The following is a 64,047-nucleotide window of genomic DNA, read 5'->3' on the forward strand; positions in this document are numbered from 1 at the left end:
TATAAAAAATAAAGCAAGAATACATGCTATTAGGTAGTTTATAATACAGCAGATGGCGTTTACGTCAAGCTTAATAATGTTAAAAAGAGATTGAAAACTTGATAATATTTCTTCCGTGGCGTAATTAGAAACATATTTCGCGAGGTACATGAGAAATACATATCACATACTAGCTGTTACCCGAAGTTTTGTCTGCATGAGCCTGTATATAAAGTATGCTACATCTTAAGTAAAATCTTTTCGTGATTTTTTTTTTAACGCAGGGGCAAACAAGCATGCGGCTCACCTGACGGTAAGTGCAACCGAAAGCTCAAGCACAAACAACACCAGAGAAAGGCATTGAAAGTGTGCTGCCGGCCTTTTAAAAAGAAATGTGCTTTTATCTTGAAGATTATGATGTCATATCGGTTAGGAAATACTGCTGCTTAAGTTGATTTCAAAGCGTGGTTGTGCGTGGAAGAAAGCGCCTTGAAAAACGCACGGAGGAGAACTGCTATACACCCAGGTAGTTGGGGTGGACCTTTAGTTTGATTAAATGAAATGGATTATATGGAATTATTTAACTTAATAATTCCATATAATCCATTCCATTTAATCAATATGTATGTAATAAACATATAAAAAAAAAAACACCCGAATTGAGAACTTCCTTATTTTTAAGTTTCATTGATAATGAAAACTAGCAATTGCGTATATATGCCGAAAATTCATTTTTGCATGAACACTCCTATGTATGTAATTAAATATCAATTGTATGTATGTGTATATGTCTCTATATATATACAATTAATATTTAATTACAATCCTCTCCCTTAAGAACAAGGCATATTTTGAGTATTGTATTAATAATTCTATAATCAGAAAAGTGGCCATTTTAGCCATCCTCGTCTTCGTGACGTGAACCAGAATATTACATCAACATTAACAAAGATAAAGTAATAATGCGTACGCGGTTTAAAATTTAATCTTTAATCATCTCAGGTGTAAGACTCTCACGTGCGGCCATTTTGTTCTATCGTATCCGTCTTATACATTAACCCTGTACGGTGAACTGAACTTGAATTAATGCTGTGATTAATGGCTAAATAAATATTTAGGATATCGATTATTTAATTTATTTAAATTAAATAATCGATAATTCATTTATTTATTTTTTATTGACCATATTACAAAAAAATGTTTAGTACAAATGGTTGACTTAATGCTATATGCTTGAGTTTTTATCGTATAAAAAAGACTGTCATACACTTCTAGATATGATATGGAATATATTCCTATATTTTCCAATCAATTTATGCAGAGGGTTATAGTGGAAATAAAAAACAATTTAGGTGTTCTGAAGTAGCATTATATACTCATATATAATAACGTATTAGAAAAGAAGTTTTTTATTTCTACATGTCAAGTAATTTTTTTTCTATTAAATGCAACTCCAACCGAAAACTAATAAAAATTATGTAATTGATGACAAAACGCTCTATCTCTAAAATAAAATAAAAAAATTGATGTTACAGTGAAAAAATTTTTGAGGATCAGTTTGTGAAATTATGTAAAAAATACTGTACAGTAAATTCTCTATGGTTCATACTAAATAGTATTATTAAACGGTCAAATTCAAATTTTAGAGATAAATTTAGATATAATGAAAAATAAAATGTATCTTAGAATCGACTCTATTGTCACATAGCTGGATTTAATTCATGCATAAAGTTATTTAAGTATAGTTTTATTGACTAGTTTTTATTAGTAATTGGGCGAATCAAATAAAACAGTTTATATCGATATCGATAAAATATTTCGTACGGGTCCCCTCATTAATCGATATAAGATAGCAGATATAAATCTTAGGTAGCGTACCCATCCTCATTTTAACGTTAGTTTAACTAATTTATTGTCACTGGTCGCTTGCACTTATAATGTCCTTTAAGTTTATTACGATTTCATGTTACACTTGTTTTAGTTTTACAAACTAAACGACTAACTAAACACGATTGATTGCACTATATATATATATATATATATATATATATATATATATATATGAAACATACTGAGGATTATTTAGTTTCAATGCCCTACTTACACCGGATAAAAACAGCTTCTAACCTTGTTTATAAAAGTGCGGTTGCCAACTTGCAACTTCAGGGGAAGGCTTATGTTCAGCAGTGGACAGTTAACGGCCGATATCATCATCAATGTACAATGAAAACAATATTAAATTAATGACACTTTCTTTCTTTCTTTCCTTATTTTTTATTGTACACAAAAGGTTATTGAAATGTAAAAACAAACATAATAGTGCACAAGGGCGAGCTTATCTCCAATAGAGATTTCTTCCAGCAAACCCAATATCTTAAATCTGTTTAGTAGTTTTAGCGTAGAAGAGTGATAAAAATTCGTCCATCCAAACATTGTCATGAATTATTACTTTAATAATTATATTTGAACAGAGTAACTCTGTCATTTTTTAATAAGGTAAATGATAATATTTAAAGAGCTTTATAGGCGCATTTAAGGGGGGGGGGGGGGGCGGTCTGTACTCGTATCCACCCCGAAGGAAGCGAGCAAAGATATCTGAGAGTACGTATGCACCTTTTTAAAAGGGCCAGGCCCTCCTTGAAAATGATTATTAGATACGCCAATGAAGGGCTAAATTTTTTTAATATGACAGGGGGTACAAGATCACGCGGCTTGCCTGATGGTAAGTGACTACCACCGCCCATGATTATCCGCAATACCAGAGGCAATGTAGGTGTACTGCTGGCCTATTTAATATATACGTGTAAAGTAAAGACATCATCATGCATCTCTGTGCATCTTCTATCGAATTTATCATGGGGAGTGCTCTGAGCAATTGTCCGAATTGATACCTGCTGCTGATTTTCACCATCGTACTACCCACCATGAATTAAAATTACATCCCAACCATCTAGACGAGTGGCGGTCCTCCACTGTGCGTTTTTCAAGGCACTTTGTTCCACGACTTCCAGCAGCCGTATTTTCGAACCGATACGACAACATAACCTTCAAGAAAAGAGCATATTCTTTTTTAAAAGGCCGGCAGCACACCTGCGATGCCTTTAGTGTTGTGGGTGATCATGGGCGGCGGTAGTCACCACCAGGTGAGCCGCATGCTCGTCTGCTCCCTGTGTTGTAAAAAAAAAAAAATATTAAACACGTCAAAGAAGAACTAAATGATTTTTAACAATATTTTAAATATTGTGATATGTACCATTATAGCTCTCACAGTGTAGATTTACACAATTAAAGTGTATACGGAGACCGGAATAAGCCATAGGCGTTTTTATAATTTTCCGCAATACGGAACGGCGTAGCACATTTTTCAAACGACAGAAAGACGACAGAAGAACGACAAAAAGAAGAAGGTTCTTGATTCGGTTGGATTTTTTTTTGCTACCTCATAATTACGTTATTTCTAAACCGATGTCCAATGTGGGGTAGAATCTGTAATTTTATTATCACGGTATATTTTTACTTAACAAGAAAGTAAAATTCTTTTTTTATGCTAATTAAAATACTAAATAAGCTGACGGCCTACCTGATGGAAAGTGTAAACCGTCACCTATAGACAGAGACACGAACAATGCCATAGACTTAAGATATTATGTCGTCCACAATACCCATTATGTCCAATTAAGCATAATATATGCAACTGTATGCAGTTGTTGGTAATTAGCAGTTTGTTTATTTCTGCATATTCTTTTTTAATTTTGTTTAATTAAGTTTGTTTTTACCGTTTAACACTTTAATAATTGAACCAATCATTACGAAATAAGTTACTTTAGATCATATCGCTGTCACGCGACCGAAGTCGCAGGTAAACATTAGTTATACATAACAAGAAGATATCATTAAACAACTTTACAATAAAAAAAAAAGTATGAAATAACATCAATCTTTTCATACACGCTCGCCGGTTACGGGTACTTTTAATTCGGCCCTTCTTCAGCACGTCGCCTATTTGGTCAACATATGTCCGTCTAGGGCGGCCCCTACCGACATATCCATTAATTCTTGCTCGATAAATCTCTTTCGTAATTCTTCTTTCATTCATCCTAAAAGAAAGTAGATATGTAGTATAGAAGTAATATCAACATATCAGCTGTTAACTAACTACTGTTAAACATAGAACCTCTCCTCTAGACTACCACAAGGAACGGTCCCGAGTCATCTGCATCCACTGATTCTCTGCAGTGCATTTAAAGTTGTTGCTCCATCTAGCATCGTCGTCATTGTACGGGGTCGTCACTCAATAACCTTTCTTCCCCATCGGTTGTCGGTTCTTAGAACTATGTAACCAACCCATTGCCACTACAGCTTGCTTATCCTTCGGGCTGTATCGAATACTTTAGTTCGTACATATAGGCAACATACATTCATACTATTTACACCTTTAATGAGCATATTAGCTTCAGCATTACCATAGAAACAAAAACAATGTCAGCAATCACTCACAGATTATGGGATTATACAGCATAATGCCATGCATTCATCTGTGACCATTAACAAAATATGACCGAAGTTACATTAATTTGTGTTTAGCGGAAGCGGAATGGATCTGATAATTATTTTGGCTAATAATCAGCAAAGGTCATTAAAAGCATATAATTCTTTTTTCAAAATAAGTAAATTATGCTCGACAAAAAAAAAATGTGATCAAAGTAATATTATTTATATCTCATTATTTTTATTTCAACAAATACCTACGTGACGCTATGGTGGATATCCTGCTATACGTAAATCAGGTCTCGAGTTTAAGTTCCGATCGAGCTAATTTAGGAAACGAAAATTTCTGAATTGCCTCGAGTCTAAGTACTGTGGGTTATGCCTCAAATCTTCGTTGCCTAGTTCATCAGACCACAGGATATCCTATGTAGCTACAGCAGGATAATATATGTACGGGTATTGGCGAAAATGAAAAAATGAGGGATTTAATTCTTGTCTATACAAGAAAAAAAAAAGAGAGAAATATTTAAATAAATAAATATTTACCCAATTATTCATAAAATCTAGAAATACTTACCTACTTGTTTTAACTATTATATCTATTATTTTATCACTTTCATTCATATTGATCGTTTTACGAAAGACATGAAAGATTGATTGATCGTTTTATGTAAGGTTTGAAGTTTTTTTGAATAAGGGAGTTAGTGTTTTACTTGATTTTACATTTAAAAATTATTTTACCAATAAATATAAAGAAAAGCATAAAAATGATGCCACTTAGGTATTTTAAGGCACAACGCTGATATTATTTATAATGGTTACCACTGTTCATTAGCAATATCATTTACTATCATCATCATATCAGCCATTAACTGCCCACCGCTAAACACAGACCTCTCCCAGAAAAGGGGGGGGGGGGGTTACCAGTAGTTGCCGTACTTGGCTGGTGAGTTAGCAACCTCAGTAAGGCTTTGGTGATGTTTTAAGTGGAACAGCCCATCCCTCGACTATTAAGTTCCCTTAGTCACATTAGTTACCCACGGCAAAGGAAGAGGTGGTCCATTCCATACCGGGACTACACAGCGATTCACTATACCAAGTTTTTCCGCTAATCGCTTACACTGATTACTTAATCCACATTCCCATAAACACATGACGAACTTTGGCACAATGAGTACATTTCTATTATCATCTCGTATCGACATTCGTTAGTAACATTCTCTTAATGAACGCCAGGCTGTATTTAGCTCCATTTATTTTCGGTTTTTATTATTTGATCATAGCAGCGATTATAATACTGTATCAGTAATCATATAAAGTAATGTAGATATCAAAGTCGAAGTCATTAATCAAGTCTTGGATTAGTAATAACTAGGCGTTTGTGTTTATCGATATTATAAATATAGACATGTTATAATGATGTGCCTATTATCGATAATCTCCTTGGCGCAGCGATATTCACTTTGCTTTGAACAAGGAGCTCCCGGGTTTAATTGTCAGTTGGACAAATTTAGGAATCGAGTTTTTCTAAATTTGCTTGGATCTTGGGTAATTCCTCACAACACAGGGTATCCTAGCTTAAGGACCAGGCGAATGATGTGATTTTGTTATATTTATTTGTTATATTATATGATAATAGCTAAAATATCGATATCGATGCTGTAGTACATATTTTTATAATTGTACAAAAAATTGTTTATTGTATTTAATAGTAAAAAATTGTTACATAGTTGTTTGGTTTCTGGTTTCGGAATTATAAGGAGAGTGCCGACTCTAGACTCTTTCTCTCTCTCTACTCTCTCTCTACTCTCTACTCTCTTTTTCAAAATATTAAACACTAGCGATTTGAGCCGGCTTTGCACTGACAGATAGAATTTTCTAAAATACAATAATATTACTTAAGCAAATTAATTACTGATAATGTAACTTTTTATAGGTAAAAGATTTTTTAAAGTCGTTTAAGTCTTCGTAGTTTTTGATTTTATCTATTTCAAACAAATAATCAAAGTTTTCCTTTTTATTATTATAAATAATTATGTTATTAAAATAATTATTATACCAGAGGGAGACTTTGTACAAAAGTCGATTGCTTGGGTACCTTTGTCCCATTCGTGTTTCAATCGTGAAGCAGTTGTGTTTGCATGGCTGTGTTTCGGTTTGAGGGTGGGATATGGCGTGAATTTACTGGGTACAGAGGAATAACATCTGAGTCCTCAGGAATGGCAACGCATGGGGGGTAACATGGGCGAAACAGTATACTCTGTTATGTCCATGGTACTGCTCATGTATATAGGCGACGGTTACCACTTTCCATCAGGTGGGCCGTCAACTTGTTTGCCATTCTAAGTTGTATAAAAAAAATGTTAATCTAATTTTTTCTAACATATTTATAAACAAAAAATAATAAATATGCTAATATAAATTAATACATGTAGAATTGTTTACCTATAATTATTTTTCTTAGCAGACACACTCTAGTGTCAAGAGATTTTTGGCTGCCTTCGTTATATACTCGTATGAAGGTTTCTGACGTAAGTTATTTAGCGACAACTTTACTTCTTTAATATATATAAACAAATAACAATCTTTTTAAATGATTCAAACATAAAATTAGGATAGTTAGATAGTAGATAACTGCGATTCTAAAATACATGAAACACAATAACAGTAATAATTAAAATGAGACACCATTATAAGCAAAACACGGAAGCATTATCGATTTGTTTTTTTGGTTTCGATATTTGGATGTCTCCAATTAGTTGACTATCAAAAATTAAAACGATAGTTACTATACGAGAGAGAATATTCGATTAAAATTACTATATATTGATTTAAAATCATTTGTTTAAAAGTTTCTATGGCATTTTAATTCTAGGGAACCAAATATGAATAATTAAATACCGAGTTTTGTATCTATCCACTGAAGGGTAATTATTACACTATGATGTTACTCGCTAGTTCGAAATTTATTACTGGAATTTTAATTGAAATCTCTTAAGGCCACGTAAAACACATTTAGAGTCACGAAAGAATTATCTTTAAATATTTCTTGTAATGGAATAGGTACGGTGCCGCTGAAGTCATTGAACGTTCGCAACCATTACACTGAGGAGTAGAATTTACGGTAACGTGCTTTACTTCATTTATTTGGTTGCCTTTTAGTTGCTAACCAGAAGGTGATTTTGTATAAAACTCGTCTACTTGAGTATTTTTTTTTTTTACAACACAGGGGGCAAACGAGCATGCGGCTCACTTGGTGGTAAGTGACTACCGCCGCCCATGATCACCCACAACACTAACGGCATTGCAGGTGTGCTGCCGGCCTTTTAAAAAGGAATATGCTCTTTTCTTGAAGGTTATATTGTCGTATCGATTCGGAAATACTGCTGCTGGAAGTTGATTCCAAAGAGTGGTTGTGCGTGGAAGAAAGTGCCTTGAAAAACGCATGGTGGAGGACCGCCACTCGTCCAGATGGTTGGGTTATCCATGTCCTATCCGTATTTCTACTTTGATACTGCAGCTGTTTGGATGACTGTGTTCTGGTTTGAAGAGTTCGATCATCATCATTGTCATTTCAGCCGTTTACTGTCCCCTGCTGTACATAAGCCTTGTTACATAGCTGTAACTTAGTACAACATATGAATGCGAAAGTGCATTGCATTTTCGAGACAGTCAACAATTAACAATAGTATATACGTCATGCCATCGATTTCTAGGAATTTTTTATTATTATTTAAGACAGACCGGATTTTTATGGGTGAAAATGGTATGGTAACCCCGCCTGCGCTGACGAGATACGCTGGAAAAGACAGACCGGATTTGAACCTCAAACGGACAAGACGTTGTACTATTTCTACAACCTTATAATATATTTCCTATCTGTGAAAGAAATTTGTTTCGATTAAAGACTTGTGTTAATTTTTTTTTTTTTAAATCTTATCTGACCCACTCCTCAACAGCCTCCTTCTTGGGGGGTTATAGTACCATATAGAAATAGTGGTTGTACTAAGTAAGTATAAAAGAGTAGAGCTTAGAGGACTAACACCATTGTATCAGCCGTTGACTGTCCACGGTTGGACATAGCTTCCCCTATACCACGGGAAAAGAAGGGGTGACGGGACTTACACGGTATAGTTCTCATAACACCATAGTTCTTAGAAACGGTAACGCAGTCAGCTTACTTATCAGACTTATAAATATTATAATTGTGAAAGTGAATTTGTTTGCCTTCTTAGTGCCTTATTGAATTAACTATTAAGCCGTGGTTAAGTCCTAACCAATCCTTATGAAATTTGATATATACGTATTATATGAGATGGAGAAGTCAGGGGTGTTCTTCTCTAGAAATCTGTCCAATTCTAGAATAAGGGCATACGGGTATGCGACCCCGGCCTCCCGAGCCGCTGCAGTGTCCCAGACTTGTCCGCAACTGCAGGGTCCCACATAAATCCCTTATTCCTCTCATTTACTAATTTACTTCACGCATTTCTAACGTTCCCTTCCTTTTTTTCTTAATCCTTTCCTCCTAACCGTAGGTGGCGGAAACCACCAACAAATGCTTTCCCAAATTGGTTTTTTTGATGTGTGAAAATGGTATGGTAACCCCGCCTGCGCTAACGGGATACGCTGTGAAGATACCAGTGAAGGCTGATAGATGAGAATAAAAACAGGCCAGTTAGCCTATCATGATGAATTCATTAGAAATTAACCATGATATTTTCTAGGGAGAACCGCGAGGAGGTCGACCTAGTTGGGTATATTGCTAGCAATGAGATTCTCAGTCTCCACTACTAACAATCCCTTTTCTCCCCTCCCAAATTGGGTTGACGTCAGGCAGGAGGCCGGTCGTTTAACTGTAAGCCAAATCCTTAAGTAATATGGATAATACCATATTACGCTGACCCCAAATAATAATTGGGATAAGGGTAGGAAGATGATGATATGAGATGGAGAAGAATGTAGGCTGTTTTTATTTCCATCCTGGTCATGCGGCTAAAGTGGCGGATATGAATTAGCACTATCACAAAAATAAAAGAAATACGGACTTAAAAACCACTATCTTTAAGAACTCACTCAGAATTTCCACTTCTGTCTTTTTCTTGTGTATAAATATTTATGTATCCTTTTGTCATTACCCTTGTAAGTGCAGTGTCGGATGATCACAGCGAGCAAAACGGCCAATTAAGCGAAAAACTGAGTAATTAAGCGTAAATTACATCTCGGCTCGCTGTAAAATTGTCGTCACGGGATACTAATATCTATTAATGTTTACTCATAATTCGTGCGAAGGATTACTATTAATGCGCCTACTTACTAATTATTATATTTTTTTTTTTTTGATGGGTGAAAATGGTATGGTAACTCCACCTGCACTAACGGGATACGCTGGCGGAGCACCAGTGAAGGGTGATAGATGAGAAAGAAAACAGGCCAGTTAGCCCATCATGATGAATTCGTCAGGAGTTAACCATGATAGTTTCCAGGGGTACCACGAGGAGGTCGACCTGGTTGGGTATATTGCTAGCAATAGGATTCTCAGTCTCCATTACTCTCTTTCCCCCCTAATTATTATATTCTACTATTTCATCCTTACTAAAATTATAAATGTGAAAGTGAAGACGGTTTAAACAATCACCATGAAATATTGTATTTTTTTTATACAACTTAGAATGGCAAACAAGTTGACGGCCCACCTGATGGAAAGTGGAAACCGTCGCTTATAGACATGAGCAGTACCATGGACATAACAGAGTATACTGTTTCGCCCATGATACCTCCCATGCGTTGGCATTCCTGAGGACTCAGGTGTTATTCCTCTGTACCCTGTAAATTCACTGTCATATCCCACCCTTTAAACCGAAACACAACCATGCAAACACAACTGCTTTACAGTCGAAACACGAATGAGACAGAGGTACCCAAGTAATCGACTTTCCGGTAAAGAAGATCCCACATATTAGTTTTTTTTTGCAAATACCTCTCAGTACTGTATGGAATGGAGAAGAGCATAAATTACTTTTGTCCCAGTCAGTGAATATTTTTCTGTCGTGCGGATGAAGTCGTAGGTAAAAGCTAGTTAAATGTAAATGTCTTATTTTTTTAAATATTAAGAATCACTTTCTTTTGCAAGTGACTTAAAAAAATGGCAAACAAGCCTAATATGGAATTATTGGAGGAAAATATTGTAAGTTGTGTAGACCTGTGGTCTCATTGTTAGCAGTATACACTGTCTGGTTGACTTCTATGCAATCGCCCCTGGAAACCATCGTGAACAATTTCTGACGAATTCATCTATCATATCTCATTAGTACTCTGCTAGCGTATACCGACAGCGCAGGCGACTGTTCGATTTTAAATTTAATAAAAAAAAAAGGGAATTACTAAATACCGTTCCAACCGGAAATTTAATATCCTTATAAAAATGCTCAGATGTGTCATTAGCATGGAAAAATTTACTAATGAAGTTAAAAATACACATACAAGTTAATAACCTCGCCGAGGGGGTCGAACAGTACGATCTGCGAAATAAAATCTTCTAAATATGCGTGTCTGTGTTCTAAATTCAAATATTTTAATGTGAGGTATCCAAGCTTACGTCAATTCAAAGAAAAAAAAAAAACATTTATATGAAATCTATGGAAGTAGATCGTAAAATTTTAAAAATTTGCATTATGAAGCAGTTATATTTTTTATGATATCTATCAATATCGATATTTGACCAAAGATTTGAAGACACTTTTTCTTGTGTACGCTGACTGACTAAAGTGCGGTGTATTTTGGTCATTCAGCATGTTTTAATTCTATCTACATTAAAAAAAGAACATATTTCTTTTTAAAAGGCCGGCAGCACACATGTCATGCCTCTGGTATTCTGGTACTGGTTATTATAGGCGGCGCTAGTTACTTACCATCAGGTGAGCCGCATGTTCGTTTGTCAATATTAAATGCATGTTTTTCCCCGTGTTAAAGAAATAAACTATGTAAAATTGTCTTGCTATGATGATACCTTGTAACGTAGTACTTAATACTATTACTTTATATTAACTCCCGGATTCGATTCTCGATCGGAGCTACTTATGAAAACAGTTTTTTTAAAATGTTTGTTTATAACACTTTATTATATAGTAAAGTCTTAATTTACCTATAGGATACAGAGTTCTTAAGAAAATATCGAGTGCGCTGATGTATTTATCCCATAAAAGGGATTTCTCCCAGTCAACTTTGTTTATTTTCAATCAATCAATTGTTTCGGGACATTCAGGGAATTAGCTTGACTTGTCTATGAATCAGAACACGTTCTTTGACTGATTTTTCACAACACAGGATATTTTAGGATCAAGTGATTTGTGAGATTGTGAAACATTTTTGATTATTTTGTTTTTTTTTTGTTTGATAAATTTACTGATAATAATTTATATAGGTCATTCGAAATAAATAATGGCGTTGATTTTTTAATGTTTTTTGACTTCTATTAGATGAAGTGAATTTAAAGGGTACAGACGGATAATACAAAAATGGGATTATCATGTGAAACAGTATACTCTGTTATGTCCTCGGTACTGCTCATTTCTATAGGCGACGGTTACCACTCTCCACCAGGTGGGTCGTCAGCTTGTTTGCCATTCTAAGTTGCATAACAAATGAATTTGACAGTTTATCTAATAAAACTAACTATTGTATACAGACATACTATAGTACCATAGACTTCACCAATTCTTACAACGACTGTGTTTGCAAATAATAGGAAAGGTTGAACATTAAACAAAATACAAATAAACGTAATTCTTATTTATTTTCAAATAATAAATAAAAAGAATCATGTAATAACTATGTCATTTAATATAGATACACAATAATGCCTTTTATTTAGTATTGCAACAACGTAAATACATTATATAACTATATTTTGTCACCATCGATTCGTTTAATACTTTACCTACACAATGAATTTAACACTAAGACAAATCATGAGTCAAAGTGGTCGTAGTTGTCGAAACAACCATAATACCCAGCCTTACAGTTGTTTCAAACACTTTTATTTTAATTGGGTGTGAATTTGAAATTAAATTACCACATGTTTTCATTTAAGACCCCATAGATAAGATAATATCCATAGATATCGCGAGATAGAACGAGACAACAGTGTCTTGTGTCTTGTTCTTTCTTACGTGTGTGCTAGTAAAAACAAACAAGTAACAGCCTTAAGACATAATGGCGTTTCTAATGCTAAAATCGTTAACTTTGTGATCACAGCTAAATATAATAGTGGAGGAGAGCATTCTTAGTTGCGGGGACAGGTGGCCCCGTTGCAATGGACACTGTTTCTTTTATTTCTTTTTTCTTCGTTGGTTTCCCGTTGCAATGGACTCTGTCTTTTTTTTAATTAATTAGATATAATGTCCTATACCGGTTTTGATGAAATTTCAATGACACTAATCTGTAAAGATATTCTCTTAGATACAAAAAGAATTTCCCCAATTCTTTTAGAATTGACGGAATTATGTATTTACAAACATTAAAAAAATACATCTGAGAAAAAGGTGGAAAATATATGTAAAAATATAAGTATAACCTTAAGTCATAATCCATATTTCACCAATTATGAAATAACGATGACTCTTGTAACAGAATCGATATATAGGCGTAAATAGATAAACAAGCAGTTTATGCTTGTCAATGCATATTCTATTATTTCTATCATGCATATTATTATATTAAGCTGAGTATTAATTGTAATGGTAAATGCATTAAAATACTAAATTCAGTTAAGTTGAAAAATATACAATATATTTAGGTATTAATCTTAAGTACTGTATACTTAAATAAAGAAAAATATAATTTTAATAATATTTCTGTGACAATTTGAGATCAGTAAATTGTTATCAAGTTTATAATTGCTGTCAAATTATAAATTAATATCTATCTAGATATTTAGAATATTCAGTATTTAAAAAAAAAATATATTTTACTTATTTATTGTTTATTGACCACATCACAAAAAATATCCATCACAAAAGGCAGACTTAATGCTATATTGCATTCTTTTCTATGGCATAACAGAAATATAATTATGCGGCAAAAAATCATATGATATTATAATGATATAAACTCTGTAATATTTATAATAGATTTTTCATTATAATAAAATGAATAAAATTTTTCAGTCCGCCATAATTTATTTAAATTACGTGTCATAATATAAAACTGAGGCAGTTTAGAATCAAAAAGTTAACGATTATAGATTTAGAAACCGATTAATCATTTACGGTATCAGTGTGTAAAAGAAAATTAAAAACATTTACCCCATTCACCCCTTTACATAGGGCTGCCATCCATCCCAATTTCCTTGTTCTAGTTTGGCCAGCGGTTTTTAAAATATTTGTGCGAAGAAAACCCAAGTGGAGTGGAAAATAAGAAGGTATTTTTTTTCCTGATGTAATTCTTAATTTTCTTAGAAAAAAGAACCGGTTTTTGTAACAAAACTCATTATTTTAACTTTTCGACCGGTGTTTGTAATTCAGGCGGTGACACCAGCCCTATTCTTACTTATAAAAATTGCAGTACTCATTAATAAATTACTAATTTCATCCTTAAGCAATAAAGAATAAAATCTACAAACATATTAAGGAATAAATACATTTATTCAATGTTTATAAGTAAGACTGGGGTTAATGGATTAACATTAAATATGAATATTCAATTTTATTCACAATTATCAATCTAATGAGAAACAGTATGTACACAAACCATCAATTATGTAGGTAAATACTTCAATATAAACTAAATTAATACAGATGCCGACTATACAGAGACATAAAATAATAATACCTGTAATTATAATTAATATAATTTCAAATATAACATAAGCGTATCTCGCTTTACTTCTTTAATAATGCGATATAGAATATTAAATTAAAATATATAATAATATACTCTATGTTAAAACATTTTTTTTTTCTAGAATTATATCACTATTTTGTTATTGTAAAGTAAATATATTTTGTTGTACGTATTAATTTAAAATTCATATACATCATTGCACCACGTACTTAGCCTCATTAGAAGATCGTTAGACGTTTCGTTAAAACGATAGAAATGTTAAAAGTTGAATTAACATTACAAGGGACATAATAGTAATGAACAAAAAATAAACATTAGAATTATCATTTAAAATATTAGTACTTAGTTACGTGGGAATTTAAATTAAATTAAAATAATCAATAATTCAATGTATTATAAACAATTATTATAATCAAGCATGGTAATATCGATATGATTTATTGATGTAAACAATTTAATTCAACAATTATTATGTGACATTATAAAACAATTTAAACAAACTTCTAAACAATTAAGTTTAACAAATTATAAGTAAAAATTATTCGTATTTTAATGCATATTTTTTGTAATTATTATTCTTTATGTTACAGAATGAGTAACAATTTAAAATTATACATTTAGTTGTAATGAAATTATATATATTTTTTGTTTAAAAATAAACAAATCAATGATTTGTATTTTATTATTGTGTTCCTTGTAAATGCAAATATTTCATGAACAATATTAACAGGATGAAGGGGTCGTATCTTAAGAACTGATATCTCCTATCGAACACAATGCCTTTATATGAAAGAATTATGTTAAACAGAAGAAATTATCATCAATATATAGTTTGGGAATCACAAGTTACGCTTGACAATCATCACACACTTCGGCGGACCTCTTCGTTCTTTCATTAACGTCTTCCTCATACTCATTACGGTCATTTAATTCTTCACTGTCTCTACCGAGTCTGATAAAATGGTCGCGTGCTCTCGATTTCCTTTGAGGGTATCCACTGACAACGAGTTCCGAACTTTGTTCATAACCACTCTTCTCTTCGTCGGGTGATCTGCCGAGCCTTATGAAGCTGGGGTTACGTCCGAGTCTGATGAAGCTAGCTGATCTTTTGGCATTGTCGTAATCGTCTTCATAAGTTTTTAGGAGAGATACGAGGTCATCAGTGCTCAAGGACATGGGTTGGGATCTGCCGAAGCGAAGGAAGCTGTTACCTCGGCGAGCCGGACGCTGGAGACCTTCTCGGATATCAGCTGCTGTGATCTCTGGGGGATACGATCTTCCGAACCTGTGACAATAAAAAATATAATAGGTATACAATTTTAAACTATAATATCATCAGTAATAAAGATTATTATTGCTCAATTTATGTAACTCACTGTCATATAAGTCGTCGTATCGTGATCATTATTTCGATATGTTAAGGAATGACACACTTGTTTTACCATATATTTAATGATAGTTGATACCTATCATTTTTCACCTAGTTGACAGTTGATTTACCATTCGCTGTAATTATTACTGTGAGTGGCAGTATTATTATATGGCTGTCTTTATATTTTCAATAATAATACCTTTTTCCTTAGTTAGAAATGGAGATGCATGATCTATGCATCAATTTAAGTGGCATAAACAATATATGACTTATAAATAATGACTAGCTAATGTTAAACCATTAGCCCACTGTTAGAGCTTAGAGAGTGGTCTACACTCATTAATAGAATGTTACTGACTTATTATGTTGAATTATGCCAAACTGGGAGGGAAAGGTCTACGTTCAGCAGTGGACAGTTAATAGCTGATATGTTGATGATGCCAAACTGTGTTACCATTTCATCATCATCATCATCATTATTTCAGCCATTATCTGTTTATTTCTGGACATAAGCCGCCCCCATAGACTGCCATAAAGAACTGTCCTGAGCCACCTGCATCTACTGACTCCCTGTAATGCATTTCGGGTCGTCACTCCATGTCATCTCTGTGTTACCATTAATAAAATAAAAAAATACGTAGCTACAAAATATTATAAGAGTTTTTTTTTTTTACATTTCAATATTATACATAATACATTAATATAATATATTTAGGTACACAATATTTTTCTTACATAAAATAATAGGCAATCAGTTTTAATAAAATAGCCCACTAGCTATACATATATTAATTTCCCTTGATATAAAATAATATGAGTACGTTATTATAGTAAATAATTCTTTTATATGTAAATTGTTTGTGATAATCTATAAATAACATGGAGAACTAGATAATTGGATATAACAAAATGTAATAATATATTAGAAATATTTTGATAATTTTGTTTACAGAAATTAACGATTTTTCTTTTTAAAGTATGTGTAGACTATAAAATATTAAAAATAGAAGTAAAAAAGTAGCGAAGACCTTGTCTGTTTATATGTATCTTTATTAATAATATTAGTAATATAAAGTGAGTTTGTTCGTTTGTTACTTCTTATCGTCTTAACGACTTAACTAATACGAAGTCGCAGGTAAAAGCAGGTGAATATTTATGTATAATATATAAATATTAATATATATATATATATATATATATATATATATATATATATATACATATAAAATGAATCATTTCCGCAAGTTCTTCACGCTCTAATTCCGCCATAATTATTTCATGCTGACATCATGGAGCCCATGGTATTGTTTAAAGAGACCCCATTCATTAAAACCCATAAGTCATTTTGGTCTATTCATTACGTTACAGATTGAGATACTTACATACATATTGACTTATATATACTCAAAAATGATTATCCCCCCCCCTTTAAAGCGACTTCCAAAAGTTGGTATTTCTCAATTCATCATTATGGATAATTTATTTTTGCCACTGATTATCCTATTGATTTATTACTAGTATATTTTTTTATGCAACTTAATATAACAAATAAGCTAACGACCCACCTGATGGAAAGTGGTAACCGTCGCCTACAGAGATGAGCAGTACCATGGACATGACAGACCATTGTATATTGGTAATAATTAAAGATTATATCCCACAAAAAACCGACATCAATTTCGACATAACAAAAATTTTGATAAAATTTCTTTTCTAAATGTCTCTTTGTAAGTACCTCTCTCGGCAATAAGACCGCTTTACTGTACTTATACAATTGTATCGTTGTGTTTGTAAATTGTCTTGCTTATTTCCTGTATTGTATAATGCAAATAAAGTATACTCATTCATTCATATTTTCAGATAAAAAAAATTTTTCAAATCGGTTTACAACCGACGGAGTTTTTTGACAATAAACAAAATGAAATAGAAGCGAATTGAGAATCTCCTCCTTTTTGAAGTCGCTTAAAAAAATGGCTTTTTTTAAACAATATTTTTCAATCTAATGTCTTCGAAAGGTTTTGTCGTTTATTGGTGTATTATCACATTTGACGGTACTTTTTTATTTTTAAAAAGCAGTTGTTTTCTATATTAATATTATAAAGGGGAAAAGATTCAATTATTTGTAATGGAAAAACTCAAAAACTATTTAAAAATTATTTTATCTATAGAAAGCTAATGTAGTTAGTATACAGGTTATATTAGTTACAAAAATTCTATTTTCCGTGCTGACTGGGCAAGTAAAAAGTTTTATTTCTAGTCAGCAATCAATCAAGTTAGGGATGGGCAGCAGCGTCCCTCTTAAAATATATGTAAGAGCCTAACTGCGGTTGCCAACCCGCCTGCCAAGCGTGGCAACTACTGGCAAAACTCCCCTTATGAGGAAGCTTATGTTTAGCAACGGACATTTAAAGACTAAATAATTAATCACAAGGTAAGGTAACCCTTAAGGGTTATAAAGGTAACGTTATATGAATCATAATAGGAATCTGCCAATGTAAATGCTGAGCAGTTGATCTTACCTAATCATGCTGCGATCTATGGCGCTTCTTCGCCTAGCTTCTAGATCCGGGGAGCGCCTGACTGGCGTGGATGCAGCACCGGCGACCAACCATAACGCCGCCAAGACTGCCACGCTCCGGGAACAGCTCCTCATGATGGCTGGTGGTGATCTGATGACAAATAAAGAACAATTATGAGATCATTAAAGCACAAAAAGTACACTCAGAAATTAAAAAAAACGCCATGAAAATTGATAGCTTATAAATTTTCAATTACATAATAATGATTAAAATAATACGTCATCAACATCACCAAAATAATTGCCACCAACCGTCTACCACTGAACATAAGCCTTCCCCATAAGGGGAGTTAATAGTTAAATGTTAATAGTTGCCACGCTTAGCAAGTGGGTTGGTAACCGCAGATAACCAAGGGGAAGGGATTGTTAGTAATAGGGTACTTAGTCTTGCTATCAATCTATCTATATACCTATTTATCAATCTATCAATATACATTATCAGGTCGACCTCCACGCGGTTCCCCCTGGTAAATATCGTGACTAATTTATCATTGAATTCGTCACAACGGGCTCACTGACCTGCCTTTTCATCTTCACCTATCACCCCTCTAGGCAAGGTACCAGACCTTGCCTATGTATACCGATAGTGCAGGCGGGGTAACCATGCCATTTTTACCCATAAAAAAAACCGTCAGCCTTTGATGTTGTTTAAAGAAAGACGCTGTTGCTTGTCATTCGACAATAAAGCTGCCTTAGTCGCCTCTTACGACACCCATGGGAAAGGAAGGGGTAGCCTAGTCTCTGCCAGGACCTATACGCTTAACGTTTAAATATGGTGGAGTAACAATTATATAAACAAACGAACACCGAAACATCTTAATAAATTTTAACTTACATGCTTAAACCTACATTATTATTATTGAAAGACGGGCTTTTTTCAGGTAGAAAAATCTGTGACACTGCGACCTTTCCGTGATCTTTTGTGCTCACTTATTTTTAAAGTTCGCTGCTAATACCTATCAGTGACAGGAATTTTAAAATAATCTTTTTAGCTTAAACGTATAAACAATAAATAATACTATAAATATAAATGTGTATATGTATATATATATATATATATATATATATATATATATATATATATATATATATATATATATATATATATATATATATATATATATATATATTATTCCACTAAGGTACATTTAGTTTATACCACAAGCATACGGCCCATCTAATGGTAAGTGGTTACCGTAGCCTATGAACACTTGCAATACTAGAGGTATTACGCGTGCGTTGCCGACCCTGAAGAAACCTCTTTTTGTATATATGTATATGTGTATATATATGTATTGTATATATATGATTAAATATAATATAATCAGTTTAATGTATAAAGTTTGTCTAGATCGTCTTGTTTGAAAATTGTCACAATACTGTACACCACTCTACCCGCTAACATCGATGCTCTTTTCCATTTTGGATTTGCTGGCAGAGAACTCTTTTAGAGTTAATCTTGCCTTTGTATATATGCTTACCTTTGTCACATATTTATGTATTACTAGTGTGTACAATAAAGTATAAATAAATAAATAAAACTTTGCTGAAACAAAGAAAAAAATAAAACAAATTGTTATGGTTTTAGAATAAGATGCGATTAGATTAGAGATTTTTGTAGACAATCTACAAAAATCTCTAATTAAATAATGAGATGAACAAAACAGATTTAAATATATTCAATAAACAAAACGGGCACTTTAGAAGTTTCGCTGTCTGCTTCACTGTCAAGATTAAGAAAGAATTAAGTATGAAATGCTTAAGAATAAAGAATATTTTGAAATGTATTCTGACTTGTTATTAATTAATTAAATAAACTTTGCGTCGTTATATATAACATTAATCTATTCGTAAATTGTATATTTCAAGATTTGTATATATAGTTTATCGTAATTTTCAATCGACTTCAAAAAGAAAGGACGTTTTCAGCACGATTGTTTTTTTTTGTACTCAATTGCTGGTATTAGTTAGTACCTACTAATACCTAACTTGAACCTACGGGGGGAAAAAAATTGTTAGTAATGAGGGCGTTAATCCCTAATGCTAGCAATATTATACCCTGTCAGGTCGACCTCCATGTGGTTCCCCCTGGAAACCGTCGAGATTAGTTATTGTCAAATTCGTCGCGATGGGCCAACTAACCTGACTTTATACTCACCTATCATCTCTCACTGGTGCCCCGCCAGTGTATACCGACAGCGTGGGTGGAGTTACCATTTCATTATCATCCATAAAAAAAAAATTAAAATCTACAAAATTAACTCATACTCGTGAGTTAATTTTGTAAAAATATTTAAATTTTTGTATGTTCTTTAGCTAATTACTCTTAAACCCTTTAATGAAATTTTACAAATTTGAACCTTATTCTGCAATATTATAATACATTTAATATATATAATATATAATTTTACCAGAGGGAGACTTTGTACAAAAGTCGATTGCTTGGGTACCTCTGTCCCAATGTTTGCATGGCTGTGTTTCGGTTTGAAGGGTGAGATATGGCGTGAATTTACAAGGTACAGAGGAATAACACCTAATAAACGTATAATATTTAGTATTCAATGTTACACGGGCAGAGCTGCATGATATATCTAATAAATAACCAAGTTTTTTGATAGAATTATACATTACATATATAATTAAGATATTTACATACAAAAGACCATCGGAAATATAAATAAACTAGCTTTTATCCGCGACTTCGTCTATATGAGCAAGAGTTTTTTACTGACCAGGTTAAAAGTAGCCTTTATCCATCTCCACCCCATGTAGTACGTATATACTAAATTCCATAGTAATTTCTTAAGCCGTTAAGACGTTATAAGGTAACAAACAAACTCACTTTTACATTTATTATAATAGTTAGAAAATATAGGATAGACGTAGGAGTAAACATTTTCAGTACTCATCAAAATTGGTTCACACGAATTTGACCAAAATTTTAAGAGCTCACATGAAATGCTAATCACTTTTTTGAAGTCAATTAAAAAGTGAACATGCGAGTATAATACATACAAAAGCTATTGAATAGTTTAAAGACATAAATCGAACTTTGGCCTCGACTCACTTCCTGGTAGTTTAGAAATGGGATGGTGTATAAAGCGCGTAGTCATTTTACGTATCGGAGACTGCAAGGCCGGCGCGCCTCAGACTAGACGGCGCCGCTTGCGTCCGCGGACTTCACCGTAATAGTCATATTTAACTTAATTTTCTATTATAAATTGCTTACCGTGCTGGCTACACGCTATTATCTCGTTCAGGCTTATTTATTCCGGATTCCTTGCCAAAATATTTATAATGCCGTTTATTTCTTTTATTATAGTACGGACTTAATGGAAATATAAAGTAATGTGACCCGATCGTAAGACAGTCTGTTAGTATACTACAATAGTAGAAATAAAAAATATATTAATTGATTTGAAAATCTTTCTGTAATAATTTTTACAATTTTTTTTATTAAGTATATAACAGTATAATAGCCTGTATATGTATTTTTTTTTATTCAACTTAGAATGGCAAACAAGCTGACGGCCCACCTGATGGAAAGTGGTAACCGTCGCCTACAGACATGAGCAGTACCATGGACATAACAGAGTATACTGCTTCACCCATGATACCCCCATGCGTTACCATTCCTGAGGACTCAGGTGTTGTTCCTCCGTACCCAGTAAATTCACGCCATATCCCACCCTTCAAACCGAAACACAGCCAAGCAAATACAATTGCTTTACGGTTGAAACACGAATGGGACAGAGGTACCCAAGCAATCGACTTTTGTACAAAGTCTCCCTCTGGTAAATGTATTTTTCATTATTAAAAACTATTTGTAATAAAAGAAAAAAATAAAATGGTATTTATTGTCGAAGAACGTTTAAATACGAATAAGGACAAAGGTTTATCATTGATTCCTGTTATAAAAAATAAAAGAAATATTTATATTATTTATTTGTGAGTACTTTTAATAAGCTCCCGATAAGATAATTGGCAAAGAAAAATGCTTATATTATAATAATAGTGAAAAATGTATAAATTCTAACCTCCAACAATTCTGCTATATATGGTATATTATGAACTAGTGAATCATATAGGCATGGATGCAAATTGTACATACAAACCTTCTGTGACAAGATCTCAAAACGACAGTAAAATCCGTATCAAAATTATTGAACGATTTAAAACTATGAACAAAACCTTTGATTTAAAAGAAGTTAGCGAAAAAATAGACAGAGACGGACAGACGGCAGCGCACCTGCAATGCCGTTAGTGTTGTGGGTGATCATGGGCGGCGGTAGTCACTTACCACCAGGTGAGGCGCATGCTTGTTTGCCCCCTGTGTTGTAAAAAAAAAGAAGATCTCGGATAATCAATTTATCACGGTTCCATGAACGAGGTCGCCGGTAAAAGTTAGTTATGTACGGTATACATAATTAGGTTTTGAAAACAGCACAGATTTCAAGTCTGGATGTTTCGCATACTCAGCTATATCTATGTATATATAAGCTTCAAAGATATAAAACATAATGAAGACATAAAACGGACTTTTGTGGCGAGTTGCGTATAGCCATAACAAATTGCGTGTCTTCTTATAGTGGACAGTATTTGTTTATTGGCTTTTTTTATTCACCATTAAACCGTATTAAGTGTTAATAAGTTAAGTATGTATAATAAATGCGATTTTATGATCATAGTTCGAGCCATATTTGCGATTTCTGGACGAATCCATAAAAGGGGCTGTTTAATAATAATTGAATAATGATTAATAATAATAAATATTTACAGTTTGGATTGCAATTTCATCTGAGAAAAACGAGCAAGTAACACAGCTGAGGCAAAAAAAAAATTACGAGCGAATAAAATGACTATATAATAAAATAAAATAAAAATAAAAATGTTTATTTGGGATCCTTAGCTTAATTTACAGTTTTTTGTAGGTTCGATAATAACTGCATTAGTCACAAAGAGACTGTGTCGCAGCTATTAACGCCCGCTCCATAACATGCGGTACAAAATTTAAATAACAATAACACAGGAGAAAATTAATAAAATTACTAAAAATAAAACTAATCAATGGATTTTGTACGAGTGTGTGTGTGTGTGTGTGTGTGTGTGTGTGTGTGTGTGTGTGTGTTTGAGCGCGTGCGTGCGTGCGTGTGCGAGCATGTGTGTGTGTGTGTATGTGCATGTTTAATTTTAATAATTAAACCTTGATCAATGATTCGACATCATCATATTCAAGAGTCATTAGCCAATTAATCAATTTTATTTTGCAATCACGTAAAGAAAGTGGATATATTGTTAATAACATATTTATTTTATTATATAACTTGTTACTCATGTACTTATATTGACGGTTCACTACATCTAAACGACATTTATCAATTTTACAAACTTTATAAGTAATTCTTTTGTCTATAAGTAATAAGGGATCATATGGAAGGGACTTATGTTTACGCAGTATGGACATCAGTACAAATAACTTTCTTACACTATTTACTTTCCATAGTGCGAACAGATCTTTTGTTGGATACCTGATGGGTTTAAAAGCCATAACTTTTAATACTGCTCGCTGAGCTCTTTCCAATCTTAGCATTTGCGTTTTATTAAAAGCTCCCCATGCAGTTATACAATAACCAATAATGGATTGTGCAAGTGCAAAATAGGCAGTTTTCAAAATTTTGAAATCAGCACCATTTCTCAATTTTTTAAAAACGTAAATTAGCTTTCTAACACGTGTGATTACAGATTCAATATGTCTATTCCAAGACAGCATACTATCTACAATTACACCAAGGTATTTGAAATTGTCTGTTCGTGATATAGAGAGGCAATCACAATCAGAATTACCTATGGTATTACATTTGTGTGCTAGTATTTTAAAAGACGTGTCTGGTTGGGAGATCTTGTTGGGAGAAAATGTTACTAATTTGGTTTTATTTAAGTTTAGCGTTAGAAGGTTTTGTGCCAACCAGTTTGAAACAATAAACAAAGCAGATTCAGCATGAGATCGGGCCTCCGCCCAATCATGCCCATGAATTATCAAAGCTGTGTCATCGGCATATGTTATTATGTTACAATTTGGAAGGGACATTTTGCATAAATCATTGATATATATCAAAAACAAGGTAGGCCCAAGAACACTACCCTGTGGTACGCCGTAACTGACAGATTCCTCATGACTCAGGATATTATCAATAATAACACTTTGATGTCTATCACTAAGGTAACTTTGAAACAATTTCAGGGCTATACCTCGAACACCCAAGTATTGAAGTTTGGAAAGAAGGATAGGGACTGAGACAGTGTCGAATGCTTTAGATAGATCAAGGAAGATACAAAGAGACTTAAGTTTATTGTTAAAATCATCGGCAATTAAACTAGTTAGCTCAAGAACCGCGTCCTCTGTTGATCTTCCAGATCTAAAACCAAACTGATTAGGAGCAAGTATGTTTTTAACATCAAGATATTGAAGCAAACGTTTATTATATATATATATATATATATATATATATATATATATATATATATATAAAAGACGAGGCCGTGTATTAAACTTTCATATGGATGAACTAAGATATTGAATGAACTAAGGTTACAATATACTTCATACTACACATAATACACAATACACATACGACACAGGGATACATGCCTTTTTGGTTCTAATAAATTATTATAATAATGTTTATTTATTTATTTATTAAACTTTAATACACCCAGCAAGTGTAAATGGCGGACTTAACATCATATAGGGTTATCTACATGTCAACCGTAGACAGAAATAACAGAAAATTTAATTGATGGTGCAACATAAAATCAATATTATATATATGTGTATTTAAATCTATAATTGTATACCATTAAATTAAATCTAAGTGCCATTAACTTAACACTACTATAACAATGGCTGTTGATTCATATCCTATCTGTAAACACTGTGACACATTGTTACCCCACTTCCATTATTCCTATTCGAACTTGACTGCTCCATTTTGAAATGATATTGCGTCATCTATATGAATTATGTAAGTTCCATGACAAAGCATAGCATAATAAATGGGTACGTAAATAAATATACAGTAAGATTCGTAGATATGTGACAGGCGCTTCTATAAATCAGAAATAACCTTTACTAATATGATGAATGTGCAAGTGAGTTTGTTTGTTCATCGCTACGTTCTTTATATATAAAATTTGTGTTTTTACAATTATATTTAAAATATTCAAGGTTTTATTTTATTACAATAGGTTTGTTTTCCAACAGACAAATCTAGTGATAATTTATTTAAATTTTTATTTACTGCGCTTAATAATTATTTTTATTTGTAGCAAATCACTAATATTTTTTATGTTATTTCTTTATATATTATTATGATTTGTCAATTCTTTATATTTTATTTTCATAATACAGGGTATTAGTCAGGCTCGGGTTCGTGTCACGTTCGCTCATAAGTAAGGGTTCCGGACAGTCCCGAAACTAGTCGAGCATTTTCGACTTAAATAAATAGAAATAAATCGACCCAAGTGTTTTTACATTAAAAACTGTACTGTGAAAAACAAAAACTGAAAATTTCCTCATAGATTTTACTCCTCCACGCGGTCAGTCCTGGAAACCATCGTGATTGATTTATTGTTGAATTAGTCTCTATGGGTTGATTGCCTTTTCATTCCCACCTATCATCCCTCACTGGTGCTTTGCCACCATTGGTGGTTACCACCACTGGTGGTTACCATTCCATTATCATCCATTAAAAAAAAACTATAACAAATAAAATATGCAAAAAAAAAACTAAATTAAGGAAAGATTTTTACATTTCCTTCTAGTATAAGATACAAGATTACAAGATTATCTTATTTACCGCGTAGCCAAACGATTCCACGAAAAAATAATAAATACATACTACGTGTCGGATAACAAAGAGTGATCCAATTATTTTATAAATTAGTTCACAAACGTTTTACGTGTGTAGTAAATATAATATATAATGATATACTATCATATGATACTTTCAATACTATATGCAAATTTTTTTTTAATCTATGCACCGCCGTTTGCTTTTTCTGTTTGGCGTAACGGCTGACTGGTGGAGAACGCCATCAGGCATTAAGCCGGCCCTGTAGACATATTTTAATGTGTACAAAAAGAATAAATAAATATATAAAATACTATTAAGGGTAGTTATCGTAGAGAGATGAGCAGCTGCGTCCCTATTAAAGTAGCCTAAAAAACCAAACTGCGGTTGCAACCCGTCCTGCTAAACGTAATAACTACTGCTAAAACCCTCCTTATGGGGAATGCTATGTTCATTTAACATATGATACTAGATTTTTTGCTCGCAATTTTAAAGTAGGAAAATCAACAAAATAAATCACTTATAGATGACTTATCGAGATAAAACACACGCTAGCTTTTAAGGTAGACCTTCAGAAAAATAACATTGCAAACTGCATCCAATTTATTGCAGTAATTTTTGCGTTACGTCAGAACAAAAATACGGATTGACAGACAAAATTTTTAAAGTTTTGGGTCACATTTGGTTTTATATAAATGTTTTTTAAATATATCCCACGTACTGACGTCGTCTATGTACAATTTTCAACCAACTTTAAAAATAATGAGGTTCTCAATTCGCTTGTATTTTTTTTAATACGCGTTGCTTTATAACTCCGTTAGTTATAAACCGATTTGGATTTTTTTTTATATGAAAAGATATATTCACAGATTAATTTCATAGAAAATCTATCAAATTTGGTTCCGTAGTATTGATTTTTATATCAAAACAACTAATTTTTCTGCAATTAAAGTCTTTTTTTTCGTGGAATACGATACCAAATTTTTCATACACATTTCGCTTTAACATATTTATTAGTATTATTGCGTTGGATATTACGTCGCGTGTTGAACAGTATTATGCGACATCTACCCGCAGTAAAGCATCATCAAGCTTAATTTCGCGCCTCATTTGTTTGTATTACGTATAAAATTGACTTGGATAATGTAATCACAGACATAGACATAGACGGATATAGATATCGCAAGTCTATGTAGTGACAGATTAATCTGTCACTACATAGTTAAAAGAGTGTTGTCACCAGATAGAATACTTAAGTATTCTATCTGGTGACAACACTCTTTTAACTCTCAAAATGGTTGTCCGGCACCAGTTTCTTTTTTTTTAATAAAATATAATCCATGTTACTTGCTTTATTTAAGATCAAATAAATATTTTTGAGAGTATTTTTTGCAAACATCAAATCAAATCTTTCCTCTATACAATATCAGTTTAGATGTCGTAGCAAGCTACTGATGGAATAAAGTGCTATACAAGATTTAAGAGAAGGAAACCTTGAATTAAAATACTATACCAAGCCGTGTAGCCACCATGGTCATTTTGAGCTTGAACTATGGTTCATTATGGAGATGATCTGAGTACATGAATGTTCTTAATATAATCGAGTTAAATGAACTGGTTATTTATATCGTTAACATAATTAAATTAATTGTTGAAATTTTATCCGGTAAGAAGGATGAATATGGCGAATCTCATTTCATACCGACAACCTCGTTCTGATCTGGATAAAGTTGAAATAAATTATCATCATTAATAATATTACTAGTATAAATATAAACACGAGTTTGATTGTCCGTTTGTTACCTCTTAGCACCTTAACGGGTTAATCATTTACTATGTAGTGCAGTATACAGATGGAATGTTGAAGGACATAGGTTAGTCTTGAATATAACCAAGTCATGGGGCAAAGTTGCCGGGAAAAGGTAATAATAAATAAATTCTCATCAACTTATTTGCCGATACCTGTCCACTGTTGGACATAGGTCTTCTCCCATAGATCTTCTCCCATATATATATATATATATATATATATATATATATATATATATATATATATATATATATATATATATATATATATATATATATAACATAAGTTTAAAAAAATATACCTCAATACATATTATAATTAACATGCCATCATGATACAAAAGCTATTTATCGACAGATACGAGTAATCTCATTTCGCAGTAAACCGTTTCAAAGATGTCGCAGACATCAAAGCATAGGAGCTTAGGAGCTACGTATATGTAGAACACTGCAAGAGAGAAAAAAAATGTTATATAAATTTCTGCAATGTGCCAAATTTAAGACAAATCTATATACAGAAAGGCAAGGCAATGGTAATGACGATTATAGAAGCACATTATTTATTATGTAGTATGCTTAATTATTGTCCCTTTCTTTCTCGTGGTAATACCAGAGTGAGACTTTGTACAATAGTCGATTGTTTGGTTACCTCTGTCCCATTCGTGTTTCAACCGTGAAGCAGTTGTGTTTGCATGGCTGTGTTTCGGTTTGAAGGGTGGGATATGGCGTGAATTTACTGGGTACAGAGGAATAACACCCGAGTCCTCAGGAATAGCAACGCATGGGGGGTATCATGGGCGAAACAGTATACTCTGTTATGTCCATGGTACTGCTCATGTCTATAGGCGACGGTTACCACTTTCCATCAGGTGGACCGTCAGCTTGTTTGCCATTCTAAGTTGGATAAAAAAAAATCGTAAAAGGCGACTAAGGGAACTTAATGATCGAGAGAGAGAGGCAGCAACGCCACTTTTTAAACATCACCAAAACCTAACTGTGGTTTTTAACCCACTTGCCAAGTGTGGCACGAACTACTGGTAAAACAACCAAATAGGGGGAGGCCTGTGTCCAGCAGTGGACAGTTAACGGCTGCTTAATCAGCTAATTATATATATTCTTTATTACACTAAAACATACAGTAACAACAATAAGTTAATAACAATGTTAGCAAAGGCGAACTTATCTCTAAAAGAGATCTCTTCCAGTCAACCTAACACAGTGGCATAGCAAGTAGTGAGTGGGCAGTAGTAGTGCTAAACAGAAGTTAATATAAATATTTACATAAATTATAAATCATTATATATATATATATATATATTATTATTATTAATTATTATAGAAGTTAGTATTTGTGTATTTATATTGAAAACAATTCTGGTATGTATGCCCCTATAGTATGAAGCCCACGATATCATTTACAACCGTCTTCAAAAAGTAGGAGGTTCTAAATTCGATTGTATTTTTTTTTTGTTTGTTTGACACATCATAACTCCGTCAGTTGCAAACCGATTTGGATTTTTATTTTATCTGCAAGGATATACTTATAGATCGGTTTCATTAAAATGTTATCAAAATTGGTTAAGTACTTTAGTTTTTTTTAATAAAAATAACTAGATTGACCATAGTTGAAGTCGGTTTTTTTAATGGAACTTAAAAATTTTAGTTATTATTCGTATCGTTACAAGTCTAAACTTTTTCTGGCAAATTTTCATGTACCTAGACATCTTGCAGGAATATACTCCAAAATCTATTCTTTTTATAAAATATGGACAGTTGCGACATCTATTCGAACACATATCTATGATCATCAGTCTGGATTCCATACGATCAGATAAGGTTGGAAAAATTCTTCCAAGTTTCTATCATGGCGACTTGGCTTGATCTGACGTATCGACTTTTCCTTAGCACTGTCATGTTTATCTCGGACGGTGCTGGCCTAATGGGATTTAGGGATTCAGCGAATCTATCTAGGATTTCTTTACGCGAGCAAATTGCCATAAACATGACGTTTATTGAGATTGGTGCAAATGTTCAATTGCGTATATTATATATTAAAACATTTAAAAATAAATTTTGAATAATCACAGATACAAAAAAAAATGTTTGACATTTACATAAATAAATATATACATTTTGTAGCGTAAATAAATATAGTTATACTATAGTTATTCATACAACTTGTGAAAGAGTGTATTGGCATTTTTTTACCTAACATTGAACTATAAAAATTCAAGCAATACAATATTATATTTTCACTGCGAAAAAAGAAATTTTTAGAATTTATTTAATTTCCCAAATAATAATACTAACAACTAAATTGCGTATACTATGTAGGGTAATATCATAATTAAAATTATGTTACATTAAAAAATCGTGTCAAAACTAGCTGTTTTAATTTAAAAAAAAAAAACTAAACTCATGAAATAATTTTGATAAAGTTTACATGAGATATTTTTGATGCAACTTAAAATGGCAAACAAGCTGACGGCCCACCTGATGGAAAGTGGTAACCGTCGCCTATAGACATGAGCAGTACCATGGAAATAACAGAGTATACTGTTTCGCCCATGATATACCCATGATGAGATATGTAATATATAAGCTTGTATAACCAGAGGGAGACTTTGTACAAAAGTCGATTGCTTGGATAACTCTGTCCCATTTGTGTTTCAACAGCAGTTGTGTTTGCATGGCTGTGTTTCGGTTTGAAGGGTGGGAAGTGTTTTGTTCCTTGAACAATGTTCCACGCTGAGCTTCGACCTTTTTGTATTGCTGCAGATCACACATAATAACACAATTTTATAAATCTTATGTTGTTTTATGTATATAGTACATGTTGTGTATGATTAGTAACAAACAAATAAACGATATATCTATCTATCTATCTATCTATATGGCGTGAATTTACTGGGTACAGAGGAATAACACCTGAGTCCTCAGGAATGACAACGCATGGGGGGTATCATGGGCGAAACAGTGTACTCTGTTATGTCCATGGTATTGCTCATTTCTATAGGCGACGGTTACCAGTTTCCATCAGGTGAGCCGTCAATTTATTTTTAATCCATTACAAACAAACAGTAAAATCTTTTCTCTTCATAATATTAGTATGGATATTATTTATTTCATCTGTACATCAGAGACTTTGTATTTTTATAGCTTTTACTAAAGTAGGCAAGATGACAAATATAACATTGAAAATACCGCAGTCCCCAAGGATACCACGTCGGATTAATGTCATATCCCGTGTAATATTAGCTACTTTGTATCTATATTTTAAACTTGTCAAGATTTGTTTTGTTGATCCTTAAATTTTACCTTCAAGAGAGTTTCTTTTTTTTTCGAATTTAAATTTTGCATTATTTGTATCATCATTATGTCAGCCTTTATCTGTCTACTGCTGAACATAAGCCTCCCCCTTTGGGGGATTTTCCAGTAGTTGGCTGGCAGGCGGATTGGCAATGGCAGTTAGGCTTTGGAGATGTTTTAAGAGTCCCTTAGGCACCTGTTATGACACCCATGGGAAAGGAAAGGATGGGTTATTCTAAGCTGGTACCACATGGCCAGTTATTATTTGTATCTACATCATCTTCCTACCCTTATCCAATCATTTGGGGTCGGCGTAATATGATTTTATCCATATTACAAAAAGATTTGGTTTTTTAGTTTTACGACCGGCCACCTGCCTGACGTCAACCCTCTTTGGGAATTATTTGTATTATTTGTATGCCAGTTATTATTTGTATGCTTGACCGAAAATGAGTGAACTACGTAAAAATCATGTCTAATTCTTTGATTTGGTGAAGAAGCAATTGTTAGTAATGTAAACTATTGTAGTTAATTTTGAGGAATTCATCTCGATAGGCTAACAGAACTGCTTGGTGCCCCGCCACTGTCTACCAATAACGCAAGCGGGGTTATCATTTCATTTTCACCCATAAAAAAACTGAACTGCTTTCATCTTCACCCATCATCCTTCACTGGTGCCTCGTCTTCATATGTTGATACAATTGGTAGGATAAACATTCCATTATCATCCTTAATGTATTGATGAAAAGGAATATTTGGGAGAAGGACCAAATCACTTGAATGAAATATTCTTGCTGCACATGTAAGTACTTCTTTGAGTTCTTCTTTTTTTTTCTTTTTTTTTTATACAACTTAGAATGGCAAACAAGCTGACGGCCCACCTGATAGAAAGTGATAACCGTCGCCTATAGACATGAGCAGTACCATGTACATAACAGAGTATACTGTTTCGCCCATGATACCCCCCATGCGTTGCCATTCCTGAGGACTCAAATGTTATTCCTCCGTACCCAGTAAATTCACGCCATATCCCACCCTTCAAACCGAAAGACAGCCATGCAAACACAACTGCTTTACGGTTGAAACACGAATAGGACAGAGGTACTCAAGCAATCTCATCTTCGCTGAGTTTCAATTCTTAATCAGAACAATCGAAATAAATAACAGTTGTAAATTTTATATAGGACAAATCTATATGTATATTTATTTCAGATAAAAAAAGAAGTTTCCAAATCATTTTATAACCGAAGAAAGTTATGAGGTAACGAATATAAAAAGAAATACAACAGAATTTAGAATCTCCATCTTTTTTTAAGTCGGTTGAAAATATTTTATCATTCTAAAATAATTCTATTAAAAGTACCTACTAATGGAATAATGTTATTTTAAATAACAACTTGCATTGTAATATAAGAATAGAAATGCTAAAATATTAAGATTTTCATTTAAAGACTCAAATGAAACATGTACCTACACTTTTAAAAGCAATTCATAATTATCTCTCGGCAGGTATAAAATGGAGATGACGTTGCAAAGTATTGGTATAGCTTTATGAAGTTAAGTACTTTGTATTTTTTGGTAAAAATCTTTTAATTGAATTATGAATAAATTTTATCTTCCAAATATTATAAATGTAAAAGTTTGCAAAGATGTTTATCTAAACACACGGCAGTGTGTCCAGCCAATTCAAAGAAAAAGGAACTGACGACGCAGCAGCCGTGTGTAATATTTATTTTATTTTATTTATTTATTACATTTGCACACTTTAAAATATGTCACAGAGCGGATTTAATGTCTGATGGTATTCTCTATCAGTAAACCGTTACGATAAACAGACAGAGTAAATGGCGGTGTATTAATTTAACGAAACAATTTGTAAATTAAATCAATATTTTATATTTGTATTATATTAAATTGTTACTCAATTACGTTTAAACGGCTGAGTGAATTTAAATGAAATAATTACAGATTAATTAATTAAGTAATCGAATTGTTTTTATGACATAAGGACCAAAGGAGCATGCGGCTCATTTAATGGTAACTACTTTGCTAATGAACACCCGCAATACCAAAAACATTGCAGGTGTGCTGACGGCCTTTTAAAAAGGGATCTACTCTTTTCTTGAAGTTTATGATGTCGTATCGGTTCGGAAATACTGCTGCTGCTGGAAGTTGCTTCCAAAGTGTGGTTGTGTGTCAAAAATGCCTTAAAAATGTTTATATCTTTACATATACTTGGGTATACAGAGATATTATACTTTTTCGTTCCGTTGTCACTTCGGTTCTATTTACCATTTTCTTTTAGTGTTATCTGCCAGTCACAATTAGAATCAGTCAAAGCGAGACAAATATATGAATGTCACACACACATTCTTACGCGTTATCGATATAAATTTCTTTTTATTGTTTTACCATGTAGGTGGTGATATTATGCTGTATATATGTTTAACCTGTACAAGAGGGTTATTTGATAAGTTGTCACGTTAATTTATACTCTGTTATCATCGTTCCCTTATTGCTACGTGTTATTTGAGATGATCTCTGACATTTATTATGTAGATGTATTAAATTTAAGAGCATTCATACCTTAAATGAATTATTATTTATCACGCCGAAGCGTAGTGAGATGTGACAACGTCGGAATTGTATCAATTTTCAAAAACAATTAAACCTCAAATGACTACAAATAATATAAAGACTGTACAAAAGTGGATTGCTTGGGTACCTCTGTACCATTCGTGTTTCTACCGTGAAGCAGTTGTGTTTGCATGGCTGTGTTTCGGTTTGAAGGGTGGGATATGGCGTGAATTTACAGGGTACAGAGGAATAACATCTGAGTCCTCAGGAATAGCAACGCATGGGGGATATCATTGATGAAACAGTATACTCTGTAATGTCCATAGTACTGCTCATGTCTATGGGCGACGGTTACCACTTTTCATCAGGTGGGCCGTTAGCTTGTTTGCCATTTGTAAACCTCAAAGTTTGAAGACGTAGATCTTTAACCAGTGCGTGTTGCCTGTGATGATTTATAGAACCGAAATATGGCCTTACACGGTTGCTCGTATGCAAAAGTTTAAAATTACTCAGCGAGCTATGTAGAGGAGAGGAAACGAACGTGTCCACAAAAGAACCGAAGTAACCGACCTAGTCCGATGGATAAGACTCTTTTCTCCTACATTCTTAACTACTCTGGAACGCGCTTCCTTATGCCACTATACATGTCTATAGGCGACGGTTACCACTTTCCATCAGGTGGGCCGTCAGCTTGTTTGTCATTCTAAGTTGCATAAAAAAAAAAAAAAAAAAAAAAAAACTAAGAGACTACCGACTAAATAGTCTTTTAAAAAAAACGTTCACTCTCACTTTTTACTTTATCCGAGCAGTAAGTGCTTTATATTTTTCTCAATTTCGTGTATAATATGGTATATGTCATATATGTGTAAGTATATTGGTTATTTATATATATTTATTTGTTTATATATGTAATTTTAGTATGTATGTATATCATTCTTGTTTCAACCGTGAAGCAGTTGTGTTTGCATGGCTGTGTTTCGGTTTGAAGGGTGGGATATGGCGTGAATTTACAGGGTACAGAGGAATAATATCTGAGTCCTCAGGAATGGCATCGCATGGGGGTATCATGGGCGAAACAGTATACTTTGTTATGTCCATTGTACTCACGTCTATAGACGACGGTTACCACTTTCCATCAGGTGGGCCGTCAGCTTGTTTTCCATTCTAAGTTGTATAAAAAAAATGAAAGGGGGGTTCTGTCAGTAGTTACCACGCTTGGTTTTGAAATTGCAGTTAGGCTTTTAGTGATGTTTTAAGAGAGACGCTGCTGTTCGTCCTTCGACCATAAAGTGCCCGTAGTCGCCTCATACGACACCCACGGGAATAGAAGAGGTAGCTCATTCTATGCCGGGACTACACGACATAGAGTTACATCTAAATATAGATAGACATTTGCAATATACTAAACATAATTATTAAAATACATTTCTTTTTGCGACATTTATTTTCCATTTACATAAATCGAAAGCAGTAAATATAGATTTATTTTTACTCGTTTTTCTATAAGTATCAAAAGCAAAGGAGTACAAATTATTCCAGCTAGTGGTTACGGGTTGGCATTTGAATGTTTCTTTTTACATGTTATAACATTTGTTTCCAAGTGCGCAAAGAAAATAAAATAAAAAGATTTTAAAATCAAAGCAAATCAAATAAGAGTTATACAACATGAGATCCGTATGTAATATAATCTGTAAATATGTGTTTTTGTAGTTTTTAGATAAATTTTTTTATATGTACTTTTTTATTTTTTTTTATATTATATCCGCTGCTGGGGAGGCATTACATTATCCTCACGAATGCAACGCATGAAGTGTGTCATGGGCGATACAGTATACGCTGTTGTCTATATTACAGTTCATGTCTATATGCGACAGTTACCACTTTCCATTATATAGGCCGTAAGCTTATTTGCCATTCTAAGTTAAGGATAATAAAAACCGCCTACTTTTTTTAAATCGGTTAAAAAGAAAAATAATATTGCTCTATATAACAATAACGAATAGTTACGCAACTGGTTGACCGAGAAAGCTTTAGGGTGAATGAACGAAAAGCGTTTTATGTGCAAATTTACCACGAGTCGTTATGTTTTTGTGAATGGAAATTATGCATTTATTCAAATATATCTATAAACATGTGCATTTGCAATTGAGTACATTATTGAAATTTTGGCATTTATTTATGTATGTATTTCTGTAATAATCACACTTTGTACTTAAATTTCAAAACATCTATAATCAATCTCAAGTCTTTTCAGTTCAGATTAGTACTTTTTCTTTACGAAACAAACACATTTTAAAATATTTGAATTTAGATTTCGCGTTCTAAATTCAAATATTTTCAATTTAATTTATTCACGAAATTATTTAACGTATTTTGTAATAAACGAAATTGCTATTTATATAAAGTCATATTAAAGCGTATGGAGGCATAACATCATAATCCTCGGGAATAGTAACGTATGAGAGGTGGCATGGGCATAATTGTCAATTCTGTATTGTCCATGGTGCCTTTAATGTCTATAAGCGACGGTTATCACTTTCTATAAGATATGCCATTATCTTGTTTGTTATTTTAAAAAATTATATTAAAATTGCGTTAAAAAAAAAACTACTTCAATTGTTGTAATAGTTATTTGGATTTAAAAACTTAACCACTCAATCGTTTTTTTATAAAATTTCTATGGGAACAATGTTTGTTTAAAAAAATTTTTAAATCAATTTATAACTGACGGAGTTATGAGATAATAAACATAAAAAAGAGGGGCATAAGGGTGAGGGATGGGCAGTATTGTCCCTCTTAAAACATCTTTAAATGCCTAACTGCGGTTTGCAACTCGCCTGCCAAACGTGGCAACTACTGGAAAAACTCACCTTATGGGGGAAGGCATATGTTCAGCAGTGGACAGTTAACGGCTGTAAAAAAAAATATAAAAAAATGCAGCCAAATTTAGGACTTCCTTCTTTTTGAACACGATTGAAAAAACAAAATATATATCTGATGTAAAAATAAAATTACACTTCTTGTTAAGAGTATTTACCAAACTATTATTTCTTTAGTTTTAATGCTATTCATTTTATTAAAACTCGCAACTCCCACGCTCTCTAATCCAATAACATTTCACACTGAGTTTTTGACTGGGAAATTAGTTGCCAAAGTGAAATCAGTTTAGCAAACCGGGCTAATCAAATTGGCTTATAACCTCTCTTCCATCAAACTAGCGACAGTTCACCCTCTATTTGTTATTCAGTTTAGAAACTTCCTTGTGACGTAATCTTTTCGTATTAATTCTATTTATATAATAATAATGACACCTGAGACGGTTGGGATTCAGAATAGTTGCATTCAGGTAATGATACAGAAAGCTATGTTCTTGAATACTACCCGCGTAGTCTGCCTGTTTTTCTCTTGAGCCCTGAACACTAGTCGACTTGGTTTCTGCCGAAGATTATTAACTAGATTTGTGCTCTTAGAGTTAATATGTGAGTTTGTATGATAATAATAATAAAATCTTTTTCTCCTAATAGTTAAATCTAAATGGAAATAAACACAATCGATTGTAGAAATAATTTGAGAAAACCTGTTCAGATTTGGCGTCATTATTATGGGACATAATCTATTTCTGTTTCTCTAATCATCCCTATAGCCTAGACTTTATAGCTCTGGAGAGAAAGTATTTGTTAAAAATATATGTACTCAATAGCCCTATTGCTAGCAATGTATTCTACTAGGTCATCCACACAATTCCCCTTGGAAACCATTTTGGTTAATTCTTCATGAATTCGTCGCTATAGGTTTACTGATCTGTTTTATCCTTACTTATCATCTCTCACTAGTGCCCCGCCAATGTATTCTGATAGTGTAGTCGGGGTTACCAGTTCATCATCACCCATTTAAATAAAAATCTGTAGTCCTTACAGAATTATAGATAAACAAATTTTCTCAGCAGGATTTTAAGCAAACGAGATTTTAATACCATTTAAAAATATTTTTAGTACCAAAAAATTTACAAATATATATATGGCCTTCAAATTTTATATTTAAATAATTGTCTAATGAACCACATGCCTATTAAAGATACCTGTAATGAACTTTGGCTTTTCCCATAAAAGTCTATAATTACCACGATGATCATAGTTTTTATAATAGAAAGATAGGAAATAAGAAAGAAACAAAGGAATATTTTATAATGGATTTTCCTACTTTTACGCTGTAGTATTATAATATTTTGTTTGCGACTGCAGTAGTCGCCTCTTACGATATTCTAAGCACGGAAAGAGGTAGCAACTTTGTATTTTTAGCTTATCACTAAATAAACGGATTGGTTCACACATGTACCGTTGAGGAAAGATACGTGTTTCATTTTAGAAAACGCTGACAAATTATGATTAATGTAACTCAAGATAATCAAAATCTGAGGGTATAAGGAGCAAATAAATTCTGGGTAAGCAGTCGGATTATGATATACGAGACCGATTTATCGACACAGATTTGATATGCAATGATAAAAATAATTCGCTTTTATGGCGTCAATCTTTCAATGTATCTTTTATAAATCTTTGAAAATTTAGGAGTATACATTATAGTAAACATTTATTAATGAATGTATTATAATTTAATTCAATTCAGAATGTGTGGAGAACTATTATTTAAAATGATTTCCCAGAATTGTAATTATTTATTTCCGCTTCACTCACGTTTTATTCCGAATGTGAATACATTGAATCTGATATAATTACAACACAGTATGTATGACTCACGATATTTAGAATTCGACTTTTAGAATGTATCATTCTAAATAAATAATTGTAGAAGGAAATTATATTTTTCCTGTAGTCTGAATCGTTTTTGAATATTTTTTTTCCGTGTCGTCTAAATGAAATTTATGAAAGAGTTATTTTTTTGGATAATAGAAGTTTTAAATTTTATTTATATTTATACATTTAGACTATATTATAATTATCATCATCATTTCAACCATTATCCGTCCACTGCTGGACATAAATCTCCCCCATAGACTGCCATAAGAAACGGTCCTGAGCCACCTACATCCACTGATTCCCTGAAATATATTTGAGGTCGTCACTCCATCTAAAGAGGTTTCTTCAGGCTCAGCAACGCACGCGTAATACCTCTGGTATTACAGGCGTTTATAGGCTACGGTAACCACTTACCATCAGGTGGGCCGTATGCTTGTTTGCCACCTCAGTGGTATAAAAAAAAATCTAGTAGGAGATCGTACTGCACCGCGTTTGCCCGTACGGGGTCGCCACTCAAGAACCTTTCCTCCTCATCGGTTGTCGGTTCTTCGAGTAATACACACTAATAATATATAAAAAATATGACAGAGGTAAGCAAATGTACAAAGACAAGCTTTGCAAGAGTTCTCTTCCAGCAAACCCAAAGTGGAAAAGAGTATCAAGGTCAGAGGGTGGAGCGGTGTACAATGTGATAATTTTCAAACAAAAAGAGTACTTATTTTCAATTTAGGTTTTTTTTTTATCACGAAGGTAACAAATAACCATGCAGCTCGTGTCATGGTAAACGACCACTTTAACCTATTGATGGCTTTGGCACTAAAGGTGTCAAGTGCGTGTTGCCGAGCCGTAAGAAACTTTAATGCATCCTTTTTAAAAAAACCCCATACAGTAGGCTCTAGGGAAAACCTTGGCGTGGGTGTAAAATGAAACCTCGACGTGTAATGTATGTTACTATTTATTATATGTTACCTGCATTTTACTATATGCAAAAAAAAAATAAAGTTTAATGAAAAGCCTTCTTTTTTGTTGTCCTCCAATTTGATAAATAGGATATTTTTTCATTCCAGTAAGAAAAAATGGACGTTGAAGGCAAAACAATGTTTGTTTTTTTTTTTCAATTAATTAATGAATATAATTTGTTCACACAGATAAATATATATTATATAAAAATATTATATGATATTTTTTTTTATACAACTTAGAATGACAAATAAGCTGACGGCCCACCTGATGGAAAGTGGTAACCGTCGCCTATAGACATGAGCAGTACCATGCACATAACAGAGTATACTGTTTCGCCCATGATACCCCCCATGCGTTGCCATTCCTGAGGACTCGGGTGTTATTCCTCTGTACCCTGTAATTTCACGCCATGTCCCACCCTTCAAACCAAAACACAGCCATGCAAACACAACTGCTTTACAGTTGAAACACGAATGGGACAGAGGTACCCAAGCAATCGACTTTTGTACAAAGTCTCCCTCTGGTAAAATGAATATTATATGAATATATCAAGTATTACTTTATTTTTCCTCTATTCAATAATGCACCGCCAACGTATGTCTCGGTTTGCCCAATGGTTGACTGGTAGAGAACACCGTCCGATGTTAAAGTCCGCCAAATGTACATAGAACTTTACTGTGCTAATAATAATAATTAATAGTACTAATATTAATATTTGTTTCTTTATTTAAATAGTTTAAATAAATAAACAAATACATTATTACTGTTGTTTTGATTTTTATTTTGCACCGCTGTTGCCTACTTACGGCATATTGTTTCTATTTGTTGTCATTATTGTATGTTTAAATGCAATGAGAAATGTTATAAATATAAATAGAAAGATCAAAGACTATTTTAATAGTATATACATAATAATATGATGGTAGGTTAGATAAGTCATACCTATAATAAAAGATCGTCTCGAGAGTCAAGATAGTGTTGCAACGTCCCGCTAGATGGCTGCCGGCGACTATTGTGAGTCAATTCAACTTGGCAGAAGACGTTGCATTTATATTGTCCATTATAAGTTGCATATCGCTTTTCAACTCTCTTCAAATGCATTCTCATATCTAGTTGATCGAATATTTATGATATATGTATTTTAATATTCCGACATTTACAATATAATTATAGCCTATTTTAATGGAACTAATGAAGAGATTATCAATTTTTGTTGTATTGAATTTGACACAGAAACACTTTCTAGATTAAAACGATGAAAATTTATTTATTTATTCATTAGTATAAATAGGTTAGTAGGGTTCTCAAATCAGTTGTATTTTTTTTATGCTTGTTACTTCATAACTCCGCCAGATGTAAACGGATCTAGATTTTTTTTTATATCTAGAAAGACATACATTGGTGCCATAGAAATGTTATCAACATAGGTGCAGTAGTTTAGGTTTAAAAATAAAATAACTAGTTTAGTCACAATTAAAGTTGGCTATTTTTGGAATCAAACATCATTTATAAATCATATGTTGATTTCTAATACATAGTAGTACAAAATCAGAAAATTAAATGATGTTTGAATCAATTTAAACAGTTTATACAAATTATTGAAAACATACTGTGCTTTTCAGAACGAATATTCACGATAAATACACGGTTATTACGTAGTTTAATAACGTATATCGCTACAAAAACTTAATTAGAAGTGGTGTAACATTCTTAAAAATAAAATATTGCTCTGTTTGGATCGTATATTTACAAAACAAGTAGTTAATTTGTAAATTAACATTTAAATAGAGTATATCGCTACAAACTAATGGATTAAAACAGCGTATAATACTACTTTTAAAAGAGTACGCTTTTCAGATCGAATATTTGTAAATAATTATAGTTATTATGTATATATTTTTTTTAATGGGTGACAATGGAATGGTAACCCCACCCGCGCTATCGGTATACATCGGCGGGGCACTAGCGAAGGATGATAGGTGAGGATGAAGCAGGTCAGTTAGCCCATCGTGACGAATTCAACGAGAATTGTTCACGATGGTTTCCGGGGGGAACCACGTGGAGGTTGACCTAATAGGGCATATTGCTAGCAATGTCGAACTCCATTGCTAACAATCCCTTTCCCCCCTTATTATGTACATTAATATCATATAGATAGAGTGTCTTGTTACAGATATAGGTAAAAACAGTCGAATTTAATGGAGAATATAAGATTGCTTCTGCCTACCCCAATGGGAAATAGGCGTGACATTTTTTATTAATCTATATTATCTAACTAATATAATAAGTTTTTAACAAAACAATGCCGGGGGGAAAGGGATTATTAGTAACGGAGACTAAGAATCCTATTGCTAGCAATATACCCAACCAGGTCGACCTCCTCCCGGTTCTCCCTGGAAACTATCATGTTTAATTCCTGATGAGTTCATCATGATAGGCTAACTGGCCTGTTTTCATTCTCATCTATCACCCTTCACTGGTGCTCCGCCAGCGTATCCCATTAGCGCAGGCGGGGTTACCATACCATTTTCATCCAGTAAAAAAAAACAAAACAATGCCTTTGCATGAAAGATATTTAAGAACATTGATTTATGGGGTCTTAATAAGTGGAATTTATTGTCAAATTATTATTGACTTTTAAGTAAAAAAATATTTTTTAAAAAAGAAAGTCTGCCTATCTTTTTGTCTGTCTATCTATCTGACTTTCTGTCTGTTTGTTTTGGTATCACACAAAATTTTGTGCACCAAGTTAGATGCGGTTTTTACAATTGTTTTCCTAAAGGTCTAACTTAAACACTGGTCTATGTCTTATTTTAATGCGCCATCTCTTATTGAACCATTTTATTGGTTTTCCTCTTTCGGAAATTCATGCATACGAAGCGGTGGGGAAAAACTAGTGTAGGTATATATAAAAATTGTTCAAAAAGAAAAAAAAAAATTTTTTTACTCCATTTAAATAATGCTTTTACTTTAGACTTTAGAAGTTTTTTTTTTTATAGATGACAATGGCATGGTAACCCCGTCTGCACTAACGATATACGCTGGCGGAGCACCAGTGAGGGATGATAGGTGAGGATGAAAAAGCAAGTCAGTTAGTCCATCGTGATTTTAGCACGATGCTTTCTAAAGGGGACCGCGTGGAGGTCGACCCGAGTATACCCTATATTGCAAGAATGGGACTGGTAGTCCACTTTCCTAACAGTCCCTTCTTCCCAGATTTTAAAGGTTAATTAATATTTGTAAGCATATAAGATATATAAAATACACGTACCTACGTTGACAATATGGTATCCTTTTTACGTTTAATTAACTCCCTTAGGTTTAATATAGTGTGGATGAGATGTGATAGGAAATTTATGTTGTCGGCCAACCGCTTGCATTGTGTTATATTAAACAGTGTACAATATTTGGAGGGATATACTCGTATTTACAAAATAAAGCGTTAATTTAATATGAAATTGTCTTAATTTATCTCACAGTAGCTTTCACGACATGACTTCGTTTTCGTGGCCTGGATATGTTTATTGATTACAGAAAAATGTAGCTTATATCCTACTCCATCCTATATAGTACACGTGTACCAAACTTCATAGCAATTGGTGAAGCCGTCACGGGTCTATTAGGTAACAAATAAACAAACTCACTGTCATACTCATAATAATAAATTACACTTATATGGATAAACAGATTGAAATAAAATCTGGTACATAGGTAACTTATACTTTAATGCATAGGACAAAAAATATTTTGTAATTTTCAAAAACAGTGCAATGAATTTTAAACTTAGAAAGTAAAGAAAGTAGTTAAAAAACTTAGAAAGTAAAACTCTTTTGAGTCTATGTGTATTCGATAAACAAACATGGATGAATTTGATAGAAAGATAAAGTTGTTCTCAGATTGTGTACAGAGTTCTTTATAATATAACTACCACCTATATGTATATATATTATTAAATGTAATTTAATAAATGGTAACTCCTCAGGAATGGCAACGCATGGGGGGTATCATGGGCGAAATAGTATACTCTGTTATGTCCATGCTACTGCTCATGTCTATAGGCGACGGTTACCACTTTCCATCAGGTGGACCGTCAGCTTGTTTGCCATTCTAAGTTGTATAAAAAAAATCAATACCTTTAATATACATTACATATATAAAGGTATTGATTACCATTTATTAAATTTTTATATGACAATAGGAATTCGTATAGACAAAACCGCGGAATAAGTTAGTTAATAAATCTGTTAGGAATATCCTAATCTAGTTGGAGACCATTTTTAACACTCTCACACCTAGTTTCATTAGTGAAAGATCCAAGAATAGATCGGCCCGACACTTTCCTAACCCCTTGCAAACTTAAAATCAAACACCTACCATAGTGAATAAGCAAAGCCGTCAACTAATGGGTGTTAACTTAACTAGGCTTAATCTTACTTAAGTTTATTCAAAATTACCAAGTAAATCCTTTGAGGGGTTATAATTACTTGTGAGCGTGTAAGTTGGTTTATGCCGCTCGCATTTCAGGTAAAGAAATAAAATTTTATTATAATTTATTTATTTATTCAATAAAATAACAATGTAACAATTTTTTTTTATAATACTCGTATTTTATTTGATATTGTAATAATTACTATTGTATAATTGTAACAATTTAAATTTAATATAAATTAATATAGAACAAAAATTGTGTGGATCCTGGATTTATTAAAGAATTTATTTATTTTTATCAATATTATGACAGTATAATAGATATATTTATTTATTTATTTATTTATTCATTAGTACAAATATGTGTACATGGCGGACTTAATGCTAAAAGCATTTTCTCCCAGTCAACCATAGGGAAGTGTCAGAATACTCGAATGCGGTACTACTAATTATTGATATACATACGTACTAAAATTACATATATAAACGAATAAATATATATAAATAACAAATATACTTACACATATATGATATATACTATATTATACACGAAATTGAGAATAATATAAAGTACTTACTGCTCGGATAAAAATAAAAAGTGTGCGTTAACGCTTTTTTTGAAAGACGGTTTAGTCGGTAGTCTCTTAATGGCATCAGGAAGCGATATAGATATAAGATATAGTATAGATATTTGTAAATATATATATATATATATATATATATATATATATATATATATATATATATATATATTTATTTCGATATATTTACTCATTCCGAATAAATAAATAAAAATAATATATTAAATATAGTATGAATATAATAAAAACGAATAATAAACTATACAGAATGAAGCATAATAAAATTATCTGTAGTACGTTGGCAGACAGTGGTCTAAATAAAGAATTACGGGCAGAAGCCGTCAATATAACCGTATTCATAATAAACAGAATTGGTACGAGTCGAGTAAATAATATGAACATATAAAACACCATATGAACTTTGGTATAAAAAGGAAATGTTTGACAAGACCAAATATATAATATTTGGTCAGAAGGTATCAGTTCACATTCCGTGACAAAAACGATTAAAATGGGATAAAAAATCAATTATTGAAATATTTGCAGGCTGTGGAGAACAGACAAAAGGTTAATAGAATTTATTTTATCAACACACAAACAGTATATACATATGAAAAAGACATCTTTAATACCAAATATTCAAGAGATCAATATGAATTAACATATCAAATGATTATTAGAAATATTTTAAAAGTATACCACCTTATAGTTTCCTTTAACTTTTAATATGAAGAATGAAATTATTTCATTGTATAAATAATTTCGCGGGACCCTGGTGACTTTTACACGGAACCCTTATGTTCCGCGGAAGCCACTTTAGGAATCGCTTGATTAAACCATTAAGGCGCTAAAGGTAAGAAATAAACAAACTCACTCTCACATTTGTAATATTAAAGAGGACAGCAACCCACAATTCAGATTAAGTGGTAATATATTATATATGTGAAAGTTTGTGAAAATGTATGAAGGCTGTTTATTATTCAATTTAACAAACATTGTTTTTCACTTAAACGGGTTAAGCCTTTTAGGATTTTAATGAAATTTATTATAAAAATTGACTACATGCTAAATTTAGCTATCATATTTTTAGCTATAATATTTTATTCGCGTAGGCTATTTATAGATTGAACCTAGAATATGTGTAATATTACACAAATATTTATATATCTGCCCTTTATACGCTTTCTGTTTTTACCCAATGGTTAGCTGGTAGAGAATGCCATATGGCATTAAGCTCGCCATTTGTACAAAATTTTATTATGCAATCAAGAATAAATAAAAATAAAAATAAAATAAACATTTTGTATATACGTAGGAATCTTCAACTGTTTCTTAAAAACAGCGTTCTCGATAATATTAATACTAGGTACTAAACTAATAAACTTGCTATTCCGAAGTATCGTTCAGAAAAAGTTAATAGATCTTTTATGGGAAGAGACATTAAATGTTATAATAAGATACCGAAGGATATTTTGTATCTGCCTTTTAATAAGTTTAAAACTGTTATTAAAACTTTTATTGAACAAAGCCTATTACACACTAAACGATTACTTGAAGAACAAATGTGCTTGGTGTTAGCAGATCTCGCACGGCCTTTTAACGACCACGTACTTTTTGAAAGAGTAACTGTTAAGTTTCTTGCGGGCTCTTCTCAACAGATAACAAACTTCGGAACCGTGCAGTAGATAAAAAAATACGATTTAAAAATACTTGTAAATAAGTCTATTTGAATGAAGATGATTTGAATTTATATATATATATATATATATATATATACAGCGGTTACCCCTGGAAACTATCATGGTTAATTCCTGATGGATTCATCATGATGGGCTAACTGGCCTGTTTTCATTCTCAGCTATCACCCTTCACTGGTGCTCCGCCAGCGTAGCCGCCAGGTTGTTAGCTCAGGCGGGGTTACCATGCCATTTTCACCCATAATTAAAACCCAACAAATGTTTTATTTTTATGTCATGACTGTGAATAGTTACCGTACCGAACAGACATGTTTTCTTGTATTGTAATATTGGATGCCCGAAATACTTAATAAAATGTTGTTTACAAGTGTTCCTTTATTTTCTCCCAGAGCTAAATAGTAGGTATGTCTATGTGTATGTATATATGTGGCAAAATATATAAAGCAGTGTTTTCGTTAATAACAATTTAGCAACGAAACAGCAGTTTGTATCTCCCCATGTTGTTTACTAGTTTCCAACTCAGTTCACGAGATTCCAGATGATTGTTACGAAATACAGTATACCTAGTCAATCATCTGTCATATGCTAAAGATAAGAATAAAAAAGCAATCGCTCCTAAATGGCGCGTGAACAAAATAAATCGTATTGTATAATCTCTCTTTACTAAATTAAACATACACTAAAAAAATTCTTCAATCGTTAGCATCTATCTGTCTATTTAGCTGGGCATAGATCTCTTTTTATTGCACCACTTGTAACAATCCTGAGGATTTACCATGAAATACATTCCAAAATTTCGGAACAGTACAAAACACAAATTGTTATTAAATATATATTAAAAATATTAAAATATGCTGAAGCAGGCCAGTTAGCCCATCGTGATGATTTCAACAAGAATTGTTCACTATAGTTTTATAAGAACCACGTGGAGCTCGACCTAATAGGGCACATTGCTAGCAATGGGGCTGTCAAACTCAATTGTTAACAATCCCTTTCCTCCCCCCCCACCCCCCCATCACGATGGGTTAACTGAGCTGCCTTTTTATTTTCACCTATCATCTCTCACTGACCCCCCCTCCAGTGTATACCGTTAGTGCAGGTGCAGGTTTTTTTTTACAACACAGGGGGCAAACGAGCATGCGGCTCACCTGACGGTAAGTGACTACCGCCGCCCATGATCACCCACAACACCAGCGGCATTGCAGGTGTGCTGCCGGCCTTTTAAGTGCAGGTAAATAAATATACGAATAAATACAGTTTTAGAATTCAAAAACCATGTGTCCGTACTATTAATACATATAACATGTGATTTGAAATACACAATTTAATTATAAAAATGAATTCCGATTTCTTTATACTATATTTCCGAAAAAGACGATTACGGTATTTTGAATATTTTAAAAGTAACCGCAATACCGAGAAAGTTCCCGTTCAATCTCACGTCACGGTCTCGTTCCCTAATCCTTTCTTTGATATCATGATCCATTAAATATAAAACAAGTTTCGAAAAACATTGAAGGAAATACAAAATTTTAATATATTTTAAAAGAGCGAAGAAATATTTTTGGAAATCGTGGAAAACCAATTGAAACTTTATGTATTTTATTTTTTATGAACTGTATAGATTAATCTATTTATTTCTAATAACGGGTTAGTAGTTAGAGGCATACTGTATCAGTTAACATTCCAGATTTCGCCGAGCATTCTGGAATCCAACGTAGCAGAGGGCGAGCCATCCACAGTTACTCAGAATAATTACGTTTTTTTTTTAATAGGTAATAATGGAATGCTTTTGTTCTACACTGTCTTTCTTCCCCATCAGTAGTCGGTTCTTTGAACTATGTGACCAGCCCATTGCGATAGACGTCCTGCGTCATCTTTTACGGCCTGTGATCGGTCTTCCTCCGAATTGGGAACCGGTAGACAGCAGAGGTCGCCAGTTCGGGAGCCGACCACATACTCATTTGTTGCAGTATCCGGCCGTAGTACCTTCCTAATGCTCCTCAAATATTGCGTCTAAACTGCGCCCACAATGTACCCTCTTGTATAGGCATTCCGTCACCCCTATCCAATAGCGAGGATGGGATGCCTTAAATACTGTACCCCAAACCATAAAAAAAAGCCCATTGCGACTTCAGTTTATCAATTTTTCAGCAATCTTACAGGCTATGTCGGTCACTTTGGTTCTTTTGCGGAAATCCTCATTTCGGAGTCGTTCACGCAAAGAAACTCCATCCATCAAACCCTCTCCATAGCTCGCTAAGTAATACATATATTAAATATAATACTAACTAACTATAAAATTCTAACTATTATATATGAAAATGAGTTTGTTTATTTGTTACATCATTACATCTTAACGAGTCAACGAATCGTCATGAAATTAGATATACACGAACTATTAGGATTAAAGAAGGATTATTATTATTATTATAGCTTTTTATCCACTTCAGTGGTCCCCAAGGATAAAAGCCTCCTCCATCTTTTTCCACTTCTCCTTATCTATAGCAATATTTGTCCAGTTTTTTCCTGCTGTCTTTATTATGTCATCTGCCCATCTCTTTCTTTGCCTTCCAACATTTCTTTTTACTGCTGGACCTCGCCATTTTGTTGTTTGGAGAGTCAACCTTTTATCTTTGTACCTCACTATATGACCTGCCCATCTCCACTTAGAGAAGGATATAAGGTTATTATTTGTCCCGTTCAGTCAACATATCTCGGACGAAGTCGAGGGTAAAAATTAATAGCTGTATAAACACCATAATATTTCATTTCTACAGTACGACATTTACATAATCCTACCTTATATTCAAAACAAAGGGTCATGATGGATGACGTTTGAAGATCACATTTAGCATCCGGTATCGGATACACGGGCGGACAAAGAGACCTAACACCTGTGGCCCGCAGACAATGGTCAGTTTAACCAATTAGGAATTTAAGATGTAATTCTCAGTTACTGAATGGATTAAAGACTACACGTACCTTAGTTGTTTTATATACAAGTGTAATACATCACAGGTTAAGTTTGTTAGTATTAATCATGATGATGCCGGTGGTGATGATAGAGATTAAAGTGATTGTTAGAGGCTGAGATACGATCTTAAGAAATAATATAATAATAATGTAACATTTTTCCTAATGTAAAATGCTTTTTTTTATACCACTGAGATGGCAAACAAGCATACGGCCCAACTAATGGTAAGCGGTTACCGTAGCCTATGAACGCCTGCAATACCAGAGGTATTAAGTGCGCGTAGCCGACCGTGAAGAAACCTCTTTACCCCCCTTTTGAAGAACCCCATGCTGTAGTCTCTTGGGAAAACCTCGGCAGGGAGCTCATTCCATAATATTATAAATATAATAATAAAACATTTTTCTATCTTTAGTTTATACTAGATGTATCCCGTGGTTTTACGCGCGTTATTCTGTATACAAAATATTATTTACATCATAATTATCGTGACAATTAAGGTTAAAGTTAAATAAATTATATAATAATAAAATCTTATGTTATAAATTTAATTATAAAATTTTATTAATAAATATCGAGTTATTATTTCATTCTTCGTGGCATAAAATGGCCATCCCTTCCTTTTCTGTGGGTGTCGTAAGAGATGACTAAGGAAGCTTATGGTGGAGGGATAGGCAGCAGCGTTCCTCTTTAAACATCTGTAAAAACCTAACTGCGGTTATCAACCCGCCTGCCAAGTGTGGCAACTACTGGCAAAACTCCCTTTATGCGGAAGGCTTATGTTCAGCAGTGGACAGTTAAAGGCTGATAAAATAATATAATTAAAAAAAATCTTTCAACAAACTCAATGAATAAAGTGAATACTAGGCATACATAAATGCTTAGTTACATTTTTTTTTTTAATAAATATGTTTTTAACTTTAACTATGTCAGTTTACTTGTACCACACTTCACCAATAAATTACAGATTTATATTTTCTTTTCTTTATATCACTTATTATGTATCTATATAGATAAATATATATTGCATGTATACCATATATGTTTTATACTTTCTATATAAATCGAGTCTCAAAAACAGGTAAACTTTTTGATAGGCAATTGTCAAATTGGCTAACTTGTTTTTTATCAGTGTTCTATATGATTGATATATCTATATTCAATTATTTAATAAAAAAAAAAAACTAGACTTTACGTATTAAATAAATGCAAAAATTATAAAGCTATATAAATATGCAAGTTATAAAGGAAACATTCATTACTATTTTTCACGCAAAATTGTATGAAAAAGTTGACCCGTTTTTCTTGAAGCATTTGTATGGATACACTCTATTTATATACTCTAAGGAGTCTACCCCTTATATTTGTCTTATTATTGTTTGTTATTTAATTTCATTGTTGCGCATAGCATTCTTTGTACAGGCTCCTACGGAAGATCAGGTAAGGACTCCCTACACATGCTGAGTAAGAGCCTTTTTAATGACTAGAATTTGTTTAATTGTTAGTTGCTGTAATGTCTATGTATGTCATTAAATAAATTATATTTCTTTCTTTCTCTCTTTTCTGTAAACTTCTTCATTTAACAGTGTATTTCCATTTTGTGATTTAACCACTACAATTGAAATAAACTAGTAACAAAGAATGTGGGAAACTTCTTAAAACGTCCCTCAAATTAAATAATCCGGGAAATTACAATTTGTATCTCGAACTTTTTCAATTAATGTATTTCACAATGGCTAATTGTCTTTTAGTTGAAAAATTTCTCTTTTCTATTGTTAAAGCTTTTGAAGTACAATTTATATGAAAACTTGACAAACATTTATATTCGTGGGTATGTCCGTTTGTAAAGATAATGGAAACACTGGAATCATGTCGTATGAGAAGTTTAAATATATTGGTATTACAGTATATAATCCTGTATGTATGTGTATTTATATTTGTATGTTTTGATAATATATATTTGTTCCATATGATCCCGGCATAGAATAGACCACCCCTTCCTTTCCCGTGGGTGTCGTAAGAGGCGACTAAGGAAGGGCGAGGGATGGGCAGCGACGTCTCTCTCTAAACATCTCCAAAACCTAACTGTCATTACCAATCTCCTGCTAAGCGTAGCATTTACTGGCAAAACTCCCTAAGATTATGTTCAACAGTGGACAGTTAAAGATGATGATGATGATCATTAGCAATATACATGTAACGGCATCATGTAACTATTGCTCTAAACTGGATGCAGCTTTTACAGTTTTATTTCTGATGTGCTAACTTAAAAAATGGTGTATCTTTTATCTCGATATGTTATCTAGAAGTGGTTTCATTGAATTTTCTACTGTTGAAATGCAAGTGCAGGAAGTAACGAGCAAAAAAGTTAGTATTCAATAAAAAAATTGTTACCCCTCACAGAAACTAACACCTCAGTATTTTTAGGTCGTCTGGAAGAGATTGCTTAGCGATAAGGCCGCCTTTTGTATCACTTCTCATTAATATTTACTGTATTTGTTATTTTTCTTTTAACTTGGTGCAATAAAGTGTATATTATAAATAATAAATAAACATTTTGCTTGCTCTATATCTTGTTAAATGATCATTATTTGTGGTAATCAACTAAGGTTGTTATAAACTCAATTATTTTCAATCTAATGTGGCTCATATATCTACAAAACATTTAGATTTTCCTGTCGTTTTTTTTTATGCAACTTAGAATGGCAAACAAGCTGATAGCCCACCTGGTGGAAAGTGGTAACCGTCGCCTATAGACATTAATAGTACCATAGACATAACAGAGAATACTGTTTCACCCATGGTACCTCCCATGCGTTGTCATTCCCGAAGACTTGGGTGTTATTCCTCTGTAACCTGTGAATTTACGACTTTTGTACAAAGTCTCGCTCTGATCTGTCTGCCTAATTAAGATCGAAGTCATTGTTTTTATAAAAAAAATTGTACTTATGGTTGGAAAATTATTTTAATCACATTCCATTCTCTTATCTCCTATTTAACTGAATACCGTTAAAAACTGGATACGATCCAAGTCTTCGCTGCTTACATATTTTATTACTGCCATTTGACAGAGACATTAGAATCGCTATAATTGTCTTATTATACCTATATACATCCTGAGTTAATGTTGGGGGCTGAGTTACTATGTTAGGAAAGGATAATAATGATATGTTGTTTTTTTTTCTATCCTTATTCTATACTAGTTGTATTTCATAGCTTTAGTTACATAAATCAGTATTTATTTATTTATTTAACACTCCATTACCACCACCAATATTACAGGACTTACTGCAGAATTGTTAATAAGTACAGTATAGTAAATGAACATGTTTGTAAATAAGAGAGGACTAGATCATTATTAGTGATTAAGTATTAACATAGTCTTTAAGTACACTTACTAACAAAAATGGATCCAAATTATCTAAAATAAATAATTACACAAAGCCTGGAAGATTGCGGCCCTAAATCGGTCTAATGAGAATCGAACCCGCGACCTTATTTATGCAAGGCAACTATATATTAATCTATAGTCTAGACTTAAAAAAAAAAAGTTACTTAATGCTTAAAAAAAAATTTTTAACTTGAAACTTTAAAATAAAAAAAATATTTATCAGTCCTGTGATAAAACAGGAATTCTGACCGACGTTAATATTAATATTTTAATAGAATTTATAATTTAGTATTTTTAAAAACAATATTATTATTGTTTTAAATTTCAACAAAAATTCATAATAATACATCTCCCCTCTTAAGGAGAGGAGATGACAAACTATTATTATTAAAATTTGCTATTTTAAGCTGTTTACAACAATAGGAATCTTATTAATGTAATAAAGTTGTAACTTGACAATGTATGTACATACCTACATGTAGTGATCATTATATCAGACGTTAACATAAGAGATATTAAGGAAAAATTTATATAATATACGTTTTAACAAGAACAGTAGATTCCAAAGCAATAATTATTATAAATTATTGTTTGTCTGTCTATCTATATGTTTGTTTCAGTATCACATATATATTATAATACTAAATTAGATGCGATTTCAATATTTTTTTTTTATTGTTAGAGGAACAAATGAGTAGACGGTCCACCTGATGGTAAGCGGCTACTGTCGCTCATGATTACCTGCAATACGAGAGGAGTCGCTTGTGCGTTGCAGGTTTTTAACTATAAGCCGTTAAGATGCCAATATGTAATAACAAATTTACTTTCACATTTATCTACCGACTTTAAAAAGAAGAAAGTTCTCAATTCGGTTGTATTTTTTTTATATTTGTTACCTCATAACTCCGTCAGTTCTAAACCGATTTGAATTTGGAAAATTCTTTTTTAATCTGAAAAGATATACTTACAGATTGGTGCAATAGAAATTTTATCGAAATCGATATAGTAGTTTAGTTATTATATTCAAATGACTGCTTTTGCTATTACCGAAATTAGTTTTTTTTTTGGGACAATCTTTAATTATACTCGTATTACATTAGGCTCCGAGCAGCAATCTAATAATTTGCCTGAAGATATTTCATTTAGAAGTAAAACACGTGTTGTAAAACGTGCACAAATAAAATGGTAGTCGGAGATTGATGGCTAATAAGGTTATGATACTTGTAATAGAAATAGCAATGGTCATTCATGGTCATATATATATTCAATTCAATTCAATTTATTCATAACAATATTACATTGTGTCGAATATGATAGGAGTTTTACATATAAACAATGTCAGATACAAGCAATGAATTAATAATAATAACAATTTCAGTCAAAAAAAACACAAGCAACTACATACAACTCACAATTAATATATCTCTAAAATTCATTTATTTTATAAATACAGTTTTCCAACAGAAAGGCATGCAGTTTGATTTTTAATATTTTCCAATTTTGGATAGTTTTCAGATATATATACATATGGTTCTATATGAATAATATATATATATATATATATATATATATATATATATATATATATATATATATATATAATTCTAATCAAGTAAACAGTGATATGAACTTCTGCAAGATAACACCTATTTTAGTCAATTTTACCAGAGGGAGACTTTGTACAAAAGTCGTTTGCTTGAGTTTCAATCGTGAAGTAGTTGTATTTGCATGGCTGTGTTTCGGTTTGAAGGGTGGGATATGGCATGAATTTACTGGGTACAGAGGAATAACCTAACTCCTTAGGAATGGCAATGCATGGGGGGTATCATGGGCGAAACAGTATACTCTGTTATGTCCATAGTACTTCTCATGTCTATAGGCCACGGTTACTACTTTCTAACAGGTGGGTCGTCAACTTGATAGCCATTCTAAGTTGCATAAAAAAATACTTTGAAATATATTACATCAATAAAATAAAGTAAGGAACATATATATGTAAGAACAATGCCCATATGCCGCAGTATATTTATAGAATGGCCCCTCGAAATATTTCACTAAATAGATAAGCTTAATCCACACACTTTATTACTTAAGCCTTATGAATCCTTACTAATTTATAAAGTTAAGTAAAGGTTGCGGATCCAATCCTCACACAATACAAATATATTTATGAGTATGTTTGTTTGTTTTGATGTTAAGTTTTTTTTTTTGTATCTATCCACTAGCAATCCAACCCGGCAGCGTGGATAGATAGAATTTTTGAAAAATGATATATAGCCTATAATATTAGCTGATAATGTAGCTTTCTATATGTGAAAAAAATATTAAATCGATTGAGTAGTTTTTGAGTTTGCATTTTGTAAATAAACAATAAAATTTTTCCTCCTTATAGTATTCGTATAAATATAACATATATAAATATAAATATACATTGAATATCTATTGATTTAATCAGGCTGTATGTTTCCTAAAATAAATAAATAAATAGGTATTTATAAAAAAAAAGTATTATAATTTTTCCATTAATTGATTGGTGACAAGTATATATGTAATAATTGTTTTTTAGCAGAGGGAGACTTTGTACAAGTCGATTGCTTGGGTACCGCTGTCCCATTCGTGTATCAACCGTGAAGCAGTTGTGTTTGCATGGCTGTGTTTCGGTTTGAAGAGTGAGATATGGCGTGAATTTACTGAGTACAGAGGAATAACACCCGAGTCCTCAGGAATGGCAACGCATGGCGGGTATCATGGGCGAAACAGTATACTCTGTTATGCCCATGGTACCGCTCATGTCTATAGGCGACGGTTACCACTTTCCATCAGGTGGGCCGTCAGCTTGTTTACCATTCTAAGATGTATAAAAAAAACTTATCATCATCATCATCATCATTACAACTATTAACTGTCCAATGTTGAATATAGACCTCCCCTATAAAGAGGGATTTGCCAGTACTCGTCACGCTTAGCAGATGGGTTGGCAACCGCAGCTAAGCTTTCGATAATGATTTAAGAAGAACCCATCCTTCGACCAATAAATTCCCTTAGTCGCCTCTTACGATACCCATGAGGAAGGAAGGAGAATTCATCCTTGAGTTACAAATAGTAATCTAAATTACCTTTATACAGAAGGTAAAAACAATTCTACGTACAATATAATACAAAAAAACCGTTCATGCTCACTTTTTTACTTTATCCGAGCAGTAAATACTTTATATTATTCTAAATTTCGTGTATAATATAGTATATGTCATATACCAGAGGGAGACTTTGTACAAAAGTCAATTGCTTGGGTCTGTCCCATTCGTGTTTCAACCGTGAAGTAGTTGTGTTTGCATGGCTGTGTTTCGGTTTGAAGGGTGGGATATTACGTGAATTTACTGGGTACAGAGGAATAACACCTGTGTCCTCAGGAATGACAACGCATGGGGGTATCGAAACAGTATACTCTGTTATGTCCATGGTACTGCTCATGTATATAGGCGACGGTTACCACTTTCCATCAGGTGGGCCGTCAGCTTGTTTGCCATTCTAAGTTGTATAAAAAAAATGTAAGTATATTTCATATTTATATATGTTTATTCGTTTATATATGTAATTTTAGTATGTATATATATCAATAATTAGTAGTACCGCATTCGAGTATTCTGACACTTCCCTATGGTTGATTGGGAGAGAATGCTTTCAGCATTAAGTCCGCCATGTACACATATATGTACTAATGAATAAATATATATAATAAATACATACCTATTAAATAAGTTAATATTTATAGTTAAAAGACGAGATATCCATATTGCCATAAATTATGGGATTATTCCATAGATCGCCATACTATGGCATTTGTTCTATATTTAGTAGTGGAGGGATAAGGGCTGATACAGATGGTAGTGATAAAGAACAAACTGCAACTGTAAATATTATACAAAGAAAAAGTATTTTATATCTTGAGAGTAAGTTTATTTTTGATTTAAGATATTTTTAACCAACTTTTTTTTATACCACTGAGGTAGCAGACAAGCATACGGCCCACCTGATGGTAAGCGGTTACCGTAGCCTATGAACGCCTGCAATATCATAGGATATAATACTTCAAACAAGGAGACGGTTTTATGTTCGATTGTATATATAGACGAGAATACATATATATATTTATGTACAGTATGTCCGTCGATTTCTCCGTTTCAATTGTGAACGGATTTTAATCTTTGTCAAATTCTAAATGAAAGAAATTTATTATTTCGTCTTTGCTTTTGTATGTTACAGAATAAATACAGTAATTCTGAACCGATTTTTATGAATATTTCTTTTATTTACTCCTGTATTAGTCCTTTTTTTTAATCAATTTCACGATTGAAATTATTAATTAATTATTAAAATTAATAATAGATTTTTTCAACGAAGAAAAATTTTGAATTGACATTTATTCTTACAATAATTATTTATTTTAAAATAAAACATTAAAATATATTTTTCTGTGAGTTAATATAATATTTAAATGGTTACTGTCAACCTATACTTACTTAGAAGGCTAGTTGCAATGAATAGCGAAATTAATTTAATATTTATTAATGTTTTACTAATTTTTATAGATGATTTTTGTAGTAAAATATATAAAAAATATATAGAATATGTCACTACTTCCTAAACGACTACGTTAGTTTGACTGGAAGGGAGTTATTTTATAGATAAGTTCATTTACTTACTTGTATATCTTTTATTATAATCTTTGCCGTACTTTAAAGTACAGTAAGGATTATTCATATCATTTTATGCTTTTCTTTGTAGAAAACAATAAAATAGTATTTATTTATTATTATGTATTTATTTATTTATTATGTATTTATTTATTCATTATGTATTTATTTATTTATTAACGTCGTCGAGTTTTCCTTTAAGTTTAAACTTAAAAATTGATCGATTTTGTACATAAGTTAGTTTACGCACTTTATCACTAATTATAGTTAATATTTACTGTATTTTAAATTACAATTAAGAATAATTATTTATTAATTTTGTTTTATACATTTTTTTTTCTTTTAAAGGAAATTGTACAAGAGAACAATTTATTTAATAATTTCATAAAGTTTACCTTTAAGTTAAAACTTAAAAGTACAATTTAACAATTTAATTTCTACGTTAAATATACAAAAACATATACTTAAACTTATCATAAACATCATCACAGTTTTCTTGTTATTAACAACTATTATAATAATGTTAAAGAATACATACCGAAGTGAAGTAATTCCAGAGCGAAACTTTCTGTGAGCGCTCGTAGCACAACTCCGCGCAGCACGTCTACGCCGTAGCAGGCGCGCGTTCAGTTTGGTTTGGTGGCGGGCCCGCTACGGTTTTATCTACGGGATATGGCGGTGACGTCACTTGGAACGAGATCAAGAGACGTGGGATGAGCCGTTGTTTATGGTGGTCAGTTGCGTACACTTGCGTGGAAAAGGAAATATTTTTTGTTGTCATAAATTAAAATTTTACATTTTCTTTTTTTTTATACAACTTAGAATGGCAAACAAGCTGACGGCCCACTCATGGAAAGTGGTAACCGTCGCCTATAGACATGAACAGTACCATGGACATAACAGAGTATACTGTTTCGTCCACGATACCCTCCATGCGTTGCCATTCCTGAGGACTCAGGTGTTATTCCTCTGTACCCTGTAAATTCACGCCATATCCCGCCCTTCAAACCGAAACACAGCCATGCAAACACAACTACTTCGCGGTTGAAACACGAATGGGACAGAGGTACCCAAGCAAACGACTTTTGTACAAAGTCTTCCTCTGGTGATGTCGATGGCAAACATTAATTTATGTATAAATAATTAAAGACTTACTAGAATCATAATTAGTCCACTACTGGGCATAGGCTTGGCCTAAATCACTCTACTTAGCATAGGCACGACCATCAGCTCTTCGTTTCCATTTTTTACCAACCGCTTTACGTACATCGTTACTCCACCTACACTACGCTTGCTGATACACGGTCTCCATTGTATATTAGATTTACTATAAAAGACTTCAATTTTAGTAAAATTAGTATATAACAAATAGATGCATTTGATAATAATAATATTTAATTTCGTTTAAAAGAGGTGAAAATATTGCATAAAGTATAAAAAATCAAACGGAAAAAAGAAAAGAAATAACTATTTATCTATATTTTTTTTATATATTATACCGAATCATAAATATTTTTATTTACAAACCGCCATCGAGTGTTTCTGGATATCCTAAAGTTGACTGCTAGATGCCTATAGCATTAAGCAGTAGCATGGACATAACAGAGTATACTGTTTCGCTCATGATACCCCCCATGCGTTGCCATTCCTGAGGACTCAGGTGTTATTCCTCTGTACCCTGTAAATTCACGCCAACTAAGGGAACTATTCAGGACCCTTAATAGTGAGTCATGCAATTCAATCCAATTTTTTTTTATCGTCATAATTTCAGCAGTTATCTGTCCATTGCTGAACACAGACCTCTCCTCCACCATAGACTGCCATAAGGAATTGGAACATTCTTTATAACGGTTTACCATTGGGATGATTTGACCAGTAGTTGCCACGTTTAGTGAGTGGATTGGCAATAGTTTGGTTTTAAGAGGGACGCTACTACCCGTCCCTCGACCTTTAAGTTCACGTAATCGCCTCTAACGACGAGTAAAGAAAGGTAACCAGTTCTGAACTGGGAACTTAGAAAAAAAAAAACATAAAAACCCTATTACTTTTGTATTTTTTTTTATGGGTGAAAATGGTATGGTGACCCCGCATGCGCTAACGGGATACGCTGGCGGAGCACCAGTGAAGGGTGATAGATGAGAATGAAAACAGGCCAGTTAGCCCATCATGATGAATTCATCAGGAAATAACCATGATAGTTTCCAGGGAGAACCGCGAGGAGGTCGACTTGGTTGGGTATATTATATATTTTTTTTGTATTATCCTTACTAATATTATATGTAAATGTAAAAGTGAGTTTGCTTGCTTGTTTGTTTGTATATAGTCAACCTTTACTAATTGGAAAGGTAATATAAGAATAAGAATATAATAACTATGAATTTTAAAATAAATAAAGAAGATAAGGTGATGATGATGATGGTGGTGATGATGATGATGATTTACTTAAATTGACATAAAATTACCAGTTTACCAAAATGATCACGCTAAATCCCGTCTCTTACAAATCATAAACCATACAGCGTAAAAGATAAAAAAAATAATAAATATACATTTTACATTAAATATAATTAATAAAATATTGAAGTAAATTCTCACTGAACTGTACTGGATTGGTCGTGACGTGTGACCTTGCGAGGCGTTCGTGGATCTCTTACAAAAGACATCAACGATCACTGAAGTGAATAACGAATGTTATCAATCATATATAAGTTATTATCATTTATATTATATTATTATTTTAATAATTATATTAATTTATATAATTAATATAATTATTAATTAATTAATATTAATTTTATTTATAAATATTCACAATTATATTACAAATATGCAAGTCAGTTTGTTCATTAAAGTGTTTATTGTCGCTTTTGGTTTACACGTACTATGTGAAACGAAAAAGGACGTAGGTTACTTTTACAATCGACTTGGTTGTATTTTTTTTGTGTTTATTACCCCATAACTGCGTCAGTTATAAACCTAACTGCATAATTAATTTCTTATATGGAAGAATATATTTGCAGATTAGTCTAATACAAATTTTATCAAAATCGTGTGAATAGTTTAGTTTTTAAATTAAAATAACAATCTTAAATATCACGGTCAATAAGATATGACGGTCACGTGGATCAAGTCACGGTTAAAGATTAGTAAGTAAAATAATAGTTAAACAAACCAAACATATTGACTTATTTATATACTCACTCAACATATAAACTGGTAGATAAGACCATGTGGTCTCAAATCCGCCATTTACACTATTTAGGTGTATTCCAGTTAAATAAACATATGACTATTGTATTATAACATATATAATATAACAAACATTAAATATAATTTAAATTTATATAATTTTACCACAATTATACAGTAGGAAATGAGATAAACAAGTTTAATGAATTAAATAATACTAGACTATAAATATTTTAAAACTTACTTTATTGGTTATGTAAATATTAACTTTAACCAATTATTTTGCTTTACCATGACCCCATAGACACACACTCCATTGCAAATGTGACATGGGTACTATAGAATAATGAGATTATTATTATACGGCGTGGAGTGGAGTGGAAAACAAAACAAGGTGACAGCTGACATGATGGACAGTAGTGACTGTAGCTTGTAAACAATAGCATCATTAGCTTCACAGTATACACTGTGACACCTGTGGCATTTTATATAATTGATATGCATATATACAGGTAGATAGATAGATACTCTTTATTGTTTCCTTCATAAGATTACAATAGTAAACTTATAAATACAAACAATTACAAGAGAATATAGAAGAGCGATTTCTTCCAATATTTATTTTACTTATTTTTTTAAATTCACCGCCTACTTAATGTTCTTTTTGCCTCGTGGTTAACTAGCAGAGAACGCCGTTAGGTTTTAAGTCTGTTATATGTACACTTACTTACATAATTGTGCTTTGAAATTTAAATAAATAAATAAATTAATGTACTAGTTATGTAATCTTACTAAAGTAATAAAATTATGACTGGACAGTACCTTTATGTGCGGATCATACGGTAATTAAGTACTGTAAATAATATAAAACGCATGATTTTTTCATAGTAACTATCATAAGTCGAAAACTAAGCGACATAAAAAGAAGGTTTTAGAAATATGCAAGTCTTTTAGCATGATAAGGCTCTATTTTTTTATTAAATGTACAATACACCGAGGACTCAGGTGTTATTCCTCTGTACCCAGTAAATTCACGCCATATCCCACCCTTCAAACCGAAACACAGCCATGCAAACACAATTGCTTCACGGTTGAAACACGAATGGGACAGAGGTACCCAAGCAATCGACTTTTGTACAAAGACACGTTTCAAAGCCACATATAAGTGCATACAGTAATATAAGCAACATTGACTTCTGAAACAGAGGTTTTTTCATGCCTACCTTGGGAATTAGAGACTTCAAACTATATTGTAACAAAGAGTAAAATATAAATTTATTTATTATTATTATTTATTCATCAACAAGAAACCTTATATTTAAATATTAACAGATATCTGAATAATACGAACATAAACCTCCCCCTTGGGGAGTTTTGCCAGTGACTGCCACGCTTGGCAAGCCTATAGGCAACCGTAGTTAGGCTTTAGAGAGGTTTTAAGAAGGACGCTGCTGCTCATCCCTCGCACTTCCTTAGTCGCCTCTTACGACACGTACAGGATAGGAACGGGTGGCCTATTCTATGCCAGGACCACACGGATTTAAATATTAAGGCAACATTATTGAATACTTATAAAAATAAATTAAATTAATTAATTATTATTATTTAATTTAAACTATAATACTTATATTTATGTGTAAAAGTAAATAATCTGTATACAGGCTATAATTTGTGGAAATAAAATAAACTTGCTAATAATGAGTTTATTTTTATGGGTGAAAATGGTATGATAACCCCGCCTGCGTCAACAGGATACGCTGGCGAAGTACCAGTGAAGGGTGATAGATGAGAATGAAAACAGGCCAGTTAGCCTATCATGATGAATTCATCATTAACCATGATAGTTTCCAGAGAGAACCGCGAAGAGGTCGACCTGGTTGGGTATATTGCTAGCAATGGGATTTTAAGTCTCCATTACTAATAATCCCTTTCCCCCTGCTAATAATGAGTTTGTTTTATTTTAATTAATTGAAAATATTGTTTGTAAATTCTCTATATCTTCAAGTTAATATTGTTTTGAATAATAAAAAAATTCAGAGCGATAGATACGATGTGATAGACGGACGGGTGAACTAAGTCGTGCCATAACAGTTTCTTTGTAACTTTTTGAGTGCAGAACCCTAAAAATATTACGAGCACAATAATGCTGAAGTCTCCAAACAACTCACATTAGAGGTGCCCTTGTAAAGTATAGTTGGAATATAAATCATTAAATGTTGTAAAGAATATACGTTATGGCCCTTGTGGGCGTTACAGGTCACAACTAAAGCTGATACATTTATACTAGCTAGGTCGTTTTTTATACAATTCTAATAGTGAAATTTTTTTTTTACAACACAGGGGGCAAAACGAGCATGCGGCTCACCTGATGGTAAGTGACTACCGCCATACTGCTGCTGGAGGTTTGATTCCAAAGAGTGGTTGTGCATGGGAGAAAGTGCCTTAAAAAACGCACGGTGGAGGACCGCCACTCGTCCAGATAGCTGGGATGAAATTTTAGTTTATGGCGGGTTGTACGGTGGTGAAAATCAGCAGCAGGTATCAATCCGAACAATTCTTCAGAGCACTCCCCATGATAAATTTGGTAGAAGATGCACAGAGGTGCAACATCGTCAACAATTTGAGCTGCCCGACTTTGAATGCGGTCTAACGGAAGGAGTTGATACTGTGGCGCTCCTGCCCACAGGTGAGATAGTGAAATAGTTTAACAAAAGGCCTGCATGACTAACAGTGGCGAGTTAGATTCCCTCGCACTATAGAAACAGAGGTTCCCAAGCTTCTTCAATTCGCAGCACAAATAATATTTAATCTTTACGTTATTTAAGGTTTAATATTTTGTCTCGACGCCCCATAGTCGTTAGTACTCGAAAGAACGAACAAGAAAACTAGGTATACACAAAAACAAATTATCTGCGATATGAAACTAAGTTTTTATAACTCTTAGTAAATTAAACAGTTCTTTTTTTTATTTCCAAACACCGCTATTTTCTCTAATAATTTCAAAATATGCATGTAATTACTTTGCAGAGATAGATTCAAATTATTCCGTTTTTACTGAGCGACGTATGCAGCGCGCGCGATTTGAATTATTTTGTAGCCGTGAATATCTAAATTTCGTTACCAGGTAATGGTAAACAAGAGCGTCATATAGTGCCCCTCTGTACTATCTGCGGCGCACACTTTGAGAACCCTTGATTTAGATCAGGGGTTCCCAAACTTATTTTGTCTACTGCCCACTTTGAGAATAAATTATTTTTCAGCGCCCCCATTTTTTCACCTACTTAAAAACCACTATTACTTCAAGATCAACAAATCACCCCCCAAGCCTCTACACAACGCCCCCATTTTTTTCTGGATCTCTTACCGCTCCCTTTAGGCCTGCAGCGCCCACAAGGGGGCATTATCCACATTGGGAAAGGCTGATTTAGATTAATCACTCTCTGTTTGCATTATTTCATTCATTATTTTTATAACATACTAGCAACCTATCACGATTTCATGCGGTTATTTTAAAAATATAACCCATATTACCCACTATAATGTAGCTTTCTATTTAATAAAAACTAGATTA

At 32.7% G+C, this 64,047-nt stretch overlaps 1 protein-coding gene across 1 annotated transcript; it reads right to left on the reverse strand.

Annotated features, from left to right (window-relative positions):
* Positions 1–12,240: 12,240 nt before the first annotated feature.
* On the reverse strand, positions 12,241–57,934 carry LOC113519324 (FMRFamide-related peptides-like). Its single transcript, XM_052893953.1, has 3 exons — positions 57,826–57,934; positions 18,199–18,348; positions 12,241–15,592 (listed from the first exon to the last, which is right to left on the reverse strand). Exons 2-3 carry the CDS (start codon positions 18,330–18,332, stop codon positions 15,154–15,156), a joined length of 573 nt encoding a protein of 190 aa, XP_052749913.1. The 5' UTR covers positions 18,333–18,348; positions 57,826–57,934; the 3' UTR covers positions 12,241–15,153.
* Positions 57,935–64,047: the final 6,113 nt, after the last annotated feature.

Source organism: Galleria mellonella, unplaced genomic scaffold (assembly GCF_026898425.1).
Source record: "Galleria mellonella isolate WM207_F2 unplaced genomic scaffold, CSIRO_AGI_GalMel_v1 utg184, whole genome shotgun sequence".
In the NCBI taxonomy this organism is placed as follows: domain Eukaryota; kingdom Metazoa; phylum Arthropoda; class Insecta; order Lepidoptera; family Pyralidae; genus Galleria; species Galleria mellonella.

Bases quoted from the DNA above. Each gene is read 5' to 3' on its own strand.
- LOC113519324 (XM_052893953.1), bottom strand. From the start codon at position 18,332: ATGAGGAGCTGTTCCCGGAGCGTGGCAGTCTTGGCGGCGTTATGGTTG. The intron at 15,593-18,198 runs GTAAGATCAACT...TTATTGTCACAG, and splicing joins ATAGATCGCAGCATGATTAG to GTTCGGAAGATCGTATCCCC.